Below are 64,755 nucleotides of genomic sequence, written 5' to 3'. Positions count from 1 at the left end.
GTCGACCCGGTCCGCGTAGTGCGATCCTGCGTCGTCGATGCCGCCTCAGTTGCTGGACTGATGATTACGACAGAGGCGAGCGTCTGTGATTACCGTTCGATCCCCGACAAGCATCGCAAGGGATAGCCGCACTCCGCTGCCGAATCCGTTTTGTTCCCTGTGGTTTGTGTTTTATTGCAGTAATTTGCCGTTTGTACGCACGACGAGGCTCGCTGGTGTTGCGTGGTAACGCGCGAATCAAATCCAGTGTGGGACTCCAGGGGAAGGGCCCCTGGATTCCTCCGCCGCGTCCTGCCTTTTCCTCAGCGGCTTCTCTTGTTCTTTCATTGTTTAATGGCTTAGCAAACTGCGCGGTTGACACTTCCTCTCTTCTTTGAAGTAGCGAAAATGGCTTACGGGGGCAGGGGTTCCGATTCCCGCCTTTTCTTCGGGGATCGTCCTCAGCGTTACGATGGGTGCGATGGGTAGGTGGTGACGAGGTGCACACGAAAGGGGTACGCCTAGCTTCACTTGAACCTTCAATGCTCCCTCCTCACTCCACCTCAGCCCTTGAACACCGTCACGAAGCCTGTATGCCACGCCCACGACACTCTTTTCAATCAATCAATTCTTCACTTGCAGGCGTAGTAACGACGGTGTTTCACCTGCCCACTGTTGGCGGATGGAAGGAAGAAAGAAATGCAGGAGCGCGTTTGAGCCGTACGCGCACCTCGCTTGCAAGCCACTGCCGCTTCTTTGGTCTATCGCTTGTTTCTCCCTTCTCTCTCCGTTGCCACGTTTCTCGCTCCCCCACGCGTGTTCACGCCACCCATTTGTGTGATGTTGTTTAGGCTTCCTCTTCTTCGACCCCCGCCAACTGCAAAGCGGGAAAAACGGAGAACAACGCGGCGCCGCTGTCGCTGGCTGGCGTTTTCTGGCGCCCATATAGAGACAGCGAAAGGAATAAAGCCAGGTGAGAGTGCGTGTTTCCAACGACGATGCTGCGGTGGTCGCGCCTGCTCAGGGAAATGGCTCCAGAGTTGCAGCTGGAGTACATCCCGGTCATCTTCACCCGGACTATTCTCGGTCCGCAGGGTGGCTTTGCCGGCGAGGAGCGCCTGATCAAGCGCGAGGTCGCACAGAAGTATTTATCGGACGGGAATGCAGTAACGCCGAACGCGGAGTTCCGTCAAGGTGTGTGGTGCTACAACCCCGATTCAGAGCAGTACGATCGCTTCGTTGAGCGAAGTACAGAGTTTCTGGACTTCGCGGCCCGCAAGCGGCAGTGGCTCGACGTGTACTGGCGTGTGAACACAGGCTACCTGCTCTTCGGACGCCAAAGTTGGGGCCAAGGGTGGCTGCTAAACTGCCCACTGCGCAAGAAGGATGTCGCACAAAAACTGTGGGAGCAGTACAAGGTGCGTGTTGATCCGAGACTCATTGAGTTCAGGGAGAAGGATCGGCGAACAGGCATTCAAGACTTAGGCCACAACTGGTGTTGGCTGTACTTGCCAGGCGCCGAAGAACTAGCGATAGACCGCGAAGTGTACGACAACAAGCGTGTCAAGGTGCGTATGCACATTCGTAAGATGTCCAGCTATGGTGCGCTTTACTGAAGAGCACGTGAGCTACGCCCACGTGTGGTTGGTCTTTTCGTGTTTGGTAGTAGGGTGCCGGCTTCACGGACGTGTTTCCTTTCCCTCTCCTTTCCCCTGCGTGGAGTGGGTGGGTGGATGGAGGGGGATGCGTCGTGTGTACGGTAAGGTGGCGGAAGCGATATTCCTTGGACGTCTTAAACGAAAAGAAACCACGAAAATGCGGCTGTGTGTGAGGGTGCTCCTTCAGCATCTACTCGAATCCGGATGACCGAGCAAGGCGCACGCGCGAACGAATCGAGTGCCTCACAAAGAGATGAGGCGCGCTTGTGGGTGCTATCCGGGTGGGCATCGCGGACGCGGATTGTGGAGCACACGCGTTCGCGGCCATCGGAAAGTGTGCTGCTTGTCTCCTCGCCACAGCTCTGTTATATACATATATATATGTGTGTGTGCGTGTGTACTTGTGTTTTTGGTTTGCCTGTTGGTTTGTTTCTTCCTACTGACCTTTCCAGCTTCCGATCCGGAGACACGCGGCAGTGGCTGCTCTGGCTGTGCCGGCTCACACGCGCATCTCCGCCTTTTCCCGTTCTTCTTTTTGAACCAACTCGTGCTGTCGTCTCTGTTTCCGCTGCCCGTCGCACTGATTCTGTGCTTCACCATGTTCTCGCATGTGTGACGATGGATACGCGAACCTCACTGATCTTCCTTTTCCCTTTTCCCTTTACTACGTATGTCTTTATTGCCGAGGCGCCGTATGCTTTAGCCCTGGTGTGAATACCCCCCTCCCCCTATACATACCCATACACGCAGTCCGCATCTGCTCACAATCACACCGGCGCACGCATCGAGCCGCGTGCGGGCGTTCTCCCCTCCCCGTGTTGCAGCTACGTGTTTGCCTCTTCTACCTCTTAGTTTCTTTTCGGTCTCTCGTTTGTTGACTTTAGTGTTCGATGCGACAGCACAGGTTCTTTTGCTTCTCGTCGCGGTTTCAATTTTGGAGGCATGCTTCGGACGCACATCCTGTCGTCGCCGCAGACGTGCTCATCGGCTCTTGGCGTTCTCTGTAGCGGCTCGGCGTACACAGTGGCGACACGACCCTTCCACACCACTCGCCTAGCTTTCAACAGTAGTAGCAGTGACAGCACCACTCAGCAGCGCTCAGCTGCGGATGAGGATAAGGAGGAGCTAGAGCGGGAGCGGCGCCTGCGTGAACAGTTTGCGCAGAAGATCCAACAGGGCCTGCCGCGGCCACAAGGAGGTGCCGATCCGGCTGCTGGGAACATGGGCGGTGGCTTTGGACTGGGCCCAGGATGGGGCACGGGTGGCAGTGGTGGTCTCTTTGCGGGTCAGCCGCCTGTGAATCCTGACGTGGTCCGCAAAATGCTCAACTTTATGTTCTACCTCACAGCCCTTTTGTTCCTGATGTTGATGGTGCCGCTGGCCAACACAAACTCGCCTTTACATACGATGCAAGGGCTGCCGTGGTGGGAGCTCCCGATCGGCTCAGCTGCCTATTTTCTTCTGCTGCGTGCTCTGTACTCCCGGCGTGAGCAGAATCGCATCAAGACCGAGTTCGAGAACGCAGCACGCGCGAACCCGACTCTCACATTTGACCAGTTTATTACGCAGAACTACCCCACCATGTTTCAAGGTTATCGAACATCACAGCCGGAGGTGGTGGCGGCAGTTTCGGCGTGCTTGTCTTCTGCGAAGGATCTGCGTTTTGCACAGACCATGGTGCGCGCGGCAGGCCGTGCGAAAGACCCCCGATCGTCGACCGACGACATCATGGACGCCCTGCGCCACGACTTTCCTCATCTGTTCTAGACGCTCTTGTTGTGGTGTCACACGAGAGTGGTGATGTGTGTAGGGGAGACGCAGAGGGGCAAGCAAGTGAGCCAGAAGGAGCATGACGAAGTGCATGCTTTCCAAGGAGCTTGTGGGTTCAAGGCCGATGGTCCCCTACTCTACCGGCCTGTAGTTCACCCCCCCCCCCCCCACACCTGCCCACACACAAAAAGAAACAACATGCCGAGTGGTGGTGAGGAGAGGGCTTTAAAGACTGCACGACACCCCGGCACCAGTTCAGTTCTTCCTCTTTCGCTCGCACTTTTACTACCCACTGTGTACGTTGTTGCAGCTCCTGTTCTGGATTTTATTTTCACTTGGGTGTTTGCCGTTGCGCTGATGACGCGGGGAGGGGGGACACCCCAGTGCGTGGCATTTCAGGCTCCAGTGCCCCCCCTGTCCCCCCCCCCCACCCTGTGTGGGGAAGCTATGTACCCCCTCTCCCTACGAATGCCGAATCACTTCTGGTGACGGCTGGGTCAGGTACCTGCAACGTGGAGCGATGACAGCGATCTGTCGCTACTGATGCTGGCGGTCCGGACCCGGGTAGCGCTGCGTCGGAGCGACATTCAACGGGGAGCACGTCTGTGCCATCCCCATGGTGGGCAGAGTTTGAGGCAGAGGGGCGGTGCTGCGATGACTGAGTAGGCGCGTTGCTGTAGCGCAGGTGTGTGGCTGCTTTGCCCGGCGCGATGGACCTGTGACAGGGGCTTGGCAGAGTGGTGCTGAGCTCGTGTTGTACGGCCGAGTGGACCCCGGTTACAAAACAAATCCTAACCTGGCCACGCCTAGGCTTGTGTCTTTCTAAACTGCCTCCTCTCCCCCCGAAACGGAGTTGATCGCGGTCTCGCTGGCCATCGCGACTCAGCCCTTTGTGGAAACGAGAGTGGAGAACATAAAGTGAAGAACGCAAAGCAGCAACGATTTGAACAGGGGAGGTTACTACGCGGAACATGTTGAAGCGGTATTTTGGTGTGCCGATACTCGTTAATGCGGCAGGCGTAGTGTGTGATGGGCAGATCCAGTGACAGGTGGAAAGCGGCTGGCTCTCATTGCCAGCCGTCAGCGTAGCGCACCTTTGCTTGTGAGTGGGCTTCTGCTGACCCTGATAACCTGCTCGTGCAGTATTGACGCTGCAGGCCTTTCTCTTCCTCACACCATCTTTCCCTTCTGCACTGCCTGCTCACTGCAAGTGCATACGTGCCACAGCAAGGCACTATAGGTGACACCGGTACCACGCTACAAATTTTGCACCTCCTCTTGCTACCTTTTTCCGTGTAACCGAGTTGCTCTCTCTGCGCCTCGGATCTCTTTTGTTCTTGTTTGCTTGCGTTCCCGAAACTCCAGCGAGTCGCGTCGCGGCACCGAAATAGCGCTCTCTCTTTCTCTTGTCGCCATGCGCCAGCGAAAGCGCGCATCTGACGTGCCAGCTTCGCCGGTACTCTTGAACCCGAATGTGGACTTGAGCGAGGAGTGGCGGGAAATGAACACGAATCATGGTGAGTACAGAGACGAGCAGCAGCCGCGCACGCTGAGCGAGTTCCGCGAGCAGCTGCGGCGTATTCACAAAGCCCGAAGCAAGCGCAGCCTCGAATCGGAAGAGGAGGAGGACACCTTCTACCGCACTGTTGACGGAAAGCCCAAGGACTATGCCCTCCGTTTCATTTTCGAGTGGCTCTGCACGGCGAATCCAACCAAGGCACGCCTGCGTGTGGAGCGACTCTACTGGATCGCGGGGAAGCAGTTTCTATACGGCTTTTTCATGTCTGGTGTGGGCACGATCCTGATGCTGGTGGGCATCGGCTGCGCTGCCCAGTATTGCGTAGAAAAATCACGTGGTGTGGGGGTGATGCTGGGGGCTTTGCTGCTGTGTGTCCCCGGGTACTACTCCCTCTTCGTCTTGTATATGTACGTGTCATGCCGTGGTCAGTACACTTTTTTACAGTTGCCGGAGGTGTGAGCGCGACAGCGGCTGGGATGGAAGCTAAACAGTGGTCTTCTCTGCCCTGTCTCCCTCTCTCCCTCTGTAGAGAGAGAGAGGGATGCACTCTTGGACTAGCGCGGGTACCAAACGTTCTATCGCGGGAAGGCCTTTGATTCTGCGGTTGGTCGCCTCCTCGACGTGTCGAACACACATCTGGGAGGCTGACACATGCTGTGATCGGGGGGTTCTTCAAGGGACCCCCCCCAACAAGAGAAGAATTGAGAGCGCACTGAAGTGTGCAGAAGGGCAGGGTTGCACACTGTACTACAAAGGCGAAGCAGCGTCGACGCTAACGTGCAGTCTAGTGCGCAGCGTGTGTGTGTGTGTGTGTGTGCACCACCACAAATGAGGTGCCTCCTGGAGCATATGTGCCGATGTGTATGCATTTTTTCCCCTGTGATTCGCTCTTCTTTGCCGCACCTGTCGTGGAAAGTATTGCGCATAGGTGGCCTACCGACTAACTGAGCTCATTACTCGAACTCTTCTTCAACCATTTCCTCGATCTCCCTGGCTACAACTCTTTCTCTGCTCTCTTCTTTTTCTCACTTTAATTGCTCGCTCTCTGCCTCTCCTCCAGCTTGGCACTCTGTACGCGCACTTCCACCTCCCTCTTGGCGGTGCGAGCACACCGAAGCCCTTCCCGTCACGGCTACTGCGAAGAAGGGGTGAAAGGGGACGCACATGGCTAGCGGAGCGTTTTTCTCCCTTTATCTGATTTTTCTCCCTCATAGTGCGAAAAAGCGCGGAACGAGGCGTGCGCGTCTCCCCCCTTCCTCAGAACTCCCCCCTAACACACACAGACGTTTCTCACCGCTCTCGCTACTCTCTTCCCTCGCTGGCATCGTGACTTGTCCTTCGCCCTTGTGCTCTTGCCTTCTTCCGCCTACCCATCTCCGTTGTCTTCATCTTGCTGAAGACAGGGCCAGGCGCAGCAGGATGGGAGGGGAGACGATGATGAATGAGCTACCGAGCACAACGTGCCTTTCCTCTGAGCTCTGTGACGCTTTTTCAGAGTATCTGGAGCGCGCATACCCACACCCGGGACCCTTCTCATGGAATAAGACTGCTCAGGTACTGAGTGCCTTCACTGGCGTCTCTGTTCACTTCATAACGACCGCACTAGCCAGCTCAGCCGCATGCGAGACTGCCACCGTATCCAAAGCTGAGCTGCGCTTGGCTCTCGAGGCACTGATGCGCATCGACGGCGATACCGATGCGTGGTGGGAGTCCCCAGATGTTACGATGGAGTTCACAGGCCCAGTGAACCAAGAGGCGAGGGACGCGGCAGACTCGAGAGCAGATATTGGGGTGAAAAGTCTCACCTCGGCGCATGCCCGCTCGCACCGTCCTTCGCCGCCGAACTCGACATCGAGGGAGGGGCCGCCTGACAGCGAAATGGGCGCAGGATCGAGACAGCCATCGCTTCGCCCCACACTGAACAGCTGGGGAAGTCGGGGCAGTAGACTCTCAGATACCTGCTCTCTTCCCGGCGTCTCGTTGCCCCGGCCGCACAACACCGCAGCGTCGATGGAGTGCGTAGTGGCTGCGGCGATGGGAGAGCTGGATATGTTCATCGAGGACGAGCAGTGCTCGATTCAGTTTCACCCAGGCCGTCTGTCGCTTCGCTTTTCCAGCGAAGTGCCGAACGAAGCAGAACGCTTTGGCGCGCTCGCTCAGCAAGGCCGGCGAGTTGGGGATCGCTCCTGCAGCCCTTCTCCGGCGCACCCAGCAGGCGAACAAGCGGTGCGCCCCTCGTGTCCACCCATCGCACCCACGTTGACTCTGGCGGAGCTGGACCGTTTCGTGCACCGTGGCAAGACTTCCAAGGTGTGTAAGCAGTTTGTGCAGACAGGCCGCTGTACGTTTGGCGCACGCTGCCTGTATCACCATCCCAGTACAGCTGCAATGACGCCGAACGAGCTACATGCCGTTCCGCGACACCTGCCTGAGGATGCGCCGAAGCCAGTTGGCTCTTGCATAGCCAGTGCTACTGCGCGCGGTGCGAGTTTACATCGTTCACTGACTGCTCCGATGCCTGGCAGCTTTTTGAAGGATGCGCTGTCGAGGTCCGCCTGGCTCTACGTGTTTCCCGTGCCGCCCATTACGCCGACCTACTTGAGCGAGGAGCAGGTGGAAGCGGCGACTATGACGGAGCGAGAAAGGGAGGAGAGTTGCAGCACCGTTTCTCCGCCTTCTCTTGCAGGAGCTGCTCCAGCCGCACTGTTGAACTTGACAGTCCGCCCGTCTGGTGTACAGGCTCCGCTGGCGCATTCCTTGCTGCCCCAGAAGGGGTCCTCAGCGCGTGCGATGCCGCAGTCGACACCTCCACTACTGCCGGTGTGAGGACATGTGTTGTCTACGCATCTCCCCACCTCTACTGCCGCCACATGCTTCTCATCGGCTACACCGCTCGCCGATGCGCAGTGAATGCACCGAAGAGGTGATGGCAGAAGGTGCACGACTTCAAGGTTGTGCTGCGTCACGGGAATCATGAAGCGTTGCTTCCTCTCGTCTGTTGACAGGTCTTTCGCTTTACGCGTGCGTACAAGTCTCTTCGTGGGGCAGCCGCCGTTTCCTTTTCTCCTCCCTCTCTACTCACCCCGTCACTGTGTTTCTGCAAGTTGAGCGTTACTTCCAGCGCCATCCACTCCGATACTTCTCTCTCTCTCTATTCTTTCGCTTACAGACAACGTGCGCGCGCACACACACACACACACACGCGCGCAATTTGTGTGCAGAGAGAAAATCAGAAATTGGAGGAAGCGCGGTAGGGTAAAAGAGGGACGGACCAGCGCCACGAACGGAAAGGAGGGAGAGGTGAGAAGCGTAGGCTGGGCCTGCGCTTCACTCTTTCTTTGTGGTTCTTGTTCAACTACTTGCCGACTCCCCTCTTTCCCACCCCCTCCCCCTGTGCTCCTCCTATGCCTGTCGTTCTCTCCTTGTCAGTGTTGCTTTCCGCAGCGAGGCTGGCATTTCTGCTCTCTCTCTCTCTCTCTCTCTCTCGAACTCGAAATCGTCCGCTTACCAGTCATGTCTTACTCGTTCTTCCTCTTTTCGGCATGCTGTGTCTCTCTCCCGCTTTCTACATCAGTTAGGCAGTTATGCCCTCGGTGCAACTTGTGCAACGTTAGTTGAGGGGTGGGGAGAGGGGTGAAAGAATGTCGATGGTGAAAGGGGGTGGGGCAAGAAAGAGTAGCCAATGGTGACTCCTGCTTCTTCTTCCTCCCCCCTCCCTCCCTCGCTCCCTCGCTTTCTTCCCCGCACTTCCTAAATGTTTGCCCGTGCTGCACGGCGACTCTCTCGCCTTGCTGAGGCGGAGGGGGAGGTAAAGAAAAGGACCCCAAGGCGTTAGCCACAACAGAATACTACAGTGAAAAGGAGAACAAAAAAGAAAAAACAGAGGACCCATGCGCTGCTCGTGCTGTCGTTGCCACTGGTGTACGGAGCTCGCGTTTCCCTACTCCCCAGGCTCACTTCAAGTAGGGCTGCTAGAAGTGTGTTAGCGTGTGTACGTGTGGGCGTGAGGGGAAGGAGTCATTTCCATCAAGCCGCTTTAGGGGCTCTACTCCCCTTTCTCTCATCTCCATGCCGACGCGGAGGTGCATCAGTCTTTCTGCCTGTCACCTACACTCCGCGTGTGCGTGCGTCTTCTCCACACATGTATGTGCTGTCTTGCGTATCGTTGACCGTTACTCTCCTCGTTCTTCTCTCATCTTCATCGTCTCTATCGCTGATATTGCAGGCGTGGCCAGGCACAGACACAAACGTCTATATCCCTTGTCTTATGCGCGTCTCTGTGCTGCAGCTTTTTCGTGAGTATGTGCCCAAAGGGGCATCCACTCACGTGAGCCTTGCCCTTGCCACGCCGCACGGCGTCACACGTGCCTTTCGCGCGACGGAGATGGCGGCGGCGGCGGCGGATGCAGAGCGAGACGCGAAAGGTTTCTTTTATCTCCCCCGCATTGACTACGATGTGTCCCAGGGGGTTGCGCCACTCATGACGAGAAAGCAGTTCGACGTTCAGTATCATGTTTTTCACAAAGCAGCGGTGGATCAGCTGAATACGCACACTTTGGGCTCCGAGCTGGAGGGGCACAACCTGAACGTTGTACTTCGCAACTCCTCCTTCGATGCATCGCGCGCCGTCATCCACACTGCAGCATCGGAGCACTTCAACTACTGCTTCTGGTATCGTTCTCTGCGTCCGTGGGGCACGGCTGTGCCAACGCGACTCAGGGATGGACTGCAGCTGCAGTACAGTCAAAATGGTGCTGTAGACGCTGTGGGAGAGGTACAGCGACTGTTCGCGGTCACCGCGCTCTCCCAGCAGTCTGTTGGCGGATGGGTGTATCTCGTTTGGACCGGTAAGGCGTTTGACGTTCTCGCCTTCGACCACGGCACCTGCCCTCTCGGCAGTGACTTGATTCCACTCCTAGCGCTGAACACGCACGAGTCGGCGCGTTGCTACGACTATCCGCTTGCAGAGGGAGACGAGGAAGGGGACAATGTGGAGCGCTTTGTTCGAAACTTCTTCAAGACATGCAACTGGAAGCTAGCGGAGCACTATTTCCTTCAGTGTGGTCGAGCCTAGCGAGCCGCTCGGCTGCCTGCGGCTTTTTTCACTTCGGTTCCCATGAGTGTGTTACTGTTTCTGTGGATTCGTGTGTGTTGGTTTTTGATGTCTCCTGTGTTATGGTGACGAGGGTGGTGGTGGTGGTGATGTGTCTCTCTGAACTGCGTCCTGCGATGGACGCTTCTCCTCCATTGACTGTGCACCAGGGATTGTCGTTTTCGACTCTGGTTGGCACATTGTCGAGCAGTCTGCACCCACCCATCCCTCTACCCTTGTTTCCCCATGCGCCTGGCCGAATGGGTGCAACAACAACAGCGCCAACAGAAGGAAATTGGAGGATGACAAGAGTGCCCAGTGACTGGCTGTGTGTGTGGGTGCGTGTGTGTGTTCGCTCTATGTACTTTCTCGGTGCCTGCCGCACGCATCTGTCAGTGCTTCTTCTGTGCATTTGAAGCAAAAAAAAGGGGGTACGCCAGGACGTGGCGCAGTTCTTCCCAGGGGCCTCGACGCGCGTGCAGCGCCGCCACCTTCAAGGATGCAGGCTCGCTGTTTGCTCGGTGTGTGGTGCATTTTAGGTTTGTGTGTGATCCGTGCATGTCACAGAGCTTCAGGTTTGGTCAACACGCCATTCTCCACCTCCTACCACTGCGCCTCTGCCTGTCCCCCTTCTACCCCTCTCACCATTCCACCTCTTTCCTAATGGGTCTGCGTCCCGCAGCCTCAGCAATGATTGGTTGACCACGGCTTCTTTCTCCGTTTCCCACGTGTCATACGTACATCCCTTCAGACTCATCTCCATCAGTATACACACACACACACCTCTCCAGCTTTTTTCAGTGCGCAACCCAGACGTTCATCACACCAGGGGCAACAGCCATAGCATCTCACTTTAAACAGAGGAAGGAGAGATGCGGCCCCCCTACCGACGTCTACTCCGCCATCATCCACAATCAAACCTTAGAGAAGGTGACCATAATGATGACGTACTCAAACATGATCAACAACACCGTGACGCAGCACAGCATTGCCATCGCCCCTGGTGGGATGGGTGTTGCGAAGCGGCGTACTTTTATGAGGAACGGGGTGAAATTTGCGATCGCTATCACCGCGATGCACCTCAAGGACTCGCAAACCACACTAAGGGCACCGTTCCCCGGTGTGAACAGCCCAACAGCTGACTACAAAGTGGACATCGTGCAGAAGGACCACTCGCTGAAGTTCACTACCTGTGCCTCTGCTTGAGCGAGGGATTGTGCGGCTCCCCTACTTCCGCCGCGTCCACCAGCCTGGGCATCCTCATTGCGCAAATGTGTGTATGTATATACGTATACATACGAAGGTGTGGTGAAACGTTGTAGGCGTTGACCTTGTGTGACGCGCGCCGTTGGCAGAAGGACTGCACGGGTGAGGGAGAAACAGGGAGCACTTTAATGCGCGGCGGTGGATTTGGCGCTTCCCTGCCTCCCCCTTCCCGATCTCATTTTAGTGTCACTTTAGGTCTTTCCTTTTTTTTTTTTCAGCGCTTCTCCTTCTCCCTTTTCTTCTGTTCTTAGTTGCGGAGAAGTGGCGAACAGTCTTGGTGACTTGGCTCCTCCGCTGCGTATGTGCCTCCCACTGTCACTCCTGTCCTCCGTTCTTGCGTATGCGTCTCCCATCGAGAAGGCGCCATCGATTTCATGTTATTTTCCCTCATCTCTGTTTCTCCCTGATATCCTCACTTAACCCAACAACACAACTTCGCTCCTGCGCTGCTCATTTTTTTATATTTTTTCCATCGTGCTGTGCTCCATAGGCTTCCCCCCTTTATCCTTTCTCTTTTTGTTTGTCACTCTTCCTGTTCGTCGGTAGGTCACGATCTGGAAGCGCCGCACACCGCGACGGACAGGGTGTGCCCTCTCCTCTTCCCTTACTGGATTGCTACCCCACCACCACGCCCTTTTGAGGCACTTCGTTGCGTCTTCCGCACTCTGTGACGCACAATAACTGAGTGGATCTGCCTTCCTGTATGCGAGCATGTATGAGTGCAACGAGAACAACGCTGCCTGTCCTCGTTGCGTGTCCCCCTCCCCCCTCCCTCCCCCGCACACACGTGCGCTCTCGCGCGACTTACCGCGCTTACGGCATGACCGCTCATATTGGCTCGAAGTGCAACGCTTTGCTTCACTGTTTCTCGTCCGTATTGCGACGTCGTCGATTCCTGGCTGAATGAATCCCTGCGCAGGGCTCATGCGAAAAGCGATACTCGATTAGCAAAGGCCTTCGCCGCCGTTTCTTCCCTCCCTCCGCTGACAGCAATGAATAAAAAAAAGACCCGCTCGCCTGTGTAGGCGTTAACTCATTGGCGCATGTGTTACTACCGCTTTGCGGAGATGCTCACAAGGAGGGAGACTTGTGCCAGTGGCCTTTCCCACAAGAGCGGAGGGTCAGTGTCTTCTCCTCCACCGCGGATGTGCTGGGCATCTGACTGTACCCCGTTGCGGTGTGCAGTGAAGCGCATGAAGAGCTCGTCGGCTATACTTGCTTTGCTCTCCGTCTCTTCTGGGTTTCTCCTTTCCTGTGCCCCAATTCCCCTTTCTGCACGAGTGTACTCGCCTCGATCCTCGTTACCCCCCCCCCCCCCGGCGTTGGTGTCTGCCTCTGGTATGACTGGCCCGTGACCGTTAGCGCACATCCACTTACCCGTGGGTCGAACCCTCCCACCTCACACTCCCCCACGTTCATCACCACTCCATTTCTCTCTCCCTCCCTCCAGTTGAGCTCACTGCATCTTACACCACCCACTTCACACCTCTCTTCCCTTTGCTCCTTTTCGCTAAGCAGACATGTCGTCCCGCCAGGGTGGTAAGCAGAAGCCGCTGAAGCAGCCCAAGAAGGAGCGCTGTGAGATGAGCGAGGATGATTTGGCCTTCAAGCAGAAGCAGCGTGAGCAGCAGAAAGCTGAGAAGGAGGCGATTGCCAAAATGAAGAAGTAAGAGGCAGCCGTCGCACCGCGCGCAGATGCTGCGTATCTTTTTTTTTTCTCTTTTTTTTTGTGTTGTTTACCGCCCCCCTCCTCCTTCCTTTTCCAGCCAAGGTGTTTGCTGCACCTCTGTTGGTTTCACGCGGCGCGACGAGTGAGCGTGGAGTCACAACGCGTCTGTCAAGGAAGGCCCACGCGCTGTTGTGCCGAGTCAGCTCTTCTTGAACTCATCCTGGCTTCGAGCCCCAAACAGGGTGCGGACGCCGCGTGAATTTTTAGGGTCGCGTGCGCTGTCTTGTGTTGTAATGGATGGGAAAATGAAAACCAGAGCGAGACGGCATACCTCCATTTTGTGGCCTGCCGGTCCAGCACGCCCTTCAGCCGATGAGTGGGAAATCGGGGAGGGGACAACAACAACAAAAAGGCAGGGATGGAATGATAGAAAGGGTCGTGGCTGTAGGGTGTGAACTGTGTCCCATCAGCGTAGGCCGCCACTTAAAAGGTGAACGAGCCCCGCCCACTGTGAACAACCGCCCCGCGCCGCACCCCTCTCTGTCTGCCTCTTCAATAGTGTCTCACGGATGCCTTTTGCGCGCGTCTGTGTGTGTGTGTGTGCCTGGCGTAGCTGTGCGACTGTGCTTGCTGCCTACCGCCCTCTTTTCTGCGGCTTGGCTGACTCTGGTTCGCTCTCTCCGCTTCCCACTTTTTTTCGCTCCTTTCTCGTCTTTTGTTCGACTTTCCAACCTCTGCGCGTGTCAAGGTGCAGTTGCGTTGGGCTGCTCTGCGTCTGTCTGTGGTTGTGTGTCCTGCGCACTCGATACTGTGCGCTGTCAGTTGCCTCTCGTTTCCCTCGGTTTTCCCTTTCGAGGCTCAGAAGGTGTGGCACCTCGTTGGAACGCATGCGCTCTCGTATCACTTCCGTTGCACAAGGCTCGTTTGTCTTCTCACATCATAAATAGAAGGGTAACCGTACGCTTCGCAGGGAGAGCACGCAAAAAAAAAAATGCTTCGTCAGTCATCGCTATGGCGCTTCTCCACTTTCGCGCTCAATCCGGAGACGTCGCGAGCGCCGCATGGGCCACCGCGGGGTCTCATCAACCGATACATCTCCATGGGCCTCCCTCCATGGGCGGCATGGTGCAACCGAGTTAACCGCCACGCCCTCTACCGCTTGAGTGACGTGTCGCCGCGCTCCTTTTTGCCCAAGGCACCGCAGGAGATGGACGTGATTTGGATGAACGAGCGGGTGCGGGAACGGGTGCGCACTTCGCGTCAGGTCCAGCACGTCTACCGCCAGCTCAAGTACCCATTTGTGAAGACCGGCATTCACTATAGTGACATGCTCGACCATTGGGTGCAGGTACCCATGGTGGAGGCAGCCATGTTCGAGATCGAGAAAGATGGTGGGTTCGACAACTTCATCTTGAGGCGTTCCGGCCCAGAACTTCGCTCAACGTATGGCGAGCGCATCCGTCGCCACCTGCTGGTTCGCCAGAAGGAGACTCAGAAGAATTTTGTACTAGATCAGCAGGCCAAGACGCTCGCTGAAGTGGCACAAGCTGAGCTCATGAAGGCTGCCAGTGAGGAGGAGCTAAATTCGATACTGGCCAAGTACGGCATGGACGCCGAGGAATTTAAGCGGCTCATGGCCAAGCGCGTCATGGAGCAACGTAAGTCTGTAGCCGCCACTGACTTGCATAGTAAGTGAGCTGACGGTCTGCTCTGTTCTTGGGAGCAGCTGTGTAGTGGATATTTCGCCGCCCCTTTTCATTGGTTTGCGTTGTTGGTTTTTGGCAGTACCTGAGCCGGATCAGGTCTTCCTGCTACAGACGTAAGCGCGCACTCATTCACTTTGCTCGGCGCTTTGCGTGGCTAGCAGTGGTCTCTTCGTTACTCTCGCCGCACCACAGGCGAGTGCACTTAACAATAGGTCGCCAACGCTCTATTTCCTGGCGGTACCGGGGTTGATACTCGAGTTGGAGGCAAGTGCGCCTCAGCTGCTATGGACCATAGACTTTGCGATGAAGCCTTCGGTGTGTGTGTGTGTGTGTGTGGAGAGAGAGATGTGGCTGTCCCGCTCAGGCAAGTATGGGGCGTGCATGCCCTGCTGCTCCTTTCGAAGCGGATTGGTGCTATCGCGCGGCGAAACGCACCTTGTACTGCTTCAGCACCCTTGCATGCGTAGTGGAGCTGTAGTCGCCTACCCTTCTTCCCGACAACTTATGCTCTTCCTCCCTCCAACCTCCCTCCTTCTTTCCCTCCATTGCAACGACGCCAACGCTGCCGCTTCGATCTCCTCTCCCGCGTATGTACACGAACACGCGCCCCCAAAAGAGCCCAGTCCTCCAAAGATCGTGTACGCGCGTACGTCCTTCGCTTTTATTTTCCCTTCTCAGCACCCCCTACACACAAGGCGCCGCTGCTTCGTCTCACAGCCCGTCTTGTCGCTCCCTATTGGTCACCGTACTCCTTCACTTCCTTTTTTAGTTTGCTTGTTTGCTCCGCAACTCACAATGGAGGAGAAAGATCAGCCCATCACGGATGACCACCGGAAGCTCGTCTTTTCCTTCCTTCGGATGATGCGCCGGTCGAAGGTCGAGAACCCCGAGCGCACGGAGGCTGTGGCGCAGATGCTCGGTGAGGAATTCGGCGTCGACCCGGCCGGGAGCGGCGGTCTGCATGACACAGAGGTGGACGTGCTAGAGGCCTTCAAAACGGCGCTGCGTGAGCACGAGCGTCGCAGCGGCGCCGAACAGGACGAAAAGTTCATGTCTTTTGTGGAGCTTCTGGAGAAGAAGGGCTATTTCAAGGGCGTTGAGAAGGGCTCCGACGAGTACGCGCAGCGGCTGGAAAAGGCGCGCGATAAGTTCAACCAACGCAACAACCCCTATGAGGGCCTCACAGCGGAGCAGATAAAGAACAAGGGCAATGAGCTGATGAGCCAGGCCAAGTACAAGGAGGCAATCGCGTATTACACCAAGGCCATTGAGCTGGAGTCGGACAACGCCGTCTTCTTCGCCAACCGCGCCGCGGCTCACACGCACCTCAAGGACTACAGCAACGCCATCATCGACTGTGAGCGTGCCATCGTCATCAACCCAGAGTACTCCAAGTCGTATTCCCGCCTTGGAACAGCGCTCTTCTATCAGGAGAACTACGCCCGCGCTGTGGAGGCGTTCACCAAGGCGTGCGATCTCGACCCCGACAACGACACCTACAAGGAGGACCTTAAGCGGGCGGAGGAGAAGGCGAAGATGACTGGCCTCACCACGGGCGGCGGCATGGGTGGCTTCCCGGGCATGGGTGGCTTTCCCGGGATGGGCGGCATGCCAGACATGAGCCAGTTTGCGAGCATGATGAACAACCCGCAGTTCATGGAGACAGCTCAGCGTATGATGCAAAACCCCGAGTTTAGCAACATGGTTGCCAACATGGCGGGCAAGTTCAGCCAGGGCGGCATGGACCCAGCGGAACTGAACCGCCTTGGTGCCGACATGGGGATGCGCAACGTGGATGAGGAGGGCAACGTTGTGACGCCGTTTGGCAAGGTGAACCGTGCCGCTATTGAGAAACTGCAGGAGGAAGAAGTGCGCAAGAACCCGAAGCTGGCTGGAATCATGGCGGATGTGCAGGCCAACGGCTACGGTGCCTTCCAGAAGTATCTCGGCGACCCGGATGTCATGAGCCTGATGATGAAGTTCCAGAGCCTAATGTTCACAAACCCGAACAGTAGTGCTTAGGAGAGGGGGAAAAAAAGGTATACCTAAACAGAGACAAGCTTCTAGGGGCTGCGCCCAAGCGATTCTGTACGTTGGCGGGGCTCCTTCACGTTTGGCTCTTACTTCTCTCCCCCCTCGCGATTTTTCTATACTTTCCTCCCTCCTCGACGTCTCTGAGGGTGCGTGTGCGTATACGCTCTACGCTGTGCTTCTTTTCACAGGCGCTTACCGCCCTCTTTCCTCGTCGTCTCCCGCACCGGGTGCACAAAAGCGAAAAGGAGCTCTGCTGTCTCCGTCTCCCCTCTCGCTCGCACTATATTTGGCGTCTCCTCTGCCCGAGCTCGGTGGTGTTCTTTTCCTTCGTTCTCGCTGCCGGCCCTTAGTTTCATTTTGAACTGTAGTGCTCGTTGCGAGCGTTTGCTGTCACTGCTCACGTCTGCAGTCTATGCTGTGTCGGAACTAATTAATGGACAGGTGTGCGTGCGAAGCACCCCCTTCCCCCAAGGACACCCGCACACGCATACAGAAGCTAACAGACTGACGGGCGTGGGCAGGCTGTCCTTCTACCTGAATGAATCGCATTGTCTTCATGTTCTATCACCGCGTTCTACGGTGTTGGCGACTGGGAGAGGTTAAGTTTGTGTTGTGGAGTGTCTCTTTCATGAAGGCCGTTTGTAACAGCAACAATACACAGCAGCGAAAAAGATACCTCTGTGGAGTCGAACCCATCAGATAGGACTGAATAAGCGCGTCCGCGGGATGACGGGTCATCTCGCCAGTCTCTGTGTGAGGTGTGCCAGGCGCTCGACTGCTGAATGTTTGTGCTGGGTATTCTCTTGGCTGTTGTCACCTCGCTCTCTGTGCTTTGAAACTCCAGCCAGAGAGGCAGGCTGGGGGAGGGAGGAGGAGTGCCGCAGGGCTTCTGCGGTACGTTGCGCACCCCACGCTCCTCTCACCCCCGTCTTTGTGGCCTTTTTCGACTAGGCCCCAGATGTTCCTCCTTACCGCTTTCAGCGACCCCTGAGTGTGCGTACCAACGTGCTTGCGTGTCTTCATCTCTACTGTGGACCCGCTGCACCTCTTCTGTCATGACTACGCGACTCCTTCTTTTTTTGGGACGACCCCCCCCCCCCACACACACACGTGTACACGCCAAAATGAAACGACTGTAATGGAGTGGTGGGGCGCGTGGCTGAAGGTGACAGCGCTCACAGTGTGTGCTTCTCTCTTTCTGTGTGCGTGTGTGTGCCTCTGAGCTTGCCCATCGGCGCTGTACCCCTCACATCATTAACGTAGCATACATTCGAATAGCAATGCGGAAGTCGTCCCCCACGGCCGTCGCGGCCACCCCCTTGGCGACGAGCCTGATCGTGGCAGAGTTTGACATCGACAGGGGTGCGTGCCTGCGCGCTTGCTATCCCCTACTACCAACGTTTCCGTCGACGACCTCGTTATCCTCCTCCGTTGAGTCTGGCGCTCCGTCCGAGATTGCCGGGCACACAGAGTACTTTGCCAGCGTCATGCTGCCTGACAGGGCAGAGAGGGTCGGTGTGACGCGCACGGTTTTCGTCATGAATCGACCGCACCCCTCTTCGTACCTGCGCTTCCCCGTGTACCGTTTTGCACGTACCTCGGCGAGCACTGGCAGCAGTGACACGCAGGCAGCCTGGGAGCGTCGTCCTGGCGAAGTCACCGCGCTATATGTGCCTGAAATTCTCCTCATCAACACCACAACGGAGCAAGTGTCGTTGCGGTACAAGGACACGGAGATCGAGGCCCCGTGCGCTGTCCCCATGGAAAACATATCGTCTCTGCCGAGCATGCCAACTGACGTTGTGCACTTCTCAAAACAACTAGAGGCGCTACTGAGGAGCGAGACGACGCAGCTTGGGACTCATTCTTCATTCTTCACGGTTGGTGGCGACACAAATGTGATGGAGGTTAATCCGGCGACGATGACCGGCGCGGGTGAGCGCGATGGTTATCTCGCCGACACCCCTACAACGGTGGGCAGCGGTGGCGAGCGCCGCCGCAGCAGTGGGGACTACGTCTTTATCGTTGTCGACTACACGACTGCTGCAGCGGCGCGCCAGGAGGGCTACCTAATGAAGGAGGTTCACTTCGAGCGGTTTCTGAAGACACTGACGACTCTTCTAGAACGCGACAAGACGGCTGCCGTAGGGGCTGCTTCTGGTGTGGCAGGGGCTGATAACCGCGACAACACCCCTGCGGCGGCGGCAGCCTTCGAGTCTATCGGTGTGCCGCTGTCAAAGGGTGATTTGTTGAGCGCTATGGACTCCACACCGTCGAAAGCGCGTCCAGGCAGGAGTGCCAACGCCGCGTGCAATACAGTGGCTCACAATGGCGAGCTTCCTTGCAACCTGTACAAGCATGGCGACCACCATGCCGCTTCAGGCAGTGAAACAGGCTCCGTTTATCCGGAGGTGCGCTTAGCCGACGGAGGCGGCGACGCTGATATGACGACCACCTCAAACTCTAAGGAGCCGTCTAGTTACTTGATGCTACCGAGAATTGACCCAACAAACAGCGACAGCGACAGCGACGCAGACCCGGTTGTCCGGGGATGTCATGTAGATGCCTCGTCCTCTGCCGGCGTCGCTTCGGCAGCGGCGTCGAAGGGCTATACGAGTGCTTTGACTGCCGCGTCAAGTCCGGTACTGTTTGGGCTGTGCGCTGTTGTCTCCAAGCGCGACAGCACCGCCCGCCGCGGTGGCGTCACAAAGAGCGTTGCCGTGCTCGGACCATCACTGACGTGGCTCGAGCCGTTTTTTCCTGTCCTCGTCGCAGCGGCTCAGTGCTGCTGTGCCGTCAACGGCACCGACGAGAGCGCGCTGCAGGAGCTGCAACGCATCTTGAAGCGCTGCTACTACTCAGTGAATAATGCAGCGGCGGTGGTGGCAGCAGGGCGGGCCAAGTTGGACCAGCTCACGGCGGAGATCAGTGAGTACTGCACCCTGAACAGTGGGCAGCAGGCGTACGTCTACTACAGCGACGCCCCCTTCGGCGACTCCATCAAAGTCAAACTACCGCTTTTGCCAGAGTCGAGCGACATGGTGTTCAAGCGGTACAGCCTTGAGAGCCTCATCGAGGCCCTCGGCCCGTCGTTGCTGCAGCTGCTGCTTGGCATCCTTACGGAGAAGAAGATCCTCATTCTATCTCGGAAAGGCGAGGCAGCCGACGTGTGTGAGGCGGCCCTCTCGCTCGGTATCGTCGGCAACATGCTTGACCGCAACTTTACGGCGCAAAGGGTCTTCCCCTATGTCTCCGTGAGCAGTGCGGATCACTTTATGCAGGTTCCAGGCTACATTGTGGGAACCCTCAACCCCATCTTCGACAACGTGAGCTCGTGGGGCTGGGACCTGCTGTGCGACCTCGACAACAAATCCGTCATTACGGCAGCAGAGCGACTGCAGCGCAAAACGACGACCCTGTCGTCGTCCGCCAGCAGCAACTGGTCAGCGGCGACGGCTGGTCTGGCGAACGCTGTTGGTGTTGGTGGAGGAAACGACACCGAAGCACTGCGCAACTTTCCTCCTCCACTGCAGCAGCTGTACAAGCAGTTGACGAGCACTATTTATCACCTCCGCGCTCTGCGCATCGGGGCCGTGGAACGGAACCACCGTCTGCAACTGATAGTGGCGGATTTTCTCTACACGGTGGTCCTCGTCGGCTACGTGGCCGGTGGCAGTGTGTCGGTGCCAAGTGCGCTCTACCCGACCTTTGCTCATCGCTCCCTTGCCTCTCTGCGCTCGGATATGATGCTGACGTCCATGATGGACAATGTCCGCAGTCACATTTTGTATCGCAGCGAGAACCCCGCCTTGTTACTACACTGTGTGGCGCTGCGCCACTGCACGTTGGGTGAAACACCGGTACAACAGATACTAGAGGCGCTGCTGTCTCTGCTTAGCACAGCGTACGACGTCAAGCTCTTTCTTCGACGCATGCCGCTGGCGGTTGGTGGACTAAGCGCAGTGGGCATGCAGCTGACAAGCCCCTCAGCCGAGGTGCGAGCGGCAGCTGCTGCACTGCTGACGCGCGTGGAGTCTGTGCCAGAGGGAAAGGCTGCAGTCGCCTCCATGAACAACTTTTTCGTAATGCTTTATGAAAACAGTGTGACTGGGAAGAGTCGGTGACGTCTGTGTGTCTCACTTGACGCTGAATGGGGGAGAGGCGCGCCTGTGGATGCTTGCAGCGGAACAAGTGAAGGACGGAGAGCAAGACGAGCTCTCATGAGCCTCTTTGTTTTTTTTTTTTGTGTGTGTGTTTCTCGTGATTCATCTGTAGGTCGATGGAGTGGTGCGCGTGGAGCCATGTCTTCTGCTTGTTCGAGGTTTGCATGGCGTGTATTTGTACTTTGTCCGCTTGAATGTTGGAGAGTATCGAAACCTCAGCTACAGCGCCTGCGCCTGGGTTGGCTAGTCTTGTGGATGCATTTTTTCTGCATGGGAGAGAAGCGGAGGATGTTGCAGGGGAATTGGAGTGGTGAGGGAGACATTTTCACACAAGCACGGAATACCCAGACAAAACAGGCAGGAGAGAGGGGGATGAGGAAGAGTGAATGTCTGTGTGCATGTGGCCCGCAGCAGTGCGAGCTCGCTCCTTCCTTCTCACTTCCTCATCCCCCTCTCGCCTTTGTTTTACTCCGCTTCTCCACCTCCTTCCACGTGGGCGTACGCTCTCCCTTTGTCTGCCGTGTTGCGTGTCCTTTGCATTCCTAGTCGTTTTCTTTTCATTTTTTTTTTTTTACCCTGCCTTCCTGATGACGCGGGGAGGGGGGACACCCCAGTGCGTGGCATTTCAGGCTCCAGTGCCCCCCCTGTCCCCCCCACCCTGTGTGGGGAAGCTATGTACCCCCTCTCCCTACGAATGCCGAATCACTTCTGGTGACGGCTGGGTCAGGTACCTGCAACGTGGAGCGATGACAGCGATCTGTCGCTACTGATGCTGGCGGTCCGGACCCGGGTAGCGCTGCGTCGGAGCGACATTCAACGGGGAGCACGTCTGTGCCATCCCCATGGTGGTCAGAGTTTGAGGCAGAGGGGCGGTGCTGCGATGACTGAGTAGGCGCGTTGCTGTAGCGCAGGTGTGTGGCTGCTTTGCCCGGCGCGATGGGCCTGTGACAGGGGCTTGGCAGAGTGGTGCTGAGCTCGTGTTGTACGGCCGAGTGGACCCCGGTTGCAAAACAAATCCTAACTTGACCACGCCTAGGCTTGTGTTTTGTTCCGTTTGCTGCGAATATGCGTCCTTTTCCCTTTCTCCGCTCTCCTTATCAGGTGTGGCTCACACCTGGTTGTTTGAGCCCTTCCCATCTGCTGCTACCCTTTAGGCCTCCCGCACCTCCTCCAGTGAAGTGGTCAGACGTTGCCCGACAGGGACGGAAAGGGAGAAGGAAAGACGTGCTTCTACACACACACACACACCTGCACCTGCACCTACGTGCGTATATAATGTCTCACAGCGGAGGAATAAAACAGCAGAAAAGCTGAAAGACGAGCAAGCGAGTTTCTGTGGGCTTGATACACTAAGTGGTGGACGGTGACAAACGACGGCAGCATCACAGCAAGGAAACACGTCGCTCAGTAGCCGTGTGGCGAAACTGTCGCTTTTAGAGCTGTGCGGAGGTGTTGTCGAGCCACATATCTCGGGTATGGTCTCTGCACCACCATCACTGCCTACACTACATCGCACGATCTCACGGCAGATTGTGTTTCTTTCACTGCCCTTGCGTTGAATGCTTAACAGGATTCCCCGTTCACCCTTCTCATGCTAACACTCTTCTCTCTCTCCACCTCCTATTCCTTCTCTTGTTTTTGTGTCCTGCGCTGCCCTGATGCTTACCAATCCTACACACATACGCGCGCACCGAGGTATGTGCGTCAGAGAGCTTTGCTAGCTTTTGGTGCTGTCACCAGGCCCTGAAGACGACAGCGGCACGTCACGTGCGTGTGTGTGTGTGTGTGTATGCGTCTGCTTGCTGTGATGTTTCTTCACGCTACCACCATCATTTACACTTGATCGATTGAGTCTTTCTGCGTGTTTATTCCCCTCTCTCTTGTTCACGAGTGCTTCATCTTAAATAGAGCGCTTTCCTTTGTGCTACACATGTAAAAACGGCGTTACTAACCCACTCGGCACCCTACACGCTGGTGGCATTCACTCTCACTTTTCAGTGCTGTGCTGTCGTTCTCCAGACTATCTTGCGTTGCTGGACCTCGCTTTCTCAGCCTTTCTTTGTTCCTTTATTTTTCAAACGGGACTCCTCTGAGGTCGACGCAGGGCCAACAGAGAATCGAAAAGAAACGAACACAGCGAAGAGATTTCTGTGAGGGGGGAGGCCGAGCGCATAATTTCAGCGGAGCAGCTCGAGCTCTGTCGAGCTTCCCTACATTTTTGCCCTTCACTGTAGACTGTCTCTTTCCTCTCCTCTTTTTTTCTCTCTCCGCTGGCAATTTTTCTCGTTTTTCCTTTGCATCTCTGCTATGCATCTGCCTCTTTCACGTGACTGAGTTAGTGTCTCGTCTGGACTGACTTGTTGCTCTCCTCTGTCTTCCTCGTCGTCGTTGCTGCTGGAATCGGCTCCTGCCTGCCTCACGATTTTATTGCCGTCTCTCTCTCTCTCTCACTCTCTGCTGAGGTTTGTCTGACTGGCCTGCTCGAGATTGCGCTTCCTTGTCTCTCCCTCCCCAATTCGAGGAAAGACAAAGCCGCAACACCGGCGGTCTCCTCTTTCTCCCTCCCCTTTCCCTTCCGCTGCTCCTCTTTTTTTTCTTTTTCTTTTCAGCTTGTGGGTGCGCTTGTTGCCACCGAGAAACGACAATGAGCACGAAAAGCCGCGCTCCTGTTGAAATCCAGAAGAGTTTCGTTCAGCAGGTGCAGAACATTTCTGCCCACACCCGTGGCATTAGTGACGAGCTTGCCCTCATGTCACAGGGCCTGCGCGATAGCATCGAAAAGAATCCCGGCCCCACGGCGGACCTGCTCGCTGCCGCGAGTCAGCTGAGTAGCTCCACAGTGAGGACCTGCATGAACCTGTGCAGCTGTCTGCACGATCTGGGTAGCATGGGTGAGGCCGCAGAGACTGTGCTGGCTGCCCAGCCGGAGCTGGAGGTGGCGCTGCTGTTAAACTTTTTCGGCACCTTTGCGACGCAGATGAGCGTCTTCTTCAAGGAAATGGACGCATGGTGGGACAGGGGTTGCCAGTGCTTTAGTCGTAGCAAGGCAGCGTTCTTCAGAGAGTTGCCAGCCTCTAGCACATTGTCAGCGGCGGACATAGAGCGCGAGGTGTCAGCAATGACATCCGCATCGACTACAGGTACAAGGCGGTACAAGGAGAACGAGGCGCTTGATGATGTCGTAGGCAGAAAGTTGTCCCAGCAGCACGACGAGGACGGCAAATTAGTAAGTGGTGGTACCGCTCTCAAGAAGGCACGCAAAAAGGCCTCCACGGCTGCCGAGGCGGAGACGTCCACGGTGACAATGTCGCCGCAGTCGCAGGAGAACTTTGATCCCTCACAGAACAGTCATTCTAGCCGTGGCAGCGCCGAGGACACGATGATCGACTTGGCAGCGGCGGCTGAATCAGGTGCTCAGACGGCTGCACCACGACGACCTAAAAAAAAAAATTCATTGCCGGTGCTCCCCGTCGGTGACGCACCTGCGGGGCTGATGCCGGAGGAGCTGAGCTCCTTGGCGCTTTCCGAGCCACTCTACCTACTCCTCACCTCCACCCTGGAGGAGGCGCTTGGTGCGGCTGTCATGGCCGCCCGTCCTAATGTCTTCAGTAACCTGAGCAGTTTTACCTATAATGAGCCTGTCGCCACGTATTACGTCCGCCTTGTCCGGCCCGGCAGCTTGGCGTACTTTGTCTACTGCAACTACATTCGAGGCAGCGTGGAAACGCAGGATGACTTCCTGTGTGACGTGCTGGAGACCGACTGCGCCGAGGTCGACCCATTTGCGTCCCCCGCAGGTGAGGTGATCGTCGACGACCCGTCGGACCTCTCCAGCCTACCGGCGTGTGCATGGGGCTGCGGCAGCAGCGAGGACAATGAGCGCCGTCTGTACACGATGTACGCGCTCGTCACGCAGCCGTCACGAGTCGGCCCGACAGCCATCATACAAGACTCGCTGAACATGGGCGCCGCGCGCGAGGAGGTACTGCACATGGTGGCACTCGTGGACGGCGCACCGGATTTTGCGCGAGTGACGTGCATGGTGCAGTCGGAGGGGCGTCCTGTGGAGGTACCGAACCAGAAGCAAGCGGCCATCATCACCTTCTCGCGCAGCGGGTTCGTGCAGGCCGGCTTTGTCGAAGTGCCTGACTCGGAGGTCGAGGCGGCGGTGTCACATACGAGGCTCGAAAAACAGAGTGCTGCGGATGCTGAGATGTCGCTCTTCCCGAGGGAGGAGCGGGGTGCCACAACAACATTTCAACCTCCTGTACAGCTTGCGTCTCTCGATCAGCCTACTTCCAGCGCGGGAATATCATTTGGCGGTGTCGCGCGTGGGGCCGTGCAGGGTGGCTACGAAGTGCTGAAGGCGCCCTTTACGGTAGGCCGCGCAGTTGGCGGCGCTCTACTCGACGTCACCGGCGTCACCGACACGGTGCGCAACAACATCGAGGGCCTTTTTCGTAGGGCTTTCCCGGACTTGGTTGGCGAGACGGTCGTGGACTCCTTCAACTGCGCCTGGATGGAGCGGTCCATAGTGAAGCAGGGTTACCTATTTATCACGCGGTACTGGGTGTGCTTTCAAAGCACCGTAGCTGCTGCACACTTTTCCATCGAATACGACGAGATCAAAGACATTGTCAAGTGCAAATCAGTGAAGATGTTCGCGAACGCGATTGAGATCAAGACGCACCTGAATGACACGATCTTTCTCACAAACTTTCTTCAGCGGGACCAAGCCTATGATGCTCTGATGAGTCAGTGGCTGAAACAGTAAGAGAGGGTGTGAGTGAGTGGGGTGGGGAGGGAGGGAGGGGGGGAGAACCGTACGAGGTTGACTCCAAAAGGGGCTCATGGATCGCTTGCAAAAAACGGTCATTTGCATCTCCGTATGAAGATGCGGCAATGTCCCGCAGCAACAACTGATTTTGCCTTTCCCTCCGCTCTTAGGTGTCACGTCTGCCCATGGGTTTCTTTCCCGCGGTTATTCATACATGCTCTTGCGTTTCTCTCTCTCTCTCTCTCTGTGTATGTCTGTATGCGTGTGTGCGTGTGTGGGTGTGCTTTCATTAAGTACTGACAAGCAAAGCAGTTCTACTCATACGATGATGCGACATGCACTGCTGTGCATTCCTCACGGTAGCGTGTGCTGTTCCCCTTTTTTTCTCTTGATTCTCCTGCTTCCACACCCAACGACTGCAACGTCCGTTGAGCTTAATGAAGATGAGACAAGAGAGGAGGAGGTGTGCGTGTAATTGTTGCTGATGTATTTGTGTGTTTGTGTCCGCGTGTAATCGGGTCAAGCGGTTACGCAGTCCACAACTCTCATCGTATGTGCTGGAAGCGGGCGCTGTGGCTGCCCTGGTCGCAGCGCTTTCCTGATGTCTTCGAATTCCGTCTCATTCCTCACTGCATTGCCATCTCCGTCTCTCTGCCCTCCTTCCCCCTTTTCTCATTACTTGTCGCCCTCCCACGCCAATGTCCACGCTGCACTGAGCAATGAGTCGCCCGTAAGGGTCGATACACACTGTCTTCCCCTTCTCTCCCCCGTATTGGAAGGGAAATAGAGCAGCTGTGCGCACCTCTCGCTCTTTCCGTTTCACTTTGTCCTTTGCCTGCGACGTGCCTTGCACTCATCTCCCCATCCTCGAAGCTTAGTCGTCCCAGGCACGCAGCGTGCGTGCGCAGACACGTATCAGCATCCTTCCCCCTCAATCACGTCCTCCCTGCCCCGCAGACAAGCACACCCAAGCCAGTGAGACATTCTTCGACAGCACACAAGAGCGACGAAGCAAAATAAATTTGCACGCGCTTGCCTCCTCTCAGCACCTCTTCTCCTCCCTCACTTTATACACAACTATCAGCAAGCTCCTGCCCCACCTTCTCCGTCTCCCTCTTGTATTGGTCGTGTACGTACTTTGTTCTTGTTCCTCTTGTTCTCCGGATCCCTTTCTCTCTCTCTCTCTCTCTGTCGCCCACTATTTTTGGTCGCCTTTCCCTTGAAGTGCCGAAGCGGGTTAAGCGCGCGCCGGTACGCCCCACACCACCTCCCTCTTTCAGCTGCGCTCCAGCACTTGGGTGTGTTGTTGTCAGTGTGTGTGGGTGTGTGTACTCCTCAGCGTTTCTTTTTTTTTTTACTATTTTTGTTCTCGTTTGCCCCCTCCTACTCGTGTTTTCCTTTGATTTTCCTTTGCGTCTTGTTTCCTTTTTTTCTTTTCTGCTTTAGCGCTATTGTGGTTGTCTGCACTCTCCTGCTCGGTGGAGTGAGGGAGTGCGTGTGTGATCACCTTTTCGTTTCGCCCTCGTTCTCTCCTCTCTGTGTTTCAGTTTTGTTTGTTTCTGTTTGTCCCATCCCCACGTTCAGTGCGGTGTATCAGGTTTGAACTCTTCATGTACGTACGCTTTCCCTGCTACCCCTTTCTCCCCACCTCTTTGTTTATTTTATGTTTCGTTTCGCTTTCTCTTCTGTTCTTCTTTGTCTCTGTCACCCTCACCGCTTCTGTGAGGGATTACGTGTTGTTGTCGCTGCTACTGCTCTTAGCTGTTATGCTGTGATTCTTATTGCGTCTTTTACTTCGCCACTTGTTTCTCCTTAGATTTGCGCTGCTCCCTGCTGCGACTCTCGCACTTTTTTGTTTGTATGTGTACGTGTGTTTATGTCTGTGTCCTCACGTCTCTTCAGCTCCGCTGCTCTCTCTTTCTCTCTCTCTCTCTCTGAGCCTGTGGCTCACATCATCGCTGTACTTCTCCGCGCTTTTGCTTGTCTGTTTTCCCCCCTTTTCTTTCGTGCTCCCTTTCTTTGCGGGGGGACGGTCGGTCGGGAGTGAGGGAAGGAGGGAGGGGTGTCGCCAACGTTCTTAGCAGCCCTCGCTCTCTCGAGTGCCGATTTGCCCTCGCCCTGGGGTGTACATATCTTCCTACGTCTACAGACGCTCTTCCCGCACGTACACACCAAAACGCCTACACACACCCCCGCCGTAGGAGGAAAAGGGGTGCGTTATGGACAACGGCCGCTTTATGTACTCTCGTCCTGTGGTGGTGACGGAGGACCGAATCAAGGAGGCCTTGGAGAAGCAAGCGAAGCAGAAGGCACTCAAGGCAGCGCTTGATCGGCAAGTGCGGGAGGCCGAGCGACTGAAATCGGATGCGCATCGTGCCAAGGGCAGGCAGGGCAAACAGCGGGGTGACCTCAAGGTGAACTTCCCGCTGACCTCCGCCTCGGCGAATGAGAAGAGCAACGCGCAGACCGCCTCTCCTGCGGTCACGGCTTCTGTAGCCGGTCCTTCTCCCCCAACGGTGAGCACTACAGTTACGCCAGGCACGGTCGAATCCACCCGATACACATTTTCCTGTCATGAAGGTCAAGGGACCTTCAAAGTGGAGGGCTCCTCTGCGCGTCGCCTCCAGTCCACGCTGCCGCCATCTTCAGAAAGTCGTGAGCGCATCGGTGGTGCTACGCCCCCGAATACCGGTGGTGAAGCTGGTAAAGCTCTCGCCCGGGCACGTCGACAGCCAGGAACGAGCGAAGTCGATAGCGGCTCGGATCGGCACAACAGCCGTGGGGGCAGGCCAGTGCCTGCCGCAAATGGCGGCGAATACCAAACGAATTCGCTGCCAATCAACTTCACCGCAAAAGGGACCACCGGCAAGATGGCGGTGTCGCCCGAAAGCCGCGGTGGCAGCAATGCACGAGGGCATCGTAAGAACACAGGCAACGATGGCTACGATACCCAATCCTTACCAGTAGAGCTCGTCTACAAGGTGGGTCAAGCGAGCAACAACACTGCAGTGGCCAAGCCGCCGCTACGTCGCATCACAACCCCTCTGCGGTCCTCGTCTAGCGGCCATGTGTCAGCGCCAGGTAGGCACCAATCGCCACTGGGCCCGCTAACGGGCGCCGTGCCTGGCAATCCGAAGGCGGCCGCTCGGGAGAACTTCACGTCGCCCCCTAACGACCGCACGAGAAGCCCTGACTGGGCCGGCGCTGGCGGCGGCCGCCCTCTCTTGTCCTCCCGTATCTGCGGAAAAGGTGCACCACGTGTGCTGGGCAGCGGTGGCGGCACTCCAGAAGAGAAGGTCATGGGTGCTCGGTACGTGTCGCCGCGTCCGTTGGCCCGACTCGCCGGCGGCATCCTCCCTCCACTCAACACTCACAATGACTCTGATGTGATTGAGATGTCCGCCGTGCTCGACGCGGCGACGCCTACTCGCGAGTACAGCGTTATGGGCGCCGCAACTGGTGCACCCAGCGGCCCCATGGACGGTAGTTCCGCACAACCGTCGTCGCACAGGCGGACGAGCAGCACCCCTGCCGAGCGACTTGCACGTCCCTCGCAACCGCCATCCCCGCCTGATGCCGTGGCAACGGAGCAGGCGTATAAGCAGGCAGAGCGAGAGAAGGCGTGGGCGCAGCAGGTGAAACAGATCAAAGCAGAGTTGCGAAAAACACGCGCGAAGGGGCCGGGCAAGGGCGGGCTGAAGTCTGGGGTCAGAGGTGCCATTAGCGGTACTCCGCGGCGTGCCGAGACGGCTCCAGACCCACAACCGCACCCACCAATGCGGGGAGGCCTTGGCGGCGCAGCCGGTGGTGGTGCCAGTGGTGCTCATGGTCTATATGGTGTTGGTGCTGGGACCAAGGGCAACTTTGATGGCGGTCGCCCTCACCAGGTAGAGAAGATGGACTTCGGCAAGGTGCACATCTTCACACGCGAGAATTTCCGGCCGATCACCGCCCCTGAGGACGCCGTCTCCTACTTTGGAATGCTGTCCCCTCCTTCGCTGCCGGCGCTGGCGCAGGTGCCAAAGGCGAAGCTACGCGAGCAGGCATGGTCGACGATCGAGTCACTGACGGAGGCGGAGGGAAAGGAGGAGACGATGGGTACCGAGGTGGGTTCCTCGCCAAGTATGAACGCCATTCACACATACACGAGCACCGTCACCTCAGGCGAAGAATCGCTAAAGCTGGCGTCGCTGACAACACGCCAAGTGACGCTGGGGCTGCCAGACTACGGCAACAGCGATCCAGTGCCCATCCAGTTCAACCATATCTTGCAGTTCGTTGAGGCGCAGATGATCACAATGAGTCAAGCAGAGAGCCTGTGGGACTTCTTTGCTTCATCGTCTGAGGTGGTGCGTCAGGGTGGAAGCGGCAGCAGTGCTGAACATGCGAGATCATCGCTGTCGACGCACAGTACGCGTGACGTGTGGGGACGTGCGGCGCGTGGTGGCGTGAATGACTTTGTGGCCTCGATGAAGTCGAGCACGTTAGAGTTAGAAGTTGTCGAGAAGAAGACCGCGAGGAACGGCGCTGGCGCCACCACGGGTGACAAAGACAATGACAACAACGATGGAAGGTCCCCTTTCGTCCGGCACTCTCCCTCCCAGCTTCCGACTTCCGCCGTGCTGGCACCGGCGCTGCGCCGTAAAATCAGTCAGCAGCACTCGGAGCATGAAGCGGCGTTGTTGCACAAGCCCCACAAGCCACTGCAGAGCAGTCGTCCCCGCCTAAGCCCGTCTGGCTCTGTCGGTCGAGGAGAAAACGGTAGCTCAGGCGGCGTGGTTGGTGGACCCACCACCTCTCCGCACTATGCACGAGTGCTGCAGAATCGCTTCGGCACCGCAGCCGAGACTCGTGACAAAGGCGGTGACGAGGATGAGGGGGGTGCTGGCACCTTTGACACCTTCTCCAACCTGATACTGCCTGCCGACCTGAACGATGACTAAGAGGAGAGCTGCTGTCCTCTTGCCAGCGGTGTGTGCGGCAGCGTGGTGGTGGGTTGGCATTTCGGCCCCTGACGCCCACATCGTGCACGCCTGCTATGCCAGTGCTCCTTCACCTCTCTCGCTTGCTGTTGCGCAGTACCGCCTCTCTTCTGCTGTGTGCTGTATGTGCTTGTGGGACAACTGCTGTGGGTTGCACGCGCGGACACTGCCGTCGCAAGTGGTTGACAGCATGCCTTTCATCGCCTCTTTTTTTTTCCTGCTCTTCTTATCCGCCTACTATACCGACTTCCCCGTTTACGCGTGGCGCGTGACACGCTGGAAGAGGTGATGAAAAGGGCGTCTCTTTGTAGACACATGCGCATGCATGCTTGTGAGTAAATCTAAGATAGAGAGTGGAGGAGGTGCAGCAGCACCCCGTTGAGCCCACTCTGCATAATCGATAGCGAGGTAGGGGTGCTGTGCGTACTTGTGAAAGAGTACCCAGGCCTTCAATTTTGTAGTTCAGTGAGCTCTCTTCTCAACATCCCGTGGATTGAGGAGGTCCTGTACGCCGTTCTGTGCTACTGCTCTTCTATACACACAAACCGACTCACACGCACATTCAGACCAGCATTTGCGTTTGTTGCTCTTGTGGTGAGTGGCGCAACAGCAAACAAAGCAGAGGCGTCCTAACCAGGCTGCTTCTGACTCAGTGGTACTTCTCTATCCCTGCCCAGTGGTGCGGCGCCCTGTGTGTGTGTGCTCTCCATCCTGCCTCGTCGTCTGTCCTCGTTGTTCTGAGAAGGCCCTCGAGATGGCTGATCTGCCTTCACAGAGCCCGTTTCTCTGAAGTACACAGGGGCGTGTGGGATGGGGATTTGCGCGCGACTAACGACGGCCTTCCTCTACATGTTGTTCGGTAGGACTGCCATTTACGGCACCGCAGTCTCACGCTACCCCCCTCCCCACTCTTCGTTCGTTTCCTCCTCGTTGGCTCCTTTTTTGGGGGAGGGGGCGAGGTTTATTTTACCATACGCGTTCCTTCCCCCCTTCTCTGTGTGGGTGTGCGTGTGTGTCTCTCTGTTGCTCTACAGGGGTAGCGCGGCGCGCCACCCTCCACCCATGCTGCCCCCCTTTCTTCTCCTCCTGTCCGAAGCCGTCTACGCAACAGCGACACGTGAGCATAACTCACCGTTGGGGAGTATCTGCGACCCCTGTCTCTTCTCTTACTTGTCGTGTTTTAGAGGCCGAGCTGGCCACGGATGAGTCTGTCGAGGCAGCTACTGGACCCCAACTGTCAGCGCGGCGATCTAAGCGTTCAGGGCGGTGGTCTCACCGTCAGGGTCATCGACGCCCTGTGGAAGTTCCCTCGCTACAACAATCACTATGTGTCCCTGTGCGTGCCCCACAATTTAGTTAGAGGCGAAGTGATGGCGGAGTTTTGAGGGCTCATTAAGTGACACCCGCACCTGACCTCCCTGGAGGCGCAACACTGCGGCTTCTTGGACAACGACTTCCACTTCTACGTTGGGGCGGCCATTGTGGCTATGACGCACCTGACCTTTCTGGACTTGAGCCGCGACAGCGGACTGACGGACGCCAGTGCGGAGAGGGTGACCTGCATTCTTGTCAACACAGAGGTGGAGACGGTGCGGCTGGTCCGCACCTCACTGAGCGAAAGTGGAGGCCAAGTGATCACAGCTGTGGCGGCCAATACGACTACCCATGTCAGCTGCGAGCTGCCCTTCACGGTTGGCAGTACCGTCTTGGAAGACATCAAGACCAGCACGCGGCGCAACCGTGCCCATCGTTTCATACTAGGAAACGCCACCACGCACTACACAGGTCTCTCTCTCTCTGTGTGTGTGAACGTGTATGTACGCCACACAGAGGTGACGCATCCCTCTTTTTCCTCTTTTTCGGAGAGGGGGGCAGAGTCATACTTGAAGAGACGCCTCCAACTGAAGAGTACCACTTGTGCAAACCTCTGAGGGCAAGCAGAGCTGTCGTGTCTCTCTGTGTGTGTATATCTACATATATACATGTACATATATATGGGGGGTGGTGGTGGTTCCACGTTGCTAATCTACGAAAAAGAAAATATTGGGCTTTTGTTCGCTTTCTCATCCATCTGCTCGTTTGTTTTTCACTAACAATTTTTGTGCGTGCTTTGCTGGCTCGTCTCCTGCAACTCTTCCATCGTGAGTTTTCGTATCCCTCACCAACCTCTGCCAGCTGTGGTTGTTCTCGCCGGTGTGCTCCACCTCCCCCATGTTCCAGCATGACAGTAACTGACCACATCATCCTCATAATTGTCTCCACTTGCAGCGTACCAAAGGGCACTTCGGTCTCAGACACTGCAAACCTTCATGGACGCGCCGTCGCGACGTGCTTTGTGGGCGACACGTGTGGAGAGGGCAGAGATGCTTGAGAGTCCGCATAGCACTTGTGTGAATCACCCAACGTTTTTCCTGTCGACAACTCTGTGGTCAGCTGCATTGCCTCTGCACCTCCTTTCTCTCTTCCACGTGTGTGCCCTCACAACGTTTGCGAGGGACGAATGAGTCACTTCCTCCTCTCTCTGCTGACGTGCATCCCCTTTCTTTTCCATTCATCGAAACACACACACTTCATTCCCTGCCCTCCCTCGCTCTGCGTATGTGGCTCCACATGACAGTGGGCGTCCTTCTCATTACCACTGTAAGGGAGACCAGCGGTACCCCTGTTTCCCCTGCTCTACCTCCCCCCCCCTTGCTCTTCTTCGCCTTGTACCGTGAAGACGGGTAGGGCTGTCATATATACGCGCCCGCATATATACAAAATGCGGTACTTCGTCGTGGTGCACGAATTTCGCGCGGAGGAGGACGTGGAGTTGTCCGTCTTGAAGGGTGAGATACTCAGCGCTACGGAGGGTATTGTCCAGGATGGCTGGATAAAGGTCGAAGTGGCCACAGATGCTCGCCGCCGCGGCTTTGTGCCTATGTCGTACCTCCGCGAAATCTCTGCCGCAGAGGCGACGGCTTCAATGGCTCCACCCACCGCCTCTGCACCACCAGCGGCGTTCGCGTCGACGTCACCGATGCGTACGCCGCAGCACACTGAAAGAGAGACCTCAGCGAGTGCAGCGCTTGCCAACACGACAACATCAACGTCATTCGACTTGGGAAACCGTAGTGTCATGCTGGCGAAGGGATCCAGTCCCTCTCTGCAGCCCGTGCGCAGCCCCGAGGCTGAGACTGTGCATGCCCAGGCCAGTAGCAGCAGCATCCACTTGACTCCCGCTCAGCAATCTGCGGGTCCGGTCAGCCGTCACCTGCTTGAGAATCCCAACGCTGTTGTGGACGCCTTCATGAAGAATGAGGTGTACTTCAACCAACTGATGCAGCGGCGCGCCTCGGCACTGGCGCAGATGCAGTCCGGCTTAGAAGAGGCCATGACGGAGGTGGCCGCTTGCAAGGACCGCAGCGCCGTGCTCGCGCGCAAATTACGTGATCTAGATGGAGTGGTAGAGCGCGAGCGGCAGCGCTGGATGGACCGCGTGGAGGAGGAGAAGGCACACGTGAGCCGCTCGGTTCCCTACAGCACGCAGTTGGCTGTGCCAGTCAGCTCCGGCACCAGCCCGGTTCGCTCACCTGTCAGCGGACAAAGTGGTAGGCTGGGGCGGAGCATGCTGGACGGCGACATCCCACGCGAGCTCAGAACGTAGAGGAAGCGCGAGAGGGGTGGCGTTATACTATGGCGTGCTGCATTTAGGGCATACACATACGTAAACGCAGGCACTCCGAAGTCATTGAGAGTTGCGTCCATGTCAGTGTGCCACAGGTGCAGCTTTGTGGTTTACACCTTGTGGCTTGACCCCGTCCACTTGTTGATCCCCTGTACGTGTTTTATTTCTGTCACCCAGTGACGCCTCCGTGATGCGCCCATGTGCGCATCATTAGAGTGGATGTACGCATTCGTAGAGATCACACACATGGCGGCCTACAATCGAGCTTTTCTCTGTGGCTTTATCTTTCTCTCGCTCTCTCAGCGTCTGTGTCTTTGGAGAGAGCTGGGGAATCTTGGATGGGCATCTTCACGGTGGTTTTTCTAGTTTTGTTTTCGTCTCCCTATCGGTCCAATCACTCCGTCAATCGCGAGGGCGTGGCATGCCAGCTCACAGCCGCAATCTTGTCTACTTCCTTTCTAGTCAGCACAATGGCTGTTTTTCCTGCTTTACTTGGACAGCTCTCGCTTGTTCAGGCCTGTTTCTTCTCGCTTCTCTGCCTTTCTCCCTGGACCGTCTCCTCCTCCTCCTCTTGCTGCAACCAAAGTGCTTTCCTCTTCGGCCGATTCACAGAGAGGCACGCGCCTAGGCACACCGTCATCAGGCTACGCCACAACAAAAGAAAAACACATTAGTGGTTTTGGCCTATGGAAGTAGTCACTGTCCGCACGGGGTGGGGGAGGGCACTGCTTCCCGCTTCTAGTGTCGTACTGCTTGCACTGTTGATGGTTATGTGTTCTCGGGCGAATGCGGACGTGATTGACTTGCCGCTCTGTGCAGAGAAACACGGCTTCGCCGGTGAGTTTAATGACCACTACACCATCGCGGTGGAGAAGGCACCAGCAGCTGGTGAAGCAGTCATCCTTGTTGCACGTGCTTTCCCCCTCAACTTTGGTAACCTGCTAGCGCAGTGGTTGTACCTCAACGTCACCTACCGAATCTCTGAAGGGGCGCAGCTCACGAAAACATCCGACAACAACGGCATTTTGGAGCTCGCGAACGTGGCAGCTGGCACGAACATCGAGGTACGGGTAGTGCGAGTGCGTTCCGATGGTCCGGTCCCGTTTCGTTTTTTTAGCTTCTACGCGAACAACCCGGCCTGCCACGTAGAAGTGGCGCCGGAAAACAGTTTTGTGGCTCCTGTGCCGCACAAGCTTTCTGCCGCGCCGCAACCGCCTCTTACCATGTACTTCAAGACAGTCCTGCCTCCAACCGTGAATGCGCTCATCGTTCACATTAGTGCCGACGGCCGCACCGCCCAACAGTTCAGCACTGCGGACAAGGTCTACACGTCAGGAGACCTTGTCCCGGCCGGCAGCGGAGGCGCCGTGTTATTCGCGTACTCTCCTCCGTTAGAGAGCATGGGCCTGCCGTACTGCTTTACAACCGTGTCTGTGAGCTACGGTGACTGGCAAGAAGGTGACTCGACGCGACCAAGCGTGCAACCCACATCCAACAGTAGCGGTGACAGCAGCGCTTCCAAACCACCGACATCGAAGTCCATGTCGGTGCTGCGAAGGCTTCTGTGGGGTTTTCTGTTGATGTTCCTCGTATATCAAGCAGCGGTGTCTGCGTACAATTATTGTGTTCTCGGCGAGCGTGACGTAATGAACATTCTTCCATGCGCAGAGTCCGTGACTACAGGGGCGCGGACGGTGCGGCTCGCCACTTTGCGAGGTATCGGTGTGGCGCAGTGTAACAAGGAGGGTTACAACTCCTTACAGAACCCCGACGATCCCTACGCGTGAGCAGTGCACTGCCGAGGAGGAGTGTGTGTGTGTGTGTGTGTGTGTGTGTGTGTGTGTGTGTGCGTATGCGTTGGAGCACAGTCGTGCAGGCAAAGAGAGGGTGTGTCGTACCTCCCTTTCACATGCCCGTGCATAGGGCAGCTGAATACTCGGACTGACGCGTCGTATTTCACCACACTTGCTGTACTGCTTTGCCTGTTATATCAAAGATGGCGCGTACGGACATCCACACGCTTGATTTCCCTCAGGGATCACACTGGCTCTCTTTCTCTCTCTCTCTCTTATTTTGAGCGAAGCTTCATACAAAGCGACTGTAACCAATTTCAAGAGCGGCTACCTAAGCAAGCACTTGCATGCGTCCTGAGCGCTTATTCAATCGTGTTTGGTGTATGTGTGTGTGTGTGTGTGTGTGTGTGTGATGTGGTGTGTGGCATGCTGCAGTGGTTTCCTGCGTTAGGCGCTCTCTTTAGTGTGTCTTTCTGCCGCCTCTCTCACGTGCCCAATGCATCGCAGTGCGTTACTCTCATCGTATTCCATTGCCCTCTTTTTCTCGCCCCTTCTCTTTTCGGCTCTTCTCACAGGCGGTCTGCAGCGTTTCGGCTGCTGGAAGCATACCCGCTCTCCTGTGTGTGTTTTTCCTTTTTGCTATTGTCGGGTTTCGTGATTCCCTCAATTGTCAAGCCCCCTTCGGAGCAGCAAAGCAGATGCGTGCGGCAGTGTGCACGGTGCAGCAGGCACCCGTCGCGGGAGCCGCCCTACGATGCCAAGCACGACTCATCACGCGCCTCTACACCTCTTATTACAAAGGGGAGTTGTTCCCCAATCAGCTGGTGCGGCCGCTGGAGCGGTTGCCACGCGGCGTCTCCATCGCTGCTGCGCGCAAGGGTATGCAGACGGCAGCGCCGAGCAGCTCGGGGTCTGGCAACGCTGCCGCGGCTGCGTCACCAGAGGTGGTTACCTGGGAGGATGTGGACAGCACGGATCTTGTGCATACAAATGAGCAAAGTCGTGTCGTAATGGCTGAGGCAAGCCTCGCCCCGAGGCGTCCGTATGTTCCGCTTAGCGAGGTGGCAAAAATGGAGCTGCAAGGTGACTACCTCACAGAAGGTGGCCTGCATCAAGAGGCCTTAGAATACTACGGGGTTGTAGCCAAGGCGTATGAGCTGGCCTATTCTAAAGGACATCCGCAGGTGGCTGGCATCCGCCTCAAACTGGCCGGTGCCTTTCGTCGAACACGACGGTTAACCAGCAGCAAGGCCAACTGTGAAGCGGCGCTGCAGATGCTTGACAGTACTGACCAACCGCCGCTGGAGCTGATTGTAGAAGCGCTATTTGAGCTCGGTCTCACCACGGAGGCAATGAATGACGCTTCCGCAGGCACCATCTTCGAGGAGGCCGTCACCCTCGTTGACACCTTCCACAACTCGGGCCAGTCGCACAAGATGCTGCGCCTACTCCCCCGACTTGGTCGCCGCTTCAACCTCAACTTCGAGGAGAAGTTCTTGTATTTCTCGCCATTTGATTACGATCGCGTCTTCGCACTGGCAGACCAGTGCCTGGAGAAAGCCGAGGCCTTCTATCAGGCGCGCAACGACCGCGCGGGCGTGATGCGGGTTCTGCAGCAGCGTAAAGAACTCATCGACAAGAAGTTCTTCAACATGCGGGACTTTGCCGGCCGCATTCACACGATGCGCGGCCATTGGAAGCGCCGCGCGCAGGTGCTCACAAACGCACCGACGCCGGACGAGCTGCTTCGGTACTCGCCAACGATTCACCAGGTGCATCGCGACTTCAAGTACGAACTCAACGCACCAATTGGTCGTGAGAAGGAGGTGCAACCCGGCGTGAACCGCGTGGTGCAGGACATGGGTAATCCGTACCGTTGCCGTGGTGTCCACTCCCAGCGCATGCTTCGTGATGCAGAGAAGAATTTTGAGAAGTATGTGCGAGGCGACGCATTCGGGGCGTAGCGGGGAGTCGTTGAAGCGAAAAGAGCGCGGAGGCAGAGAGAAAAAAAGCCCGAGGTTTCTGTACACGGCAAGAGGCATTATAGGCGTTGCAGCAGACAGGCATTGCGCGGAGGGCGGGAGGAGCTGACTGCGCCGTCTCGCCAGCCTACAATCGCCTTCGCGGCTTCTGTGTCGAATTGTCTAGTTATTTTTCGCGCTGAGGGCAGTGAAGTGCTTTCCGTTGTCGCTCAACGTTGTTGTTGTTGTTGTTGTTTTACGATTATGACTGTTTTTATTATCCCCTTCCTTTCGTTGTGAGGTCTCTTGTCGCTCTTGGTGTCGTGCCAATGGCGCTGTGGTGGATGCTGTGGCTCGGTGGATGCATGCATGAATGAGGCTGAATTGTAATCACCTGCGAGTATTACACAGCAGAAGCAAGCGAGTAAAGGGGAGGAGGGTGTGTGGAGAAGCATGAGCGCTACTGCGTGCACCTAAGTTCACGGTGCATTAACTCCGTAGGGCGGAGGGCGTGGGGCTAGATCCACAACCCGCACACAGAGGGACCGGAGCCGACATATCTGCTCACTTTCTGTCCACCGCCTCCTAAGTACGGTGCTTCCATTGTGATCCACGAAATGCTTCAGCAGGGCATCCCTGCATGAGGTCTGTGTCTTTCTGCGTTTGTAGGTGTGTGTGCGTGTGCCATAGAGGAGGGGAACTCCACGCTATCCATCGAGGGTACTTTCCGTCCTTCCACTATTCCGATGCAGTTCTCCTTGGTGTACTGCGCTTCAGGTCCCAACCTAGTCCTCACTCACACCTGCAGCGTACCTTTGCTTCTTCGCTACACATCGTACACTTGTTTTCCTTTGCCTATCTTTCTGGTTGGCGGCCCAAGCAGGTTCTCCAGTACGGAACTCGTGAGGTGCACTTGCACAGCTTGTCGCATACACGTTCATTTCTGTTTTCCCCCTTACATCGCTGTCACCACTGTTGCCTCTTCAGCGCTCACCATGGCCTCATCGTATCCTGCAGGCGGGGCGGCCAGCACATGTGCTGTTATCCCCATCAACTATCTACGTCTTAAGCGGCATCGCCGAACGATCTTCTTGTACTGCGACTTTCAGCAGGACACTGTGCAGGCCATCAAGGAGCGCATCGAGAAGCTGACGAGTCGCACCTTCTACACCATGTGTCTCTACTACGGCAACCAGCGCCTAACTGACGACGTGACGCTCTTAAGCACTGGCATCTCCGAAGATGGCACGGAGCTGTGGATTGGCTACTCAAAGGGCAAGACCGTCGAGGGCGAAACCATCTGGGAAGACGTCGCGGAGGCAAAGGTGCCTGCTGCCGCTGCCGTGTCGGAGGTGGCGCTTGACAACACGGGCGAGTCGCACGCAGGCGGTGCCTTTGACTCTGAGGTACAGGGTGCGACACAGCGCTCCGTCACCATCTCGGATGCCGTGAAAGTGACCATGTAGGAGGCCAATCCCTGCACCACCTACTCCCCCTCCTCTCCTCCTTGCTGCTTAGCCCAAGTCTCGTTTCTACACTTCTTCCTTCCATTCCGCTCTTGTGGAAGAAGAGAGGTGGTGGGTTCTCTTCCCAATGTACTGTAAGCACCTCGCCGCCTGTGTGTCCGTGTGCGTATCTTCTCATCTCCGTCTCTTGCCTTGAGTGTCTTGAGCGGTATTCCCACCTTGAGGCGCCGCCCTCTTCCTAAAGGTACGATGAGAAAAAAAACGAAAAACACTTTGCCTTTCCTCAGCGGTGTGTGTGTGTGTGTGTGTGTGAGTGCCGAGGACCATTCGCATTCTTCACTCCCACCCCCTCTCCTCCTTTGAAGAGTCTGTGATATATTTCGTGCTAGCGCGGCGCGGATTCAACGAGGCGGAAGCTGGTGAAATGTGTCTTTTCGTCATTGAACATCCAACTTGAAGTGCGCACTCGATACCTGTCCGCACGGATACGAGAGGGTGAGTTGAGGCGGGAAGCGGCGGGCGCATGTGTGGCGTCGTCATTTACCTTTCTTGGCCTTGTACCCTCCCCCTTTACCGCCCTTCACTTTCTTCTCTGCGTCTGCAAGTGCCTACGCTTGGTTTTCTCCTTGTCTCCCTCTCAAGTGTGTGTGTGTGTGTGTTCTTCCACTGCTCCTGCAAGGACGATTGATAGAGGTGGGTGACGTTGCATAGTTTTATTTCCGTTGGGCACTCCCACCCCCCGCAACCGCCGCCCACTCTGCCGGTGAATGGAGGGTGCCTACGTCTCTTTGTGCTTCACTCGGCTTCTGGTGTAGCGCCTTGACACACCCCTCTCACCGCAGGATGCAGTGCCCCTGGGATGAGGTGATGACGGAGGCATTTCGCCGTGCTCAGATGGCGGGGCGTGTGTTTCCGCAGCTGTGCGACTTTCCCTCCTCTGTGCCGGGGGACGTTGTGCAGCTGACGTATTTGAAGCCGCTTCGGGTGCTAAACGGCGACGACAGAGGAGGTGCGCCAATGCACGCTGCTCCCCTGTTATGCGGGCCACTAGAAGTGACCGGGTTCTTTGACCCGATGGAGGACGAGGAGGAGTCGTTGCTCATGACGTACGGCGGTGATGCCTGGGCCTCTGCGCTGTTTGTGGCGTCACACACCCGCAGCGGCGGTGGGTACTACAACGGCGTTCGCTAGGGTGCACCCCCCACCCCCATCCCCTCCCTCCCTCTCGAGAGAGTCGTACCACACATTTCTGAGGTACCTCGCATTCAGGCACTGCAATGAAGGTCGCAATCACTCGTCTGAGCGTACGCGTGTGGCCTACTCTTACCGTTCTTCGTACTCTTTCTGTGAGTCGGGCTCCGGGGGGAAGACGCCGGCGAACCAACGGCTCTCCGCGGAGCTGCATTGTGTGGTGGCGGCGTCTGTATCGCACTTACATCGACGAAGAAAAAGACGAAGCGGGCACCGCCGCTGTACCTCTTCTCGTTGAGAGAATAGGACTCCTGCTGCCAGTGGCACTGGACTAGTGCGTGCTGGAAACGAAAGCCAAAAAATGACTGCAGCGACGCCGGCATCAGCAGCAAAGCCAGTCAGTCGCAGGTGTGTCGACTTGTTGCCTTTGTTTGTCGGACGAGGATCGCTTGCGTGCCCTGGAGGCGCGTAGGCCAGATGCCGCCGCTGTCACCTTACCCCTTACCTTTTCGCCTCGGCTGCAGTTCGCATGCCATTTTACGTGACGGAGGTCATCGTCGAAATCGCTCATTCTTCTTCTCAGCACTTCACTGCTGCTGCTGCTGCTGTTGCTGCTCTCTCTCCGGCGTCCTTACGACTTGTTGCTGCTCCCCTCCTTCTTTCGACTTTTTCTCCTTCAAAAAGTAGACTGTATCACGCGCCTCTCTCTAGGCTGATCTCCTCCTGCCTGCGCCCCAACCCCCCTCTCTCTCTCTCCCTCTCTCTACTCACATAGACCTCTAACCGAAGACTCGACGCAGTCATACACTTCACAAGAACACCCGTCAGGCCAGGCATTCAAAAAGTGCCCGCTACAGTCTGCGTGCCGATCCTCACCTCTTCCCGTTTTCCCTTTGTTTTCGCAACCAAAAGTGCCTGCTGTGCCGAGAACGCATTTATTGTTGCGATAAGGCGATTGAGGGGAAAGAGAGAGGGGCACCCTTGCTCTTTTCCCTGCGTCTCCATTCTTATCTTCCCTCCGCCGTGTACTGCGCTGTGCCCTCGTTGCGTAGTCTTCTCTCTGTTTGTCGGCGTGTCTCGCTTCACTTCGGTGGTGCTGGTGGTAGTAGTTATGGTACTTGAGGAGGGTGCACGCATCATCTCATTCCCTGGTACGCCTTTCCAGGGTGCCTTGTGCACGCTGCACTGACTCTGTACTTTTACGACAGCTGCTGCTATGACTGGCGCTCCACATATCCCCAACACGTCTCAAGCACAGCAGCAACGCAACGGTTCCCCTCTCGCTCTCCCCCGATCACGTTTTTCTTCATCCTTCCTCCCCGCATGACTCCGTCCTGCACCCAAGATGGACATCGACACGCTTCTCACGCGTCAGATGGAGTTGCACACTTCCGTGCGGCAGCCCCCGAAGAGCCCGCAGGACCTCGTACAGCTCAAGGACATTATGCGCAACTATAAGCATTACTTTGAGTCGTTGCGCACCCTGGCGGGGCGTTTCAACGTGGAGCCTGAGACTGTCTTCCAGTCCTTCATGTTCATCAGCGTCGGCGGCACCGTGAATTTCGACCGACAACATCAAGACGGCTTGGTCCCTATGCACCAGGCCAAGGTGTTGACGCGCTCCAACGCGATTGAGCTCGCCCAGAAACTGTGCAAAGAGCTTCAGAATTCGGAGCTTATGGTGTACGTTGGGCTCAGCCGTGACCTGCGCAACACGCTCCGCGTAAAGGTCGAGGATGGCAACGATCTCAAGACGGCTGAGAAGAGCGTGTGCGAGGCGGTCGAGTACCTCAGTTACATTGATCATCGCGCGCACCACAACCCAGATAAGTTGTACGCGCTCTACATGGCCGAGGACCCGAGCTCGCTGGCCTCATTGTTGGGCGACGGGGAATCGTCAATGACTGCCTTATCGGGCACCTTTCAAGACACCTTCTCCGCGACGTTCTCGACCCTGCTGCTGCCCACGCTGGGCGACGACGGCAACCCGGTGGAGAGAGAACCAACGGCGCTGCCAAGTCCGCTGTCTTCCTTTCTACCAGAGCTGAAGAAGCAGTGCGCCGCCGCAAGTGAGGTGTCCTCCGTAAGCGGAGGCGCGACTAAGCGCCTCAAGGCGTCTCAGGTGCTCCTTGACTGGGTAGCGACACTCCCACCAGAGTACTTCGCCGCGCGCACCGAGGACATCACGGGTGCGCTGGCATCGACCCTCGCGCTCTTGGCTGCTGAAAAGCGGTCGGCGCTGTGTCGTGTGGGGTGCGACATCATCATCATGCTCATGCAGCGCCTCTCGCCGGAGCCGGCGTTCATCGAGGACGTTCACCGCTGCACGTGCAGCAGTAGTGCGTCCACCTTCAGTGGCGCGCTCTCGCTCTGGGTGTCAAGCTTGGCGAAGGGCATTTATGTCACGATCGCTGCAATCTCCTCAGCAACAGACGCGGCCTTACGCACCGTCGCCATTCAAAGCCACGGACACCCAAGCGTGGTGAGGACTCTCTTGACGGCCCTTTCCGGCGGCGCGCAGACGGAGCTGCGGCGGAAGTGCCTGGGCTACCTCGCATTGTGCGCTGTGGCAGCTCATCAGCTGCGCCCCGAGCGGGTGCGGGAGCTAGTGCACCTTCTAGGCCCCATCGCCCTGAAGTACGTCTCAAACGGCGACTCGCCGAGCCGCAAGATGGCACGCGCGCTCTGCTCTGTACTACGCGTGTTGGCCCCCGCCGGGTTTTCTGAGGGGTGTGACGGGGTACTTCACATTGCTGATGAACGCATCGAGCTCCTCGTGCAGCAGGAGCTGTCTCACGTTGAGCCAGCCGTTCGTGGCGGCCCTCAAGAGCTGGAAGGGCTCCTCTTCGAGGTGAGCACGTTTGTTTCCTCAGTTCGCTCCACGTTCTCTGCAGGATCGCAATGTAGCCTGCCCGGCAGCATGCGAGGCCGTGGCGGCCGAACGGGCGCTGTGGCCGGCAGAAGCGCACTTCCCCAACGCGATGTGGCGGCGACGCCCTGCGGAGGTCGTGGCCGTCAACGCACGTCGGGTGCCACCGATGCGGGGACGGCTGCGGGAAGTGGAGTTTCGGCGCGGTGTACCGAAGGCACCGGCGCTACCGCTGCGGGGCATCGTAGTGTCGCTCGGCTCCCTGCATGCCAGTACCCGACAGGCCACGCGGGGCCTCATGGGCGTGAGGTGGTGGAGGTGCAGGACCCTGCGCGCTGCTCAGTGGCTCGACGTGCTTTGCCAAGCGGCGGCCTCAGCCCGATGTCCATTTCTTCTGGTGGATTGGCTCGTGCACACAAAGGTTCATTTCAACAGGCAAACATGCAGCACAGAAACAGCTACGACGCCCACGCATTTCTCGGCAGCCCTGGCGCAAGCCCTAAGAGAGCGGCAAGGTGCGCCGCGGCCGAGGAGTCGTTCCACCGTGGTGTTACGTCTAGACATACCTCCGCGGCGCATGCACTACCGCGCGAGACCGGCTTTGGTGGGCACGGGGAAGGAACGGGGCACTTTACCAACGCCAATGCCGGCTCGAGTAGGGAGCATCACGCTCTCTTTCCAAGGCTTACATCTACTCTGCGCCGGACACCCTGTGTTGGTCGTGCAGTCGCAATGGAGGAGGGTGTGCTGCCACCGCCTCATGGTGTATCCGTGCCTAGCTCCGACCGACTCGTGCCGCTCTCATTGCGAACCCACGTCGGTCACGGCAGTGAGTTTGTCTGCCGGGATCGCGCCCCCTCGAGTTCCTTCAACGGTGTCACGGCTGCGGGGCCCGACGCGGTGCGCATCAGTCAATCACTGCGCCGCAAAATCGAAGAGAACAAGGGGGCTCTGGAGTCGTGAAGATGGGGAGCAGACGCGTTCGTGGCAATGTCTGGTGAGCACCAGGGGATGGGAAGTGGTTAAGTCCAGTTGAGCCCGCCTCAGCGCTGCTGTTACGCCTCGTGAATGCCAATGCAAGCCTGTCTGCTGTGGCGCCGGCTAGTGCTGCACCCTGTGGGCGCTGTCTATGATCATGTACAGTATTGTGTCTGTGAAAGTTTGCCGTCGACTGGGTTCCTTTGCTTGTGGATCGAGTGAGGACTGACAGTTTGCTGGCATGGACGGATTCCGCAGGCAGCGCTCTGTGCGTGGAGGTGAGACACTCGTGTGTCGCTGTGGCGCGTAGACGGTTGCGAGTGTGATTAGTCCCGCTCCCTCTTTTTATTCTGCCTTTCCCCTTCGGCTCTCACCCACTTGTGTACACCAGGCGAATGCACACCGCGCCGACAGCTTCACAGCTGAGAGGCGGTACTCGTCACCTCTCAAACCGACAAGGGAATGGCTGCGGGTGTGTGCGCGCACCCACGCGCGTGTCCTCATTCTTTGTCTCCTCTCACTCCTGTACATTCGCTCTTCTCCCATGGCATCGCGCGGTCTGTTTCTCTTTTTTCCTTTTCCCTACTGATTCGTTAAAGCTGAAGGGTACATTACAGTGCTAACACGCTCTCAACGGAGACAAGCGAAAGGGTGGAGAGGGGGCCAGGACGACGCGAAGACTTCGATACGTCTACGCAGCCGTCTTCTCCGCACGCACAGCGATATTCATTCCTCTCCACCCAACACATCCGCTACACCTAACCCACCTGCACACCCTAGCTCATGAGCTCGCCGTCACAGCCTGCGCAGAAGAAGACTAAGACGGAGGATGCATCCGACACCGCTGGCGCTGCCGCGCCCTGGGTGGAGAAGTATCGGCCACGCACGTTGGCAGAGGTGGAGGCGCAGGAGGAGGCCGTCAGTGCTCTTCGGGCATGCTTGAAGAAAGGAGCTAACATGCCTCACTTTCTCTTTCACGGCCCACCAGGCACGGGCAAGACGACGTCGATCCTCGCAGTGGCGCATGAGCTCTTTGGCCCTGACTATATCCGCAGTCGGGTGCGTGAGCTGAACGCATCTGACGACCGCGGTATTAACGTGGTTCGGGAGAAGGTGAAGATCTTTGCTCAGGGTGCCGTCTCAAGCAATGGTAGCAGTGTCACCCAGTCGGACGGCAAAGTCTACCCGGTGCCCCCTTTCAAGCTTATTATTCTCGACGAGGCCGATGCGCTGCTCCCTGATGCTCAGGGCGCGCTGCGGCGCATGATGGAGGACTTTAGCGATGTGACCCGCTTCTGCATCCTGTGCAACTATGTGAGCCGCATCATTGATCCTATCGCGAGCCGATGCGCCAAGTATCGCTTTAAGCCGCTTGTAAAGAGTGCCCTTTATCATCGCATCGAGTACGTGGCCCAAGCTGAAGGCATCACCCTCTCGCCGGCCTCTCTCCAAGCTTTAGATACCGTGAGTGGCGGTGATCTCCGTCTCGCCATCATGCACCTCCAGTCCGCACAAAAGGCGAACGGGAATGACTTGACGAAGGAGGACTTCATCTCCGTGTCGGGCAGCGTGCCGGCCGACGTGATGCAACGATACATCAGCGCACTGTTCTCTCATCGCTTAGAGGAGGTGATCCAGGCATCGCGTCGGCTTGTGGCGGAGGGCTTCGCCGCCGCGCAGGTACTACTTCAACTGCAGAGCTACCTTTTGAGCGCTGAGTGTCCGCTAAACTCAGCCCAACGCGGAAAGATTATGCTAAAGCTGTGCCAGACAGAGCGGCGCCTTGCTGATGGCGGAGATGACTACCTGCAGCTGCTCGACATTGGAAGCGTTGTATGCTTCTCATAGAGTGAGTCCCAATATGAAATGCAGTCACAGGGAGAAGTTCCCTCCCCTCCCCCCTACCTCTCTCCTAAGAAAAAAAAGGAGAAAACACACACACGTGCGGGTGCGCTTCTCTAGGTGTTCAACTGCGAGTGTGGCATCGCTGACAGTCTTAGCCAATGAGCTGCGCTTGATGGTGTCATAGGCAATTCACTCAGGACGCAGCGTAACGGCATGAGCCCAATGGAGGAACATTTCTCCCTTTCTCGATCTCCGTGTATCGTCGTCCCTGTCGGCGTGCAGGCGCGAAGGAAAGCGAGTGTGCGTGTCTGGACGTTGTGCGGAGGGTGTAAAAGAAGGCTGGGAAGTTTTCCCTTTTCTAAAGGAGAAGGAGGAGAAGGCGGCGTATTCACCTACCGTAGAACTGCTCTTCAAGGGCGCGTCTCGCTTTGATACGCGAGGGCCCGGCGTCTGTATTCCCCTGCAGGGACGCTATCGGGGTGCCATGGTGGTCTTCGTCACGTTCCCCACAAACACTCGTGTGCGATCTCTCTCTTTTTCTCCAGCGCTCCCTCTTCTGTTTCCCGCCTTTTCACTCTCGGGTCTCTCTGCACGTGCGCCACGCACTTGACACTTTTGTGTGTGTGTGTGTGTGTGTGTGTGTGTGTGTGTGTGTTGCGGGCCACGGAGGCGCATGGCAAACCACATAAAGCCACCCACGCACACACAGTAGCGGCAGCATTCCAAGTGGCTATTGGAGCAATTCCTCTCCCTAGCGCCACCACCCTCGGTGTTGCGCACCTAAACACCTCCCCCCCCCTCCTCCTCCTACAAGGGGAGAATGCACTCTTCAAGGGGCCTTTGCTTTCTGGCAGCGTTAGCGTTGGTGACGCTCTGCGCTCTTTTTGTGCTCCCCACGACCGACGCACAGGCCGAGCTAATCGGTGCCGCGCCGTACAAACTGAAGGTGGATTGCCCCGCGAAGCATCTCACTGAGGAGAACTTTGAACATGACACCCAGGCTTCTGGTGGCATGACCAGCGGCAACTGGCTGATCCTCTTTGTGCCAAGCAGCGATGCTGCCACAACAGACCGTTATTCCCAGCAGGTGGTGAACGAGATCACCAGCTTTGACTCGTTTGTGCGGCTCTCGACTGAGGTGTTGAGCATGTATCAGGTACTACCAGCCTACGTTCTCTGCGACGAGAGCCCTGCTTTGTGTGCGCGGTTTAGTGTTGAGAAGTCGTCGGCGAAGCTCATAATTCTAAGTGCGCGGCGTATGTATCCATACCCTGAGCAGCACATCCGCTCCGTTACTGACATGGAGCTCTTCGTCTCGGTCTTTCTCCGCATGGAGAGCAGGGCCGTTCCGCCCCCACTGCCTGGTATGACCATCTGGAGGCAGCTCATCTTGCTGCTCGGCGGTGCCATCGGCATTGCTCTCGTGTGGTCGTTTGCGCCGCGTCGCATGAGCGCGCCGCTGCCACCGAGCTTGTCGTCCACCCACGTCAAAATGGACTAGCGTGGCTCACGTGTTTCCCTCCTCCTTGCGCGGAGAGGAAAGTTGTTTTCTTGCGTTTAAGGGGCTGTGCCACCGTGCTGTGAGTTGGCTGCCTGCTCGCACGAAGAGGCGCGCGCACCATTGCTGCCGAGAATCGAGAGCAGTCGACAAGGAAGCGACCGCCTAACAGCAAGCAGGACTCCAGCGTACGCACACACACACACACAAGCACAGAGTGGCCCAGGCACGGAAATAAAGACGAGGTGCATCTCCATTTGACGAGAACTCAGTGGGCCGCAATCACAAGTTACAGTGCTTCACGAGCACAGGCACACACATGTAAGTAACATGACGTGGCTCTGCATCGCCGAGAGCTTCTGATCTTTTTGCTGGGTGAGTGTGACCGCCTCCGTGTTGTTCCCCAGTTAAAAAGCCCACACGGCAACGAACCCACGCTGCTGCAGGCGTTCTTTCCAAGTGAATGGAGGTAAGTAGTTGCACGAGGTTGCTACATCTTCCCTTTCCTTGAAAACTCGTGTTCTTCCTCGTGTCTCGTGCCCTTCACTTCTTAGAACTACGCTGTTTGCTCTCCAGCGGGGCTCTCCTCTTCTCTTTTTCGTTTCCGTGCTGCGCTCGAGTCCCCTGAAGAAGGGGGGCATCGCCGGGTAGTATCTCAGCGTCCGCTTCGCACGCTGTGCTGGGAAGCCACGCAGCCTTCCTTCTCCACCTATCCTTGCCAATGCTGAATCACTTCGTGGGGGGGGGGTGACAAGGTCAAACGTCTGCAACGTGGGGAGGTCAGAGCGATGCATTGCTGCTGATGTCAGTCATCGTGTTCTGGCTGGTGGTGTCTTGGGAGCGACCTGCAACCAGTAGACACGTTTGCACCATCAATAGGATGGACAGAGTGTCACTGTGACGCGACCGTCTCTCAGCTAGCTTTCACAGCGGTTGGCGGAGATCCTACGCGGTCCTAAGAGATGCACCAGGCGGCGACCGGCGTGATGGGAGCGAGTGTGAGGCGACGGGCGAGGCGCGGGGTGGGTGGGCAGCGTTTGAAGCAGCCACCGTGTTTCTATCACTGAGTCGGCGCATTGCTGGAGCGCATCTTTATGGTTGATTTGCAGGACGCAATGGGCCCGTGAAGCAGGCTGAGGGGTAGTAGTGGGGACTTGAGCTCATGTTCTATGATCTCATTAGCGTGCGGGGAAAACAAAATTGGATCTGCAACCTTTCGCCCTTGTGTGGGAGGCTTCCGCGCACAGCTGATGAAGCCATAGCTGCGTACGTGAGGCCCTTCTTGTCAATGACGTTCTTGTAAAGTCACTTGCGGTCATTCCATCTCTGCTGGTGTGTCATGTTCTCCGCCTGCTCCTCGTTTGCATTCCCCTCTCTCTGCTCCCATACCCGCCTCGCGTGGGAGGCGGGATCGTCCGCGGAGATTGCAAAGAAAGGGGCCTCATACACACCCTTCCAGAGACACCCGTGCATATCCACATGTATATAAATACCCCTTCGAGACACACCAGACGACTTGCCTTTCATGTGTTCTTTGTCTCCATGCGCTGAATCCTACGTGTGCCACGTCACGGACAAGCCAAAGGGGCAGCCGCAGCGGCTGCCCGGCTACCCGCAGGAAGAACACAACGCCAACCTCAACACGTCAAAGACTGAGGTACTCTCCTACCTGTCCGTCAGCAGCCATGCACCAGCCAGTGAACTCAAGGGCAGCGGCGTAGAGAATGCCTCCACGAGCGGCAGCGGCTCTTCAGACGAGGCGCCGGCGGCGAGCATCTTAGGTACGGAAGGGATGGCGCCTGTGGCTACTTCAGAGTCCGCAGTGAGGACTACCATGACCACGGAGGCACTTTTGGTCTTTCCACCCCAGCCGCTGCCTGCCGAGGAGCAGGTGCCTCCGGTCTACGCAGAGGCTGAGGAAGCCCGCGGGAAGGCGGCAGAGCGAGTCACCCACATGTCTGCCGAGGAGCTTTCCTCCTCCGACCGCGGCGGCATGGCGGCGCTGGTGAAGCCCTTCACTGGCGCAACTACGTCATCGGAGCGCATTTCGGCTGTCGAAGGGGGTTCTCCTGGTATTCCAGTGGCACCGTGCTGTTCCTCGGACCCGACGCAGGGGCCAGCAGTGTCGAACAGCATTGCAGAGGCTGCGTCGCGCTTGACGGAGAGGGAGAACGATAGATCTCGTGTGCTGTTGGGGCCTATCTCCAACGCGTACGTCAGAGGCTATACTCTGAGCCAGACGGCCTCTTCCTCGTCGCCGCGCTCGCCGCCAGCCCACCTGGTAGTACACCGCTGCACACCCGAGCGGTCGACGGGGCCGATGTGGGGTACAACACCAGTAAGCCCCACGGGCGCTGTGCAGTGTGAGAAGCTAGTGCACTTGCCTGTCGGATCGAAGAAAAAGTATGAGCTGCTTAGTGGCAGCTCCAGGACGACACCGCGCGGAACAACCTCCAGCGTGCCAGCCCTCACCTTCACGTCGCGGTCGATGCCAGCCTCCACTCATGCGCCAATCGTGTCGAGCATGACGGGCTCTACGACGGCAATGGTTGTAGTGCCGACGGAGGCATCACTCCAGGCGACGCATCCATCGGAGGACACCATGAAGGACCTGGTCAGTCACCTGGACCGCCACTCGTTCGGATTTCATCTCCGCGAGATGTTTCAGCGCGCTGACTTTGCAGGCATGCATTGTGAGGTTCGCCGTGGTGTGCGAGAGAGTACCGCCTTGCAGGAGTACCGACGTCTCTTTCGTGTCCTCGCCAAGAACAAAGACTCCATGAGTGTGGAAGATTTGCATGAGCTGCTGTTGATCTTCACGCCGTGCGGCGTGTCACTTCGAGAGGGGGCGGACTTTTTGTGGGAAAACTGCGGAGGCAAGTCGTCCTTGACTTTCCGCGACTTCCTGCAGTACGGGCCGGCGCTTCGCGCGCGCCTGCAGGACTACGAAGTTTTTGAACGACTGCCGATCCAGCAGAAGCTGATCACCACGCACGCACGCGTCCTGCCGGGTGTGTCGCCCTCGAAGGCCAACCCAGCGCGGTTGCAGCTACTGCGCGTAGCCGAGCAACAGGTGCAGGGCCAGCTACCGCGGCACACTCGTCCGCTACGCTTGTATGAGGAAATATTCCTCGTCGACTACCAGCAGCGACTCCACGACGCAGCGCTTATTCCGGCGAGCGACGTTCCACCACAACGACTGAAGAGCGACTACGCGCACGAGTATGGTCAACAGCAGTACACGCGACCGCTTCCCCCGCTGCCGCAGCTCTCGGTACCCGTCTTAATGAAGGAGGACATGGTATGGTGTCACACAGAGGCGGTGTGCTCTCCCAACAGCGACGCAAGCGAGGCGGCCAGGCATGCTGCAGCGGTTGGGAAGCCAGCTACGGTGTTGCACGGTAAGAGTGAGCACCAGGCAGTGTCGCGAAACAACCGCCTCGCGGATGCGACCAAGGCTCCAGGCAAGGCAGGCAGTCGCACGGCGAGCAAGAAAAAAAATGGGCGGGGCAGAGAGAGGGTGTGCGCAGCGTCAAGCATGGGCGCCGGAGCGACATACGGCGACAGCAGTCGTCAGACTGGGTTGGTTTTAGAGCGCTCTGCGGTCGTCGTGCCGCATCAGCCTCGCCCGCAGGAGCAAAAAAAGATGGGGCGATTTGTCGAGGAGGAGTACTGGGAGCGGCGCATCATGGATGACCACCTCATCACTCAGCTTCAGTCGATGTACAGGACGCCATAGCAAAAAAAAAGTGTTTCTCCTTGGTTACTCTGGCTTTTTGCCTTTCTGCGCCTCTTTCCCCTCCTGTCTTCCTCACTCTCCACTAGGTTTCTCGTTTTTCTACTGCAACGCATATGCGCGCCGCATTGGATACCCTTCAACACTCCGCTCTCGACTTCGCGGCTCCACAATTCGGGTGTATGTTCAGCTGCGGCGGCCAAAGAAGGAGAGAGAGCGAGCGAGAGAGGGCCGAACGAGCGAGAAAATTGCACAGGGGCATTTGTGTGGGCGAGCAGACGGTACCGTTTCGCACGAATCCTGACGTCACTGTGTCTTTCTTTTCTTTCCTGCGCTGTTGCTGCACCGAAGAGCGATGCGGGTGTTTGACTGTCGTCGTTGCCATCGTCCTTCCTCGCGGCCCCCGTGTCATGGTTGGCATCTCTGCTCCACTCTCTTTTCTGTTCTCTTTTTTCGCCTCCTTTTGTTGTCTCGATTGTACCCCAGTTGCACTCTTAGGCACAACTTGGTTGGAATTTTTTTTTGTTTTGTTGTTCTTGGCACTTTTGCCTGTAGACGTGTATACACACACATGTATATACATATGTGCGTGTGCGTGTATCTACGTGCATTCCGCACATCACATTCTGTAATGGGTGGAATGCACGTACAGCTGGGACGCCTTCCCTCCTCTTCCAGCTCCTAACACGCACCAACGCAAACAGCCCTTGGACAGAGGCACATTCTCGTTCTCTGCTCGCTGCTACATGTCTTATAGCCCTCCCTCGCTTACGCTCTCTCGCGCGCGCTCTCTTTCTCGTCTTCGGCTTCATTGGCATCTCTTCCCCATCCGTGTGCTGCGTGATCCCAGCAGCCCGGCTCTCTCTTTTCCGGTTTCTCGTAGTTCTTTGCCCCTGTACGTTCTGCTGCATCTACTGAGGGTGACAGCTCGACTCCACCGAGCCGCATCCCAACCCAAGGCGCGGAAGTACTTTTCCCTGCGTCCGACATGTTTATTATTGTTTCCTGAAGTGATGCAACGCAGATTAACACACGCTCATGCGACGAGGTGCATAGAGTCACTTCGCGGCTGGAAAGGGGAAACGGTCCCTGCCACAGACTTCCACTGAAGACATTCAAGCAGCGCGCGCACATGCAAGAACGAGAAGAGGGGTACGGTTGTGCCCACCTTGTGTGTCGAATGTCCTACTTGTGTGTGCTCTGTGCTTGTCCCCTCTTGCTCCTTTGTCTCCAGAGCGAAGTTCGCAGAAAAAAAAACGATATGAAGCCGTATGACTGCCCCGCCTCTCCTCTCCTCCTCCTCCCACCTTCACTTCCACTCGATCCCCCCAACCCCCACCCACCCACGTCCTGTTTCTCTTTGCCGCTGGTACCCCCCCCCCCCCTCCCGCCCTTCTCCTACTGGATCGTTCCAATACCGCTCTCCATGCGCTATTCTCTCGCGCCTCTCACATGAACACCTACGCACCTACACTTCTTATACCAGGAGATTCTCTCCTTCCTCCCTCGTCCGTCGTCCTCCTCCGTGTAAAGTGCACTTGTCTCACCCTTCCCTGTCTTGAACCCCGACCTTTTCCTTTGTTTCCCTTCCCCCACTCACCCACCCCCTGCATCCACTGTCGTAGCACGCGAGTGTGCCTCTTTTTTTTTTGCGTGTGTGCTCGTGTGTGTGCCGCTGTTCAACGGTACAGCTGCAGGCAGCAGCAGTAGGGCCATCTGTAGTGTGAATCGATAATCATGTCTAGCGACCAAGACGACCACCGGGGCGAGATGATCTCTGCGGAGGACCAGTTCAATTTTGACATGGACGCTGAGGCGGAGCTAGAGGAGATGAAGCGGCAGGTGGACAGCCTGCAGGAGGACATGCAGCTCAAGGCGCTGCAGGAGTCGGCCGCCAAGGACGAGGGCACGCGCAAGACGGCTGCTGCCGCGGGAGGAAGCAGCGGACAGGCCAGGACGAACACCTCCATCTTTGTTGGTGACCTTGACTTGAGGACCACGGATGCAGATCTGCGCGTCTTTTTCGCCTCCTGCGGCGCCATTACGCGCGTGACGGTGCTGAAGGACCGCCAGGGAAACCCAAAGGGCACAGCCTACGTGGAGTTTGAAACCGAAGCCCAGGCACAGGCGGCTGTCCTCAAGGATGGGCAGTCTCTACACGGAAAGCCGCTGAGGGTAGCAATGAAGCGGGACAACATTCCTGCATTCCAACGTGGCCTGCCGCGTGGCGGTGCGTACATTCCGCGTGGTAGAGGTGCGGGCAACCCGATGCAGCAGCAGATGGCTGCCCTGGCCATGATGGCTGGAATGATGACCCAGGGCTTCAACCCGTACAGCATGAGCCGTGGCCGCGGTCGCGGTCGTGGTCGCGGAGGCTATTAGGTCCTGTTTCTTGCGTGCTAAGAAGCACGGGCCCGCCTCACTGCTTGCGTGCTGGTGTGCATGCGTGTAGGTGATCTTGGCCGTGCTCACCAGTACACACGTTCACCAAAGACGTCTTAGTCTTTCAGTGACTTTGTTGTCGCTCTCGCGCATGCACCCCCCCCCCTCCTTCTCCGTTTAGTGGGACTGTTGTGCAGGGCTTCGCCAGAAGGATGAGAAGAGAACATATTGCCACTCTCCTGATCCTTCAGCGTCTCCCCTCTTTCCTCGTAGTGCTGAGAAGTACATACGCCTGCTCCGTGCACGCACAGGCCAGTGGAGGCTCACCATAGGGAAAGAAGGAAGCAAACGCACAACACCAACGAACCACCCTCTACGTGATGAGCTGCTGCATCCTTCCCTCCCCCCACCCATACATGCATACGTGCCACTTACACACACCTGGCAGCGGAGGCCCGCGTAAAAGGGGACCAGGAAAAAAAAAAAGAATGCAAAGACGCCAATTGTAGCACAAAAAAACCAACCAACGAAAGAAAATATATACTGAGCGTGAGTGACCTATACGGACACACACACGCACACACGCTTCCAGAGTTGGTACAGTGCATGCATCTTTCTTGCATACCCCCTTCCGCGCCTTTCTTCTCTTTCATTCTCACACTTTCCCCTCCAAGCTGCTCTTGTCGCCCCGGAAGCGCTGTGTGGTCAGCGGGACTAGGGGGAGGAGGGGGGGGGGGCAACCGAAAGTAGAAGAAGCGGAAGAATTGTAAGTCGCAGCGGAACGTGTGTTTTAGTGTCTGCAGCAAATGTGCTGCGGTAGTGTAACTGACCTAAATGCTGCAGAACGCGTCATCGCGTCACACTCTAGTGACGGCTCCTCCTACCCCCGCAGGCTGCAGTGACGACCCCCCCTGTCGTAGCACCTTTGCGTGTGTTGTGCCGCCTTTTAGCGTTGGTACGCAAAAAAGCTCATCGTATAGGCGCTCCTTCCGACACGCTGATGGCTCATTTAGCTGTCTCCCCCTCTCTTACGCCGATTTCTTGGTTCCTCCTCCTTCCCTTCTTTCCTCTGGTTTGTACCTGATGCCCCCGCTCTACTCGCGGTATCCTGTGTGGGCGCATCAATATTAATGGCGCCATCACGGTTCCCCATCTCGTGCTGCACGCTGGGCCCCTCTTCTTTGCGTCACGCGGTTACCTCCACGCAGGCAGCGCATAATCGGGATTGTCGCCCCCTTCCCCCATTTTGTGTTCGTTTTCTCTTTTCGTCTGTTCTTTGTTTTCTTCTCTCCTCCATTTTGGTCGCTTTCAGGCGTACTTCACGAGAAACAAAACGGAAGAAATCCCCCCCCCCCCACACACACACACATAGACACATACACATCAACGGATCCACAACGGAGTAGCGCGATACCCTCCCTCCCCCATCCCCCTCACTCCCCCGCCTGCACTCGAACAAAGCTTAGAGTAAGCTTTTCGCCTCTTAGGGCAACAGCAGAGACCGAGTGAGTAGTGTCTGTCTCCGCCACCTCTCTTTTTTTCTTTTAGCATTCTCTTGCTATGTTTTGACTTACACACTCCCACCTCTTCTTACATTAAGCGTCTTTACTGTTCTCGTATGCGTTTCATGGCGACTCGGAAACTAGACTGCTTGTGGCCAGTGCCAGCGGACATCGACATTGCTCAGAGTGTCGATGCCCAGCCGATCACGCGCATCGCCGAGTCCGCCAGCATCCTTCTCTCGGAGCTGAATCCGTACGGCAGCACTCGCGCCAAGGTGAAGTTGAGCGTCTTGAGGCGTTTGGAGAGCAGTCCAAATGGCAAATACGTCGTGGTGGCGGGCATGAACCCCACCCCGTTGGGGGAAGGAAAGAGCACCACCACGATCGGCCTCGCCCAGGCGCTCGGTGCACATCTACACCGACCCTGTTTTGCATGCATCCGCCAACCGTCTCAAGGACCGACCTTCGGCATCAAGGGTGGTGCCGCGGGGGGCGGCTATAGCCAAGTGATTCCGATGGAAGACTTCAACCTGCACGGCACAGGGGACATACACGCTATCACCGCAGCGAACAACCTCCTTGCCGCCGCACTCGACACCCGCATCTTCCACGAGCGGACACAGGACGACGCCGCGCTTTACCGACGTCTCACGGCCGAGCTGAACGAATTCACGCCAATTATGCAGAAGCGGCTTCATAAGCTCGGCATACACAAGACGGACCCCAAGGCGCTGACGCAGGAGGAGCGCGTCTCCTTTGCGCGACTAGACGTCAACCCCGATACTATTTCGTGGCGCCGGGTCACCGACGTCAATGACCGCTTCCTGCGCGAAATTGAGATTGGGCTGGGCAAGGCAGAAAAGAGCATCACCCGGCGCACGGGCTTCGACATTTCGGTCGCGTCCGAGGTGATGGCAATCCTGGCACTGGCGGACGATTTGGCTGACATGCGTCAGCGCCTGGGCGCGATCCAGGTGGCCAAAAGCAAGGCAGGAGCACCGGTGACGGCTGAGGATGTGGGCTGTGCTGGCGCCATGGCGGTACTGATGAAGGATGCGATTGAACCGACACTGATGCAGACGCTGGAGGGGACCCCTGTGCTGGTGCATGCGGGCCCCTTTGGCAACATCGCACACGGAAACAGCAGCGTCGTTGCCGACCGCATCGCCCTCAAGCTGGCCGGTGTGAACGGATTTGTATTGACGGAGGCCGGTTTCGGGGCCGATATGGGCTGTGAGAAGTTTTTCAACATCAAGTGCCGCACGAGCGGGCTGAAGCCGGATGCGGCGGTGCTCGTGGCGACGGTGCGCGCACTGAAGTTCCACGGCGGAGTGGATCCAAAGAATGCTGCCCAGGAGAACGCGGAGGCCTTGCGTACCGGCATGAGCAACCTCCTTCGACACATTCAGAACATTCGCAAGTTCGGGGTGCCGGTGGTGGTGGCGCTGAACCAGTTTAGCACCGACACGGCGGCGGAGCTGGAGCTGGTGAAGGAACTGGCGATGCAGGAAGGCGGTGCGGCGGCCGTTGTAGTCACTAACCACTGGTGCAAAGGCGGCGCCGGGGCTGTCGAGCTTGCCCAGGCGCTCATCCACGTCACGGAGACGACGCCGTCGAACTTTCAGCTGCTCTACCCAAACAGCGCGTCGCTCAAGGAGAAGATCGAGACGGTGTGCCGCGAGATCTACGGCGCCGCCGGTGTGGAGTACCTCAACAACACAGAGGAGAAGCTAGCAGACTTCGAGAGGATGGGCTACGGCGACTTTCCCGTATGCATGGCGAAGACGCAGTACAGCTTCTCGCACAATCCCGAGCTGCGCGGGGCGCCGACCGGCTTCACGGTCCCCATTCGCGACGTCTGCGTCAACTGCGGTGCGAGGTTTGTGTTCCCTCTATTGGGCGACATCTCCACAATGCCTGGTCTCCCAACGCGACCGGCATACTACAACATTGACATCGACTGTGAGACGGGCAAGATTGTGGGCCTTTCGTAGCAAGGGAGTGGGTTTTTGTCGGCATCGCACAGGTAGGTGTTTAAGTTTCAGTAATGGGTGCGCCCATCAGTCGTGTGCTGAATGCGATGCACTGCGCCAGTGCTTGAGAACGAGCAGCCTGCCCTAAGCACCAAGACCGATAGACGGAGGTGCACAGGGAGAGTGAGGGAGGACAAATGGGGCACTGTCTTTTTTTGTTTGCCTTGTGCAGATGAGGGGTTGATTGACGGTAACGGCTTTCCTCCGCCATCACACGGGCGTAACACATGCACTCCCCCCCCCTTCTCTACGTTTGTCGGAGTGATTCTTCACTTTTTCGCCCTTTCATCTTCGTTTTTCTCTCGTACGCTGTCACTGGCACCCCCTCTGCTGTTTTTCTCTGTTGTCTCTTGCATGTTCTGCCCCCTCCCCCCCCTCTCTCCCTCTCCCCTTATCGCACGGTATCGAGGCTTCTCCCATTTCTCTTGTTCCCAGGGAACCTCCTCGTAGTCGACCACCTCCCCCCCCTTGCCCGTTTAGCTCTTTGGCGCGTTTCTGATCACTCTCTTGTTCTTATCGAATACATCTGCATGTGCTTGCTTCTCTCTGAATCCGTGTGTATGCGTGTATACACATTCCTTCTCTGTCATGTTTCGGGCTTGGTTGTGTCATGCTCAGTACCATCGTATTCGACAGTTTTCTGGGCTTCCCCTCTTTCTCGCTCGCTCCCCGTTGCTGTGGACGTCGCTCTTTTCTTTTCCCCTTCTCTTTCTGTCGCCACTCAGTGTAGCGGTGGTGCCCACCACTTTTCTTCCCTACTGCCTCCACTCTATCGTGTGCGGCCCCTCTCTCCCATCTTCATCATATGGTGTGCTCTTTTGATGGTGCCCGCGTGGGCGCACGCGTGGCCCTTGCACCACCTCTTTTTCTTTCGGTTGTCAAAGCACTCCTCAGATTTTAGCGACGTGGGTGGGTGTGGGCGCCTTGGTTGACGAGACGTTGACCACAAAGCACCGATGTTCACTAGTCTGCACACATGCACCACAGTGGATGGGGGTGCTTTTTTTTTTCTGCGTCTTCGAGCGTGTACGCATGTACTTTGGCGAAGAAGAGGGTAGGGAGGAAGGGCGGCGGAGAATCATCAGTCTTCGATCGGTATCGACGCCGCCCGTACGTGCACACATGGTAGCGCATTCTTTATATTCGGTCTCTTCTCTCCAAGACATGCTGCCGTGTTTTCATGCCTAAATTTACGTGAACTTCCCTCCTCCCTCCTCACATGAACTGACGCACGGGCATGAAGGGTAGGAGAGCGGAGGTGGGCGGCTTTTTTCGGTCACCGATGTAACAGCCGATGCACACGGGAAGGAAACTGTACATGTCACCGACGACGTCAAGCGGTAACGAGTTGGAGTCCCCTCTGTGTGGAACAACGCAAGCACTCCCTCTCCCCCCCCCTACTCCCACAACATCAAATTGCGCGCTGATCAAAGGCAGCGTACACGTATAGGCCAACGATTGCCCGAGTTGCCTAGAGGGTGTGGTGAGTAGATTACTGAAGACTGCACAGAAATGGCTAGCAGTCCACCACTCTGTTGATCCTTCCTGGTTCACCTCTCTGTTCATCGTCACGCGTAGGGGGATGCATTTTTACCTCTCGACTCCTCTCTCCCTCGTTCTTTATCGTTAGAGTTTTCGTGCGCGCGCTCTCTCTCTAGCGGCGTCTTTGTTGAACTCAAGACACCGCTTTTTTGCGCTTCCTTGCGCTTCTAGACGAGGCATTGGAGGGAGACGGTGCATCGCAGTAATGCCGCAGTAGTGCACGGTGCGCGTTCTCTTTTTCGAGCAAAGTTGAACGGAAAGCCGGTACGTGTGGACACCAACCACACTAGCGGCGTTGCTCACGCCACTTGTCGAGAAAGCAGCCACTACACGGACGCTCTAAAAGCTCCGTCCCCACGAACCATTCGTTGCCTTGTGGTGTGAGATATCGGCTTGTGCGCGTGCGTGTCAAGATTGCCCACCACAAGTCTCGCGTTCATGCACCGGGGGCAGTGTTACCGCAGCGAACTGGACACGTAAACGGGAAGGGGGGGTCACGTGTTCTTGCAAAGCCGAAATAGATAGCGTCAGCTGCTTGCCAAGGATCGTGACTGCCTTCTCCTTTCCTCTGTGAAAGGAGAGACCGGAGGTCGATAGGGTTCGCACGGCTCTCGAGCGACGACCCATCCGCTTAGGAGACGCCGATACGCACATACGGAGCTGTGTCCGGCGCGAAGGCGCGACTCCTCTTCCCCCAAAAAGCAGCGACGTCCTCAGCTTAGACGTCGCTTGAACGAGATGCTCCCGCGGACACCAGCAGGAGTCGCAAATGACGGGATTGCGCCGCCAAACACGACACTGATTCCTGTGCTTCTAGGCTGTGGGCTGAATTGGGCCTCGTTTGTTGCGTCACACCCGTTCGAGGTGAAAGGTCTGACTTCCGCGCTCGTCGCCGGTGGGGGTGGCGACAGGAAAGGGACTGGGGAGCAGAACGCACTTGTGCTGGCGCAACTGCCAGTGGCCTCCGTAGTGACTTCTCGTGCTGTCCTTGAAAGGACCTTCACAAAGTCGATGGTGCACCCCTTGGCAAGTCCGGACGTGATGCGCAGAGTGGAGCACATCGCCACTGTGTGGTGCCTGCATCCGTCCTCGGTGTACACGGCGACGCTGAGCTGGTCGACGGAGGGGAGCGAAAGCGTGAGCACCACGACAGTGGAGCTGAAGGTGCAAACGGAGGACTGGTGCGCGCCACTGGACTTGCGCGCGGTAGTGCTGCATGTACTGGACCACGGTTCTCTTCTCTTCCATCCCGAATTCACGCGCTGCATCCTTGCACAGGGCGCGGAGAGGTTCATGTTTTATCTACCGCCGAACCCCCTGGAAGCCACCACAGCTCTCCCGTTCATGCTGGAGATGTGGTACAACGGACTTTTCTCACTGCCGGAGTCCCTGAGATTAGGACCACAGCACACGGCGATGTTTTTCTTACTCGCCAACGGCAACACACGCTACACGCTGGACCTCGCACCGGAATCACCCACCGCGCCGGTCACCTCGTCGACCCACCAGCACGACACGGGGACTTCAGAGCCTGCAACACACCGCGAGGCCACGGTGCCATTGTATCCTTGGCGTTGCCAGAGCAAGGTTCGGCGCGTCATCCGTTCCGGCGCGTACGCGGTAGTTGTCCACGATAACCCTGCTGGTGTCATGGAATGCCTGCAGCGGGCGTACTCCTATCACGGACACAACAAGAGAAGCACGTGGCTTAACGACGTTTTCATCAGTCTTATGGGTCAGTGCAGCACCAGGAGCATGGCGTCCAGCACAGACGCCGCCGCCTCGCAGGCTGCCGAGTCGGACAAGCCACACAGCGTGCGACTTCTGTGCATTGAACTGGTGGAGAAGGCAACGGGTGAAGTAATGGCGGGCTGCTGTGGCATAGCGGTGGGGCGTGCCTACCACGACTACACCATGTATACGCTGCGGCGGTCCAAGGAGAGCCTCGGCACCTTCTTGACCAAACTTATCGGCGAGGCGTTGCAACAGTGTGGGTACACCCTTTGGTACTGGGGGTTCTGCGTAGAGTACATGCAACAGTACGAGCGGCACTTTGGCGCCGTCGAAATGCCGCGGGACGTCTTTTACCGTCGCTGGGTTGCAGCACGCGACGCTGTGCCCGAATTGACCATTGCGACTTACCTACAGTCTCACAGGGGGATGGTGCCTTACTACGAAAAGACCAGCACGCTGGCCCATAGTCAATCCTAGCTGCGTACTCACACTTACACGCCGTGCAAGTCAATCCTCTACACGCGTGTGTGGGTGTCCTCGCTCTTTTCGCGACTTCTGTCTTCTTTGCTGTTGTGCATGCATTTTTGTTCGTTAGTGTGGCGCAGATTCCCTTTCAGCGATTCTTTTTTCCATGCCGCTGTGCTCGCCACTGTATCTGTGCACCTCAGCCGTCGTTTCCCTCTGTCACCTCTCTGTTGGGCAGTGCGACCGTTCGCCACAACACCGCTCATTTTTTTCGTGTGCGTACTTCCCCCCTTCCCACTAAATTCTGTCACTCTACTGTGTGTACACTTTTGAGAGAAGCCGCTCATCGTGTGCTGGTAGACCTCCCTCTTCCCTAGCGAAGTGTGCAGCCATTCGCTCTTTTTCCCTCCCCCTTCTCTCTTCCGGTGCGGTTTAGGCGCTCTTTCACTCTTTCTCCCCCCTCTCCACATCTCCTCTACCTCTTCCTCTCCCTCCTACCAGCATTGTCTTCCCTGTGAAGTTCTCTGCTGTACCCTATCAGTGCCTCTTTTTTTTTTTTTGCTCGCTCACTCTTCCTCGAAGTCGTGAGCTGGAGTTCACTTTCCGCTCTTTTCTCCGTCTTGGCTGCTGATGTGGAAAGCGCCGCGAATAGTAAGGCCACTGAACACACGCACGTGCGCCTCTGTTGACTCTCAGTCTCCTCTCTTCCACTTGATGCCTCAGTCTGAGCTCCCTTTCTCGCTCTACAACCCCTCCTCACCCTCTCTCTTTCTCTTGCTCGTTTCTTCCGTCCTACACCTCCCCTGGTATACATCTGGGCTACACCGCTGTTTTTTCCACTTCCCGTGCTTTGACCTTGATGACATACATCCACCCCCCCCCCCCCACCACCACCCCCACACACACGCACACGCGCACCTCGCATACCGAGCACGCACTAGAATCTACTTGACAAGTATCCCCTACATACCCCTCGCCCTGCCTCCTTGATCTCAGGCTTTTTTTCTTTACCTATTTTACTTTGGCCTCGCTGTAGTACCCCAATTGTCTCGCGATCACTTCTCTCGCCTTCTCCACTGTTTTACCTGCCATTTTTTTTTTTTCACCTATTTCCTGTATCCCTCCTCCTCTACCCACACCTTCTTCTCTTTAAATCGACACCAGGAACTCATGTCGGCCATCGCGAAGGAGTTCAAGGGGCTCACGGCAATGAATGTCCTGGCGTGGCACCGCCCCGTCGCGTCTGGCACTATTTTTGCCTCTCTTTTCACCATATGGGCTGTCTTTGTCTTCGCCGAGTACACCCTGACAACGTTTGTGTCTCGCATCGTTTCCATTACCCTCATCGTTGGTGCCGCCGCTGCCCTGACGAAGCGCACCATCGTGGCCTCGCCCGAGGATGTGACCGCTAGCATGGACCGTGTTTACGAGTGTGTGCGTCCGTCCGTGACCAAGGCGGTGGACTGCATGGTCTGTCTCCTCACGTGGCGGGACTACACGACGTCTGCCAAGCTCTTTGCGTGTACCTTCGTGACAGCCTTTCTGGGCAACTGGATGAGCGACACGACACTGCTGCTGGTTGTCCTTCTTGTTGCCTTCACAGCCCCAGTGGCGTACGAGAAGAAGCAGAAGGAAATTGAGCACGCAATGAAGCAGGCGCAGGTCTACGTTGACAAGTACGTCAGCATGATCAAGACACACGCGGTGTCGAAGAAACAAACGGTGGAGCAGCAGCTGCAGGATATGGAACGCAAGGCACAGTAGAGGTGCACGGGATGGGGATTAGCGTACCTGGCGAGGACAGGAGACGGCTAGACAAGGCGCACGTTTGTTGTGCTGTTTCATGACTAGTCGGGGAGGGGAAAAGGAGGCGAGGCCCTACAGACGTACTAATGGACGGTCAGAGGGCTTTCAATCGGACGCAAGGCGATTGCACGCACGCAGTGGGCGCGGCGAGGGCATGCAAGGGGCGGGTCCCGCAGCGATGGAAGAGGTGCAGAGGCGGGTGCCGTTCTCTGGTTGCGCGCGCGCACACACACACACATAGACCCCTAGCCATGCATTACACCTGGGTGGACACCCTCAGACCCGCATGCAAAACAAGGCACGAGAGATCACCACAATCAGAGCCTAGCGCCTAGTTTCCTGTGTGTTGCTCATACGAAATCGCTCTTTTTCCTTCATTGTTCGTTGACTGATTGTGCTTGCCTCTGCGTGTATGTGTGTGTGTGTGTCTATGTTTGTGCTTGTTAGCGTGTCTCCCCTCCGCAATCGGCTCTCTGTCGTTTATTTTGCGTACTTGTGGAGGTCGTACTCCTTCATGGGCTCCTTCCTCTACCCCACCTCGCTTCCCCCTTTCTTATTTCCTTGCCCCTGTCACCACCTCAGTTTTTTCACATCGTTTTCGTTCGTGCTTCATTGCTTAAAAACAGTCGAATGAACCACCGAGGACTCCCTCCCCCTTCTATTCTCGTTCCTTTTCCTCCGAGCAGCGTCATCGGTTTGCCTTGTTTCTCACGCTTGGTATCCGGGGTCCAGTACCCCCACGCTTTGTGGAGAAGCCAAGCAGCCTGCAGCTTGCCCCTCGAACATGGCTGTGCGGACTCTTGGCGCCAGTGGAGAGGTCTGGGCTGGCGCTGTACCGAAGAGAGGTACGGCCATGATGACGTTTGCGCGAGCTCACCACGGATCGTGCCGACGATTCAGCGAGTCGGCGCATCCACCTGCCTCTTTTCTGCTTGCGCCGCGCTGCGCGTAGTGGAATGGCAACGGGGCTGAGCAACGCCTGTTGGTGCTGGGTGGTGGGCCCCGGCTCATTGAGAGAGCTGCAGTGTAACACAGAGACATCAATAAACTGAGGTTCTCTGCGTCTCTCTCTATGCTGAGTTGCTCTTGGTGGAATAGGGTGGTGCAAACGTTCTGGTGTCTCTTGTGTCTTTCTATGAGTTTGCACGAGTATCGCATTGAGCGTTGAATTATGTTTATGTAGTACATCCTCTCTTTCATCCCCCTATCCAGTCATGTGTGCTTTCTCGTCTATTCGTATCGTATAGACTCAAGGCAGTGGGCTGAGAGAAGAGGAAGAGGAAAGGGGAGGGGGGGGGAAGTGGAAACAGCTGACGTTCGATCAGCAAAAAAAAAAATGCGTGCAAACGTGCAGAGACAGAGAGAGAGAGGCCTACCGCAATGTATACGCGTAGCCGCTGGGAGCCGCAGTTTTTGTTGTTGTTCTTCTTTTTTTTTTTCGTCGCGCTCTCCCACGTCTCAAGCACACACGCGCCCGTACTCACCCGTCGCTGGTATCTTTTGCGCGTAAGCTGACTCGTACGACAAGTTCACTTCACCTCTCTCCCATCGTTTTGTTGGCGCTTTAGCGCATCTCTATCTCTCTCTGGATGTCTCGTTCACTTGCTGCGTTGCTGCGGGTTTCTTTTGTCTTTGCTCCCGCGCTCTGTGTTACAACATCGAGGTAGTCAAG

The 64,755-nt window shown here is 56.9% G+C and overlaps 27 protein-coding genes across 27 annotated transcripts in view; all 27 read left to right on the top strand.

The window, feature by feature from the left end:
* LBRM_30_2790 (putative chaperonin HSP60/CNP60) overlaps positions 1-126 on the top strand; it is a gene marked incomplete at both ends in the record, with an annotated part of 1,620 nt that extends 1,494 nt beyond the window's left edge. The window contains one exon of the mRNA XM_001566855.1: positions 1-126. This exon is cut by the window's left edge and continues 1,494 nt beyond it. Within this exon, the coding sequence (XP_001566905.1) occupies positions 1-126 (126 nt within the window).
* An 851-nt stretch (positions 127-977) lies between these two features.
* LBRM_30_2780 (conserved hypothetical protein) lies at positions 978-1,595 on the top strand (the record flags this gene model as incomplete). The annotated part of the gene is made up of 1 exon (XM_001566854.1): positions 978-1,595. One exon carries the CDS (start codon positions 978-980, stop codon positions 1,593-1,595), a length of 618 nt encoding a protein of 205 aa, XP_001566904.1.
* A 984-nt stretch (positions 1,596-2,579) lies between these two features.
* Positions 2,580-3,404, top strand: LBRM_30_2770 (conserved hypothetical protein; the record flags this gene model as incomplete). The annotated part of the gene is made up of 1 exon (XM_001566853.2): positions 2,580-3,404. The coding sequence occupies one exon, from the start codon at positions 2,580-2,582 to the stop codon at positions 3,402-3,404; it is 825 nt and encodes a 274-aa protein (XP_001566903.1).
* A 1,417-nt stretch (positions 3,405-4,821) lies between these two features.
* LBRM_30_2760 (conserved hypothetical protein) lies at positions 4,822-5,385 on the top strand (the record flags this gene model as incomplete). The annotated part of the gene is made up of 1 exon (XM_001566852.2): positions 4,822-5,385. The coding sequence occupies one exon, from the start codon at positions 4,822-4,824 to the stop codon at positions 5,383-5,385; it is 564 nt and encodes a 187-aa protein (XP_001566902.1).
* Positions 5,386-6,345: 960 nt separating this feature from the next.
* Positions 6,346-7,752, top strand: LBRM_30_2750 (hypothetical protein, unknown function; the record flags this gene model as incomplete). Its single annotated transcript, XM_001566851.2, has 1 exon — positions 6,346-7,752. The coding sequence occupies one exon, from the start codon at positions 6,346-6,348 to the stop codon at positions 7,750-7,752; it is 1,407 nt and encodes a 468-aa protein (XP_001566901.1).
* Positions 7,753-9,193: 1,441 nt separating this feature from the next.
* LBRM_30_2740 (putative superoxide dismutase) lies at positions 9,194-10,000 on the top strand (the record flags this gene model as incomplete). The annotated part of the gene is made up of 1 exon (XM_001566850.2): positions 9,194-10,000. The coding sequence occupies one exon, from the start codon at positions 9,194-9,196 to the stop codon at positions 9,998-10,000; it is 807 nt and encodes a 268-aa protein (XP_001566900.1).
* A 957-nt stretch (positions 10,001-10,957) lies between these two features.
* Positions 10,958-11,224, top strand: LBRM_30_2730 (conserved hypothetical protein; the record flags this gene model as incomplete). The annotated part of the gene is made up of 1 exon (XM_001566849.2): positions 10,958-11,224. The coding sequence occupies one exon, from the start codon at positions 10,958-10,960 to the stop codon at positions 11,222-11,224; it is 267 nt and encodes an 88-aa protein (XP_001566899.2).
* Positions 11,225-12,804: 1,580 nt separating this feature from the next.
* LBRM_30_2720 (conserved hypothetical protein) lies at positions 12,805-12,954 on the top strand (the record flags this gene model as incomplete). Its single annotated transcript, XM_001566848.1, has 1 exon — positions 12,805-12,954. One exon carries the CDS (start codon positions 12,805-12,807, stop codon positions 12,952-12,954), a length of 150 nt encoding a protein of 49 aa, XP_001566898.1.
* Positions 12,955-13,944: 990 nt separating this feature from the next.
* LBRM_30_2710 (conserved hypothetical protein) lies at positions 13,945-14,649 on the top strand (the record flags this gene model as incomplete). The annotated part of the gene is made up of 1 exon (XM_001566847.1): positions 13,945-14,649. The coding sequence occupies one exon, from the start codon at positions 13,945-13,947 to the stop codon at positions 14,647-14,649; it is 705 nt and encodes a 234-aa protein (XP_001566897.1).
* An 805-nt stretch (positions 14,650-15,454) lies between these two features.
* SGT (putative small glutamine-rich tetratricopeptide repeat protein) lies at positions 15,455-16,681 on the top strand (the record flags this gene model as incomplete). The annotated part of the gene is made up of 1 exon (XM_001566846.1): positions 15,455-16,681. The coding sequence occupies one exon, from the start codon at positions 15,455-15,457 to the stop codon at positions 16,679-16,681; it is 1,227 nt and encodes a 408-aa protein (XP_001566896.1).
* Positions 16,682-18,180: 1,499 nt separating this feature from the next.
* LBRM_30_2690 (conserved hypothetical protein) lies at positions 18,181-20,817 on the top strand (the record flags this gene model as incomplete). The annotated part of the gene is made up of 1 exon (XM_001566845.2): positions 18,181-20,817. The coding sequence occupies one exon, from the start codon at positions 18,181-18,183 to the stop codon at positions 20,815-20,817; it is 2,637 nt and encodes an 878-aa protein (XP_001566895.2).
* Positions 20,818-23,500: 2,683 nt separating this feature from the next.
* On the top strand, positions 23,501-25,630 carry LBRM_30_2680 (conserved hypothetical protein; the record flags this gene model as incomplete). Its single annotated transcript, XM_001566844.1, has 1 exon — positions 23,501-25,630. The coding sequence occupies one exon, from the start codon at positions 23,501-23,503 to the stop codon at positions 25,628-25,630; it is 2,130 nt and encodes a 709-aa protein (XP_001566894.1).
* A 2,222-nt stretch (positions 25,631-27,852) lies between these two features.
* Positions 27,853-30,576, top strand: LBRM_30_2670 (conserved hypothetical protein; the record flags this gene model as incomplete). The annotated part of the gene is made up of 1 exon (XM_001566843.1): positions 27,853-30,576. The coding sequence occupies one exon, from the start codon at positions 27,853-27,855 to the stop codon at positions 30,574-30,576; it is 2,724 nt and encodes a 907-aa protein (XP_001566893.1).
* Positions 30,577-32,102: 1,526 nt separating this feature from the next.
* LBRM_30_2660 (conserved hypothetical protein) lies at positions 32,103-32,546 on the top strand (the record flags this gene model as incomplete). Its single annotated transcript, XM_001566842.2, has 1 exon — positions 32,103-32,546. The coding sequence occupies one exon, from the start codon at positions 32,103-32,105 to the stop codon at positions 32,544-32,546; it is 444 nt and encodes a 147-aa protein (XP_001566892.1).
* An 830-nt stretch (positions 32,547-33,376) lies between these two features.
* On the top strand, positions 33,377-34,261 carry LBRM_30_2650 (SH3 domain protein-like protein; the record flags this gene model as incomplete). The annotated part of the gene is made up of 1 exon (XM_001566841.1): positions 33,377-34,261. One exon carries the CDS (start codon positions 33,377-33,379, stop codon positions 34,259-34,261), a length of 885 nt encoding a protein of 294 aa, XP_001566891.1.
* Positions 34,262-34,968: 707 nt separating this feature from the next.
* LBRM_30_2640 (conserved hypothetical protein) lies at positions 34,969-36,069 on the top strand (the record flags this gene model as incomplete). Its single annotated transcript, XM_001566840.1, has 1 exon — positions 34,969-36,069. One exon carries the CDS (start codon positions 34,969-34,971, stop codon positions 36,067-36,069), a length of 1,101 nt encoding a protein of 366 aa, XP_001566890.1.
* A 704-nt stretch (positions 36,070-36,773) lies between these two features.
* LBRM_30_2630 (conserved hypothetical protein) lies at positions 36,774-38,039 on the top strand (the record flags this gene model as incomplete). Its single annotated transcript, XM_001566839.2, has 1 exon — positions 36,774-38,039. The coding sequence occupies one exon, from the start codon at positions 36,774-36,776 to the stop codon at positions 38,037-38,039; it is 1,266 nt and encodes a 421-aa protein (XP_001566889.2).
* Positions 38,040-39,031: 992 nt separating this feature from the next.
* On the top strand, positions 39,032-39,502 carry LBRM_30_2620 (conserved hypothetical protein; the record flags this gene model as incomplete). Its single annotated transcript, XM_001566838.1, has 1 exon — positions 39,032-39,502. The coding sequence occupies one exon, from the start codon at positions 39,032-39,034 to the stop codon at positions 39,500-39,502; it is 471 nt and encodes a 156-aa protein (XP_001566888.1).
* An 843-nt stretch (positions 39,503-40,345) lies between these two features.
* Positions 40,346-40,693, top strand: LBRM_30_2610 (conserved hypothetical protein; the record flags this gene model as incomplete). The annotated part of the gene is made up of 1 exon (XM_001566837.1): positions 40,346-40,693. The coding sequence occupies one exon, from the start codon at positions 40,346-40,348 to the stop codon at positions 40,691-40,693; it is 348 nt and encodes a 115-aa protein (XP_001566887.1).
* Positions 40,694-42,038: 1,345 nt separating this feature from the next.
* Positions 42,039-44,525, top strand: LBRM_30_2600 (conserved hypothetical protein; the record flags this gene model as incomplete). Its single annotated transcript, XM_001566836.2, has 1 exon — positions 42,039-44,525. The coding sequence occupies one exon, from the start codon at positions 42,039-42,041 to the stop codon at positions 44,523-44,525; it is 2,487 nt and encodes an 828-aa protein (XP_001566886.2).
* Positions 44,526-45,497: 972 nt separating this feature from the next.
* On the top strand, positions 45,498-46,388 carry LBRM_30_2590 (putative replication factor C, subunit 2; the record flags this gene model as incomplete). The annotated part of the gene is made up of 1 exon (XM_001566835.1): positions 45,498-46,388. The coding sequence occupies one exon, from the start codon at positions 45,498-45,500 to the stop codon at positions 46,386-46,388; it is 891 nt and encodes a 296-aa protein (XP_001566885.1).
* Positions 46,389-47,205: 817 nt separating this feature from the next.
* On the top strand, positions 47,206-47,886 carry LBRM_30_2580 (hypothetical protein; the record flags this gene model as incomplete). Its single annotated transcript, XM_001566834.1, has 1 exon — positions 47,206-47,886. One exon carries the CDS (start codon positions 47,206-47,208, stop codon positions 47,884-47,886), a length of 681 nt encoding a protein of 226 aa, XP_001566884.1.
* A 1,522-nt stretch (positions 47,887-49,408) lies between these two features.
* On the top strand, positions 49,409-51,622 carry LBRM_30_2570 (conserved hypothetical protein; the record flags this gene model as incomplete). The annotated part of the gene is made up of 1 exon (XM_001566833.1): positions 49,409-51,622. The coding sequence occupies one exon, from the start codon at positions 49,409-49,411 to the stop codon at positions 51,620-51,622; it is 2,214 nt and encodes a 737-aa protein (XP_001566883.1).
* Positions 51,623-53,356: 1,734 nt separating this feature from the next.
* Positions 53,357-54,001, top strand: LBRM_30_2560 (putative RNA-binding protein; the record flags this gene model as incomplete). The annotated part of the gene is made up of 1 exon (XM_001566832.2): positions 53,357-54,001. One exon carries the CDS (start codon positions 53,357-53,359, stop codon positions 53,999-54,001), a length of 645 nt encoding a protein of 214 aa, XP_001566882.1.
* A 1,627-nt stretch (positions 54,002-55,628) lies between these two features.
* Positions 55,629-57,497, top strand: FTHS (formate--tetrahydrofolate ligase; the record flags this gene model as incomplete). Its single annotated transcript, XM_001566831.1, has 1 exon — positions 55,629-57,497. The coding sequence occupies one exon, from the start codon at positions 55,629-55,631 to the stop codon at positions 57,495-57,497; it is 1,869 nt and encodes a 622-aa protein (XP_001566881.1).
* Positions 57,498-59,816: 2,319 nt separating this feature from the next.
* On the top strand, positions 59,817-61,289 carry LBRM_30_2540 (conserved hypothetical protein; the record flags this gene model as incomplete). Its single annotated transcript, XM_001566830.1, has 1 exon — positions 59,817-61,289. One exon carries the CDS (start codon positions 59,817-59,819, stop codon positions 61,287-61,289), a length of 1,473 nt encoding a protein of 490 aa, XP_001566880.1.
* Positions 61,290-62,447: 1,158 nt separating this feature from the next.
* LBRM_30_2530 (reticulon domain protein, 22 kDa potentially aggravating protein (paple22)) lies at positions 62,448-63,041 on the top strand (the record flags this gene model as incomplete). The annotated part of the gene is made up of 1 exon (XM_001566829.1): positions 62,448-63,041. The coding sequence occupies one exon, from the start codon at positions 62,448-62,450 to the stop codon at positions 63,039-63,041; it is 594 nt and encodes a 197-aa protein (XP_001566879.1).
* Between the last annotated feature and the right edge of the window lie 1,714 nt (positions 63,042-64,755).

Source organism: Leishmania braziliensis, chromosome 30, assembly GCF_000002845.2.
Source record: "Leishmania braziliensis MHOM/BR/75/M2904 complete genome, chromosome 30".
Lineage (NCBI taxonomy): Eukaryota > Euglenozoa > Kinetoplastea > Trypanosomatida > Trypanosomatidae > Leishmania > Leishmania braziliensis.
Note: the sequence above shows the minus strand (reverse complement) of the source record. Positions and strands in the feature narration are given on the sequence as shown.